The sequence below is a fragment of the Prionailurus bengalensis genome, chromosome D1 (assembly GCF_016509475.1).
Source record: "Prionailurus bengalensis isolate Pbe53 chromosome D1, Fcat_Pben_1.1_paternal_pri, whole genome shotgun sequence".
Taxonomy (NCBI): domain Eukaryota; kingdom Metazoa; phylum Chordata; class Mammalia; order Carnivora; family Felidae; genus Prionailurus; species Prionailurus bengalensis.
The window spans coordinates 22,856,659-22,927,391 of record NC_057346.1 but is presented as its reverse complement, the minus strand read 5'-3'; the positions used below and the strand labels follow the sequence as shown (position 1 = coordinate 22,927,391).

Here is a 70,733-nt window from a genome sequence, read left to right as displayed (position 1 = left end):
AGATGGTCAGTGCATTCAGGGAAAGATGCTTAACCTCACTAATAGAGAAACGCACATTTTATTTTTATTACATAAAAAAATTGTTTTTAATGTTTATTATTCTTGAGAGAGAGAGAGACAGAGTGTGAGCAGGGGAATGGCAGAGAGAGAGGGAGACGCAGAATTGGAAGCAGGCTCCAGGCTCCAAGCGGTCAGCACAGAGCCCGACGCGGGGCTAGAACTCAGGAACTGCGAGGTCATGACCTGAGCCAAAGTCGGACGCTCAACCGACTGAGCCAGCCACCCAGGTGCCCCAAGAAATACACATTTTAAAAGCACGACTTCACTTTTCCTTTGTCAGAATGGCAAACCTTAGAGTGAGGAGAGCCAGCGCTGGAGGAGATGTGGGGGAAGCAACTCGCAGTCCCAGGTGTGGAGATGGGAGTTACCCGGACTTCTGAGAAAGGGATCTCGTAACATGTATGAAAGCTAAAAATATGCATCTCTTGGGGCGCCTGGGTGGTTCGGTCGTTTAGCGTCCAACTTCAGCTCAGGTCATGATCTCTCGGTTTATGGGTTTGAGCCCCACGTCGGGCTCTGTGCTGACAGTTCGGAGCCTGGAGCCTGCTTCGGATTCTGTGTCTGCCTCTCTCTCTCTGCCCCTCCCTGTTCGCACTCATATCTCTCTCTCTCAAAAATAAACAAACATTAAAAAAAAAATTTTAAATAGGCATCTCTTTGACCCAGTTATGGGTTAGTTCATATGTCATGACATGTCATTTCTGGTCATTTATCCTACAGAAAATGAATGAAGAAAAGGAAGGAAGGAAGGAAGAAAGGAGGGAGCGAGGGAAGAAAGAAAGAAAGAAATGAAGGGAGGAAAGAAGGAAAGAAGGAAGGAAAGAAGGAAGGAAGGGAAGAAACAAGAAAGAGAAAGGCAGCAAACTCCAGCATTCAAGGATATGCGTTAAAAAATTTCAAAGCTTTTTTTTTTTTTTGCAGCGACAAAAGTACAGTACGGGTAATCGTTGAATGATACACAAAGGTCCATATACCGTAATGTTCTGCAACTATTAAAAAGTAAATTACAAAAAGACAAATGCTGTATGATTCTACTTTCCATACCTCTAACGTAGTCAGACTCGGAGAAACGGAAAGAAAAGTGGTCGCCAGGAGCTCGGGTGAGGGGGGAATGGGGAGTTGGTGTTTCATGGGCACAGAGTTTCAATTTTGCAAGGTGAAAAATTTGTGGGGGCTGGCTGCACGACAGTGTGAATATCCTTAGCATCAGTGAACTGTACCCTTAAAAATGATTAAGGTGGTACATTTTATATTTTTACCACAATTTAAGAAAAAGAATACATTTAGAGGGATTTTTGCGATGTTAGGTGAGAAAAGCAGCTTGCGGAGAAATCTATGTAGAATTTGTAAAATAAACGACATATTTACATAAATGTAAGTGAAGACCTCCAGGGTAATCCAGACCTGCCTGGCTAGGACCTCAGTCCTCTGATTCCAGAGTGCTCTCCACGCTCCACAAAGCCTGGGATTCCAGCAGGAGCTGGCAATTGAACTAGGCTCACTGGCTTTCTCCGCCTTTGGGTGGCAAAGCACCCTTTCAACACGCGCCCCTATGTTTCCCGATTTTTTTTTTTAATTTTTTTTTCAACGTTTATTTATTTTTGGGACAGAGAGAGACAGAGCATGAAAGGGGGAGGGGCAGAGAGAGAGGGAGACACAGAATCGGAAACAGGCTCCAGGCTCTGAGCCATCAGCCCAGAGCCTGATGCGGGGCTCGAACTCACGGACCGCGAGATCGTGACCTGGCTGAAGTCGGACGCTTAACCGACTGCGCCACCCAGGCGCCCCTGTTTCCCGATTTCAACCCTCCTCCCACAAACACCAGGCCCCCACGGGCTCTGGCACCACCAGCCAAGGCCCACAGCTGTTTCCAATATTCTGCACAAACTTTATTGAAATGAGAAGCCCTGTTTATCATCCCTCAGGCCCCAGCTCCTCCTGATTAGGTACATATGACCTGACCTGTCAGCAGGGCCTGAGCCAACAATCAAAGAGGAGATTGTTCTGAGCCAGGAGGTAAGGGGGCAGGTGCCTGGGAAGCTGAAAAGGGCCCAGAGGAGTCTCCGACCAACCAGGGGTGGACGGGGGATATTCTCGGGCTGACGGCAGAAGGGGAGGGCAGAGCTGGGTAAATTCTTTAAGGGTCACCGGTCTGCTTGTCTTCTCTGGCCATATCTTCTCTCTCTCTCTCTCTCTCTCTTGCATCCAAGCCTCTTCCAAAAGACATTTCCTATAGCAAGAATATCTCCCCATCCCCAAGCTCCAAACTCAGTCCCAATTCCTCTTGCCTTTGATCTCTGAGCTGTGCCAGGAAACCCCTCCAGACATAATAAAAAAGAAAAGGCACCTCTTCACAATTCCACTCCTCCCAGAGCTGCAGAATCATTAACACTCAAATATTGAAAATACCTTAGAGATCATCTAAGTGTCAACTCCCTCTCAGTGTAGAAAAATCCCTCTACCTGGTCCTGCTCGTTGATGCTTGAACATTCTGAGTTCTGTGGTCCAATATGATAGTCCCTAGCCACATGTGGCTATTTAAAAATAAACCTCACATCTGGATACATATCCAAAGAAAGTGAAATCAGTATCTTGGTGATATATCTGCAACCTCATGTATATTGCAGCATTATTCACAATCACTGAGATATGGGAACATCCTAAGTGTCTACCATATACAATGGAGGGGCTCTTGGGTGGCTCGGTCCATTAAGTGTCTGACTTGATTTCGGCTCAGGTCATGATCTCACAGTTCATGAACTCATTTATTCAGTTCATGAGATGGAGCCTCGCGTTGGGCTCTGCACTGACAGCACGGATCCTGCTTTGGATTCTCTCTCTCCCTCTCTCTGTGCCCCCCCCCCACACTCTCTCCCTCAAAAATAAATAAATAAACGTTTACAAAATATATCCAATGGAATATGTCTCAACCCTAAAAACGTAAATCCAGCCATTTATGACAACATGGATGAAACTAGAGGACATTATGCTAAATGAAATAAGCCAGAGGATGACGTATTCCATATGGGATACATGGAATCTTATATGTGGAATCTAAAAAAGGGGGGAAAAAGTCAAACTCACAGAAACATAGTAGAATGGTAGTTTCCAGGGGCTGGAAGGTGAGGGAAATGGGGAGATGTTGATCAAAGCGTTCAAACTTTTAGTTACAAGATGAATATGTTCTGAGGATCTCATGTACAACATGCTGACTATGGTTAATAATACTGTACTATGTGCTTGAAATTTGCTCAGAGTAATTCTTAAGAGTTCTAACCAAAAAAGAAAAAAGCCAACTATGTGAGATGATGGATATGTAAATAAATTGGATTGTGGTAATCATCTCACAATGTATACTTGTATCAGATCATTACATTGTGCACTGTAAATATATACAATTTTATTTGTCAATTATACTTCACTAAAACTAGGGAAAATTCGTTTAAACTAAAAATGCAGTTTCTTAGTCATACTAGCCATATTTCGAGTGCTCAATAGCCATGTGTTTTGGACAATACTTTGAGGAACGTGAAGAATCTCATATTTTCCTCTAGTTGCAAGCTAACAAATTAAGCTGCTAGTTTCACGAATGCTAGCAGAAGACATGAGACTCCCGGGTCTGAGACAACGGACTTTATTATTTATAGCAATATCAGTAGCCAGAGTATCAGCATTTTCTTGCTCCAGTTTCCTGAGCTCCAATTCTCAAAGAGTAACATGAGGAGGGCCAGATGATTCCTATACATGCAGTGGGTTCCAACACAAGAGAGGAAACCCCAATTTAGGGAACCTGAATCTTTTATAATGGGCAGGAAGCAGGCTGTGTTTTTTGGCTCTGGAGGAAGACATTATCTCTGCCTTCCAAGACTATTGGCTACACAAATGTCCTTGAAAATTGTCCAGAAAAGGGTAGTCCGTGTCTCTCCTTGAAAGATGTGCAGAAATGCAAAAGACTCCTGGAGGATTGTCTCCCAGCACAATGTAGATATTGAACATGTCCATCATTGCAGAAAGTTCTGTTGGACAGGGCTGCTCTAAACAATGGGGAGCTAGCTGCTTTCCTAGGTTCTCCTCATCAGTCCTGAATTCTGACTAAAGGATTCAGAGAGAAATGAGCCAGCATTGGTTCTCTGCACTCTTACATGTAAGTTTCAAGGTGTCTTCCTCGGTGCAAATGTTCTTTCACGTCACATTTCTTGTCTTTCTTAACTAAGCTGTGAAAGGCTGGGTGTCAGTTAACATTTACATGGTACTTCACCCAGGGCTTTCATGTGCTGTGTTCATGAGGACACCGAGTCCAGGAGGGGCAGAGGAGACACAACCAGGAGGTACTCCTCAGTGGTCCGACTCTCCATGGCAGTGGTTACCAAACTTCAGCAAGTGTGGGAATCACCTGGAAGGTTTGAGAAAAGAGCCTGTTGAGCCCCATTCCCAGAGCTTCTGATTCAGGAGGTCTATGGTAGAGCCTGAGAATTTGCATTTCTGAGGCCTTCTCAAGTGATGCTGATGCTGCCAGCCTGGGGACCACACTGTGACAGCCACTGCCCTTGTGGGATGGGAGCACTTGGGGCAACATCCAAGGTGATACACAGATGACAATTTTTATCTTATCTATATTTGTGCTTTAAGGCATGTTGAAAAAATATAACCAGTGCACATCAAACTAGTTACATTAAAAAAAAAATTGTATGTCTATTTATTCTTGAGAGCAAGAGAGAGAGTGTGAGTGGGGGTGGTGCAGAAAGAGAGGGAGAATCCGAAGCAGGCTCCAGGCTCCGAGCTGTCAGCACAGAGCCTGATGCGGGGCTCGAACTCATGAGCCACAAGATCATGGCCTGAGCTGAAGTCGGATGCTTAACCAACTGTGCTGCCCAGGCGCCCCCGAACTAGTTACATTTTAAACAAAAATAAATTGATATAAGGATGTATTTACATATGTAAACACAATCTCTCAGCTTCCACATTTATAAAAGGGCATTAAGTTCTTACGAGAGTTTCCCAGGCCTTGTGAGGGTCTACTTCCTCCCTCCCTCCCTCCCTCCCTCCCTCCCTCCCTCCCTCCATCTCTCTACCTCTCTTCCTTTGGGAAATGGCATAATCCCCACCCTTAGGCTGCTTACAATCTAGGGGACACACTCTGTCACCTTTAAATGCTAAGAAATTGTCAGAAACAGTCCCAAGTCCCCCACCCTAAGATAAAAGCCACCCTTCCCTCTGGCTGAAGCCCGAGGACTCCGGAAGGAGGAACAAATCCTAGCAGAGGGAAGGGTCGTGCAGCCGCTTTCCAGATGGGTGAGCCTGGGCCCTCCAGCTCGCCAGCTACCTTCTGCTAGGGACTAAGCAGTGCTATCTTTCCCTCCCGGCGCAGCTACCTTGAGTTAAAAAGCATCCTGAGCCCCAACCCATGTATAGGGATGGAACTGAGGAGGCCCAGACAATCCATCCAGGACAGAATCCATGATCCTTTCCTAGAGCAATAAGGCCTTGTCTCAATGGGCCCAGTCTTAATGGTAGGAGGGCCATAGGAATGACAAAATAGGGCTTAACGAGAAAGGGAGACAAATAGTCTTGTGACCATCAGCATGAAGAAACTTCTCTGCAGGAGCCCCTTCAAGGAGCTCAGGTCAAACCAACTATCCGAAGGGCTGCTAACTGGTAGAGGGGCAGCCTTTTAAGTGAACCTCTAAATGCAGGCTTAGGGCTGAGCCCTGTAGGCTTCAAGTGGTGTTTCCATCACACCATTCATTCCACGGGGCTTTCTGCTCCTTGCCCTCCTCGTTTTAATGATCTCAGACAGACATAAAAACGGCTGAGCTCAGCACAAGTGACTGAGACATGAACGTTGCCTCAGGGTCCCCGTGGACCCCAGCTGGGTACCATGCCGCCCTCGGTTCCATTTTGACAGGATAAAGTGAACTCATTTATTCAGTTGTTTTAAGTGAGCTCACACTAGGCGGTGCCAGAGAACGGAGACATAAATCTTTCCCAGCACACGGAGTCATTGCCAAACACCTTGGATAAAACTTTTCTGCTTGTTCAAGATAGTTTTTCCTCCCCTCCAAAACCGAGGAGGGGAAAAGTGCTAAAAATTGAAGGGAACGGAGGGAGGGTGTTAGCAGATTCTGGGAAGGACAAACTTGTCAACGCTTTGGCCTAATAAAAATTCTTCCAGTAAGAAAGGCAAACTTTTAACTCAGAGATTTTCCTTCATACTCTGGGTGGGTGCAGAGCAGAGGGCGTCCCTGGTGGTTTGGTCCGGCTGCGGGTTAGCCCTAGATGAGGAGCAAGGAACTTTCTTACATCTCTAAGGGCTGCATCTGTACCAGAGGTGGGTCAGCCGGTCACACTTCACCCTTTGGGCAGTGGGTACAGCCTCGGGCGCTTCTAGACAGAGCAAACCCAAGCAGGCTGTTAGGAAACATCTTGAAAACTGTCCCAACTGGAGAGAAGGCTTACCTCGGGAGTACAGAGCCACTCAGAGAAGGGACAGTGAGTGATGTGGCCCTTTGTGGCTGCGGGATGAACCGCTTTTGTTTTTCCGGTTCACGAAGAGATTCCTTAACAGTTTTTATTCTTTGCCAACACGTGAAAGCAACAAACAGGTAGAAGAAAGTCTATAACCTTACTATCGTAACCTGAGCTGTGAACTTACTATCCTGACAAGGTATCAGATGACTTCGTGTTTCTCGTCTATTCTATACATATACTTTTAAAAGGATAATGGTCATAATGGTCACAGAAGTCTAACCACCTAGCCACCCCTGCCTCCTCACTTTTAAAAAAAAAAAATTTTTTTTTACACTTGTTTATTTTTGAGAGACAGAGAAAGACAAAGCACAAGTGGGGGAGGGGCAGAGAGAGAATGAGACACGAAATCTGAAGCAGGCTCCAGACTCCCAGCGGTCAGCGCAGAGCCTGACGCCGGGCCGAACTCACAAACCATAAGATCATGACCTGAGCCGAAGTCGGACGCATAACCGACTGAGCCAACCAGGAGCCCCCCACCCCCACCCCTACCCCCACCCTTTTTTTTTCAGCCAAGAATTCCACATACATCTGTGTTCTACAACTTTGCTACTCAAGGTGTGGTCTGCACACGAACAGCACGGGCACCACCCAGGCGTCCCCTCAGTGAGCTGCACAATCGCACTCGCCCAGGCTGATTTCTGTTTAGGTCGCAGCCTGAGACCGGGCGCGCTGAAACACGTGAGCCGGGACAAAGCTCTTGTCTACACCGGAGCTGCACACTTTCTCCCTCCGCCCCTCTTCCTGCGGGCATGGAACACCTGTGAGGGCTCGGCACCAGGCCGGGTGCTGGGACCTGGAGGACCCAGCAGAAGGCTCTCTGCCTCCCCCGCCCCGCCCCGCTTCGCGGTCTAGCAGAGGTGAAGCAGGGACAGCACTGCAGAGTCCTCCGCCACGTGGAGCAGAGGTGAAGAGGTTTTAGAGCTGGAAAGATCCTTGGGGGACAAGGCCATGGCAGATGAAGTGGCTTCACCCTGGCACAGAAGGGACTAACACCACTCCAGGTGGGGCTAGAACCTGGGTCTCCTGACCTCTGCAGCATACACCAGTCTCCGTCATCTGGACTCCCTCTCGGGCAGACACGTGGGCACGCGTGGCCCAGCCCGGGTACAGCCAGCTGAGTCTCTCCAACACCCCTACCCCCAGTAATACCAGCCTCCTGGCCCACGCCAGGCCCGTTTCCTCCCTCTTTGCTGCTAGCATGTCTCCGGACATGGGGACAGAAAAGACCACCATGAAATTAAATATTGCACAAATTAATGTATGGACCGAATAATTATAACTGCCAAACGGATGCAGTCAAATAAAAATCCAGAGTTTTTTGGGAGTTGACAAAATGGATCTAAAATTAATTTCAAAGAGTAAAACTAGTAATGATATTTTTTAAAAATGAGAGGGAATTGGGGCACCTGGCTGGCTCAGTCGGTTAGACATCCGACTTCGGCTCCGGTCACGATCTCACCATTTGTGAATTCTAGCCCCGCATTGGGCTCTGTGCCGACAGCTCAGAGCCTGGAGCCGGCGTCAGATTCTGTGTCTCCCTCTCTCTCTGCCCCTCCCCTGCTCATGCTCTGTCTCTCTCTCAAAAATGAATAAACATAAAAAAGATAAAAAATGAGAGGGAACTGCAATAGCCAAGAGGAGGACCAAGCCCTTAGATTAAAACAATTATGTAACAATACTTAAAACTGTGGTACTGGCACAATAGACTGGAATCAAGTAGATAGAATCCTATCATATGTGCACGGATGTGTACAAATGTAATATGATAAAGGAGAAATACAAAGAAAATGGAAAAAGGAAAGGATCTCTCAATAAATGGAGTTGAAATCATTAACATTTTTTTAAATGTTTATTTATTTTTGAGAGATAGAGTGCAAACAGGGGAGAGGCAGAGAGAGGAGACACAGAATCAGAAGCAGGCTCTGACCTGTCAGCACAGGGCCCGATGCAGGGTTCGAACTCACAAGTGGTGAGATCGTGACCTGAGCCAAAGTCGAACGCTTAACCAACTGAGTCACCCAGCCATCCCAGAATTATTAACATTTAAAAAAAGATTTTTTTTTTAAGTTTATTTATTTTTGAGGGACAGAGGGTGGGCAGGGGAGGAGCAGAGAGAACGAGGGAGACACAGAATCCAAAGCAGGCTCCAGGCTCTGAGCTGTCAGCACAGAGCCTGACACGGACCTCAAACCCACGAACGTGAGATCATGACCCGAGCCGAAGTGGGACACCTAACTGACTGAGCCATCCAGGTGCCCCTTAACATTTTTTAAAAAGAGGGGTGCCTCGGTGGCTCAACTGGTTGAGCGTCCAACTCTTGATTTTGGCTCGGGTCATGATCTCAGAGTTTGTGGAATAGAGCCCCGCATTGGGCTCTGTGCTGACAGCATGGAACCTGCTTGGGATTCTCTCTCCCTTTCTCTCTGCCCCCTCCCCCACTCATGCTCTCCAGAGCTCTTTCTCTCAAAATAAACTTAAAAAAAAAAAAGAAATAAATAAAATGTGATTAATTTGATATACTTCCCACCAGAATAAATTTCAGATGGATTAAAGTCAAATATCTTTATTTTTAAATGTTTTATTTTGAGAGAGAGTACAAGCAGGGGAGGGGCAGAGAGAGAGGGAGACACAGAATCCAAAGGGGACTCCAGGCTCTGAGCTGTCAGCACAGAGCCCGAGGTGGGGCTCAAACCCATGATCCATGAGATCATGACCTGAGCTGAAGTCAGATGCTTAACTGACTGGGCCACCCAGGCGCCCCTCAAATATCTTTTCTAAAGATAAAATTACAATAATAACTGAGAACGAAACTGGATATTTTCTAGAGCAGTGCTAACATTCTAGAACCAGAAAGTCAAAACTCACAAAACTATTGATATATTTTACTATAAAAATTAGATAATTTTGTATGTAAGCCATGATATAAATTAAAAAGGCAAACTGGGAAGACACGTTTTAGGAAAAATGGTTAATATCTTTATTTTATTTGGAAAAATCAGCTCACACATGTATTTCACGTAACTCGATAAGGACAACATTAAGATCTCATAAGTTAAATGGGCAAAGGACACCACAGATGTTTTTCAAACAACGAACCATATTTAAAAAAATTCCAATCTTGTTTGTATCTCGTTTCTGTAAGCCAGAAAAAGTTACCAAGCAATTTGAAAATGAAAATACCCCTTGCTGGTAAGGCGGGGTGAAATCAGAGGGGCGGTATAAACGGGTGTGGTTATGGCCCTCTGGAAGCAATTTGGCACAATCTATCAAAAACCATAAAAATGCTCTTTTTTTACCTAACACTCAAACTTAAATGTCTCTCATCCCAAGAAATAACTCAAAATAATGGGCAAGGAGATCTGCTCCATTACTTATAATCCTGTAATTTTGAAAAACTGGACAGCACATAAGTGTTCAGCAAAGCTGAACTGTGAACAGCTGAATGCACTGTGTTATATTCACCTGATAGGAGAGTCCAGCCAATTATTATTTTTAGTAATTCCAAAGACTACTCAGCACCATGAAAAAAACACTTGAATGTTTCAAATAAAGAGGCATCACGTATATGCACTAGGACTAACTACCAATAGTCATACCAAGAGGGAAAGGATGGCATCGAGATAATAATTGTTATGATGAAGTAATGGGATATTTTATAATGTTCCCCTTGCTACTTTTATTTGCTGTTTTATTGCCTTTAGAATATAAATATTAAGTGAAAAATAATCCACATTCTGCATGAGTTGATGAAGATAGGTATAAAGAGATGGTCACATGGGGAAGAAACCAATGAATCTGAAAGTTGAGACAGGGTGTAATTAGAACTTAATCACTCCGTTTTCTTTTCCTTTGTGGAAGACAATCTTCCTCTGTGCAAAGCTTCTAGGGCTCATGTTCTTCTGTTTGTGTAGCTCTGCTGTGCGGAGTCATGGACACATGGTATCTTGGAATGGACAGTCTCCGAGATCATTGTATTCCAAACTCCCAGTTAATGCAAGAACCACAAGTACACAATATCCATTGCAAGTGACCAGAATGGATGCTTCTGATGGACTGAAGAGTCCCACGGATGGGGAGCTCCCTACCTCACAAAGCAGCCTGTTCAGACTCTGCCTTCTAAATCATGCCTGAGGCTGTTATACTTGACCATGTCTCTAAACCTCACAAAAAAACGGGCTTCCTGGTCAATCATTTCCTTCCAACTGGGATTCCAAGCCACAAATCACAAACTAAGGGACTGGAGTAAAACCGCATCATTCTTCCTAACACAAGAAAAATATCAAGCTCAAAATAAGACATTATCCCCACTCATGAAAATGTATTCTAGAAATGGGAATACAGAAACCCACAACCATTCTACTGAAGAGAAGAAAATCACAGGCACAGATAAATTCCCAAAGAAGAGCGTGAGATAGTTAGCCCTCATTTCTCTCTAAAGACTAAGGACTTCAGGAGATTCTCATTTAGAAAATTCTTTCATTTTTTCTGGAATACAAGAGAGGGACAGCCATCTTTTCAGTGCTCATCTTTCTTAATATATTAGAGCTTCTGGTTGTCTCTAATCAGAGTAGAAGTTGAAGCTGATGAACTGGGGAAGGAGGGTGGGAAGTTCAACATGGGCAGTGGGTCTCCATAGCTTCTCTTAACCCAGAATCACCCCATTTCAGGTGTGTTTCCTGTATTTCATTAGAAGTTGCCTGAAAGTTGCCTGTTTGATGGTGAGGTGGAAAACCACATTATAAAACGATAATGGTGCTTCAACCCCACCCAAATTTTTAAATGATAGTTTATGGAATGTTATGGATAGTTTTAAAATAATGGGCTGCAGTGTTATTTGGCAGGTGGGACACAATGTTTCTTCCCTGCCCCCCCCCCTCAAATTCATATGTTGACGCCCCAACCTCAATGTGATGGTATTTGGAAGTGAGGATTTGGGAAGGTAATTAGGTCATGAGGGTGGGGCCCTCATGGTGGGATTATGGGATTAGCACGAGCTAGCTCTCTCTCTCTCCCTGCCACGTGGGGACATAGTGCGAGGGCAGAAGAGAGTCCTTTCCAGAAACTGAACACTGCTGGACCGTGATCTTGGACATTCCACCCTCCAGAATCACAATAAAAGAAATTTCTGGTGTTTAAACCACCTGGTCTGTGATATTTTGTTACGGCGCCCCAGCTGAGACACAAAGCAATAAGGAAAATTAAGGGAAGAGGGCAGCATCTCAAGATGATGGCTCTGACAGCTTGCCTCTGAGGGGCACCAGGCAGCACAGTGGGGGTGGGAGGGAGGGGTGGGAGAAGGTTAGAGCCTGGCTGGCCCACCCCTCCTTAGACAGCAGGCAGCACAGCAGAGCCAAGAACATGAGAAAATGCAGGACCTAGAACCGAAAACATTAGCCAGGGAACGGGGTCAGCAGACAGAAGGCTACGGGTAAAAAAAATAAAATAAAAGGATACAAAATTCTGGGGCAAGTTCTTTTCGGATTCTTCCAAAAACAGAAAGTTGGTATTCCTTGAAGCATAGCCTGAGATATTTCACAGTCTGTGGGTTACAATGTTATGAGTGTCTTTAATACACATGATGATTCCCTACAAATGGTGGGGGGTTGGAGCGAGGGGGTAGGATTTAAGAGGACCCAACTCTCGCGTTAGTCCTGTAGTAAAGCTAACATATGCCCAGCTGCTGGGCCCCTCGTGCCCTCTGGACCCGGCATACGCGGGTTCTCCGTTCAACAGCAGGAAAGAATAGAGCAAGGCCCTTGGGCTCAGAGGGTGAAAAAGTGCAGGCCCACAGAGAGGTCCTTGCTCCGAAGTCCCATTTCACCTTCTATCCCAACAGCCGTGTCGTCTCTGCTCGGAGCCTTTCTGTTGGGGTCCCCACTTGAATAAAAGGAAGGAGACAGAGCCTCTCAGGGGACCAAGCGCAGAAGCGAGGCTGGACACAAGCAGCCTCTCTCTCTCCCCAGGGCTGGAAAGGCACTGCCATCTCCCCCAGCCAACCATCCTCTAAGACTTTCCACCGTTGATCACAAGTGCAGAGACCGCCAGCCGCTTCCACGGGGACCAGGCTTTGCTGGGGAGGATCAACACTTGCTCATGACCAACAGCAATAATGTCTCTTGAGAAGGGCTGTCAGACATCCTACCAGACTGTGACCAACACCTCCGCCTTTCCTATTATTCATAGTTGCCTTAGATCCAGCACCCAACATCCAGAGAGCTGTGCCCCAGGAGGGGTGTTCACTCACAACTCCCGCTGGGAATCACAGCCCTGCTCTATGTAATCGTGTATTTCAATATGCTAACAGTAGTAAGCTGGCCAAGATAAACGGAATGGAGTTGGTTTAGTATTTAATGCCAAGTAATACACAGCTGATTAATCCAGCCCACAGATGCACTGAAATCATCTGGTTATTCCTTGCTTCTCCACGGACTCCTTCCTCAGGCAGGCATCAACTGAGAGATGACCTTGGCCGGGCCACGCACGGTGTGATGTGAAAATTGCTTGCAGTTCCCAGCAAGGAGCTGCACCCTGCAAAACAGCCTTTGGATTGTTGACTCACCAAACCGGACAGCCAGCGTTAAGACAGCTGTGAGGCACACAGAACACAGGACGGCTCTGCCGCCTCCTAGGTGGCGAGACAAAAGAATGTGAGGAGAGGGGCAAAGGGGAAGGCGGAAGAATGCCACTATTTGCAGACCCTGTGGGAACAGTTGCCAAATGGAAATTCCTGAAGACATTTGTGAGGGTAGCTGGTAGATATCCCATCAGAGGTCTAACTGGAAGGGGAAATGGTGAAGTTTTATTTAGAACACCGCAATGCAGAGACGAGTATGATGCAAAGTCCCACTCGATTCTCAAATAGTAAGAGAGAGCAGAACACCTTGACATCCTCCCTATCCTCAGTCATCCTATGCCATATGACTGGTGTTCAAAACTAGGATGGAAAACGTCAGGGAAGAATGTTAGTGAATGAAGAAATGGCAAAGGAATATTTACTGGGCAAGTATTTTCTGAGCATCTGTTACGTACCGGTCACTGTGTTGGGGGCTGGGTACGGACGGAGTGGACAGTAAGACGGACCACAAACCGATGGCAGTCCAGACAGGAAGGCAGACATAGTGCGAGGAAAACCCGAGTGGGATCAGAGGTGGGAGTTCAGCTTCCTACAAATTCTGTCGCTGGAGGCTCTTCTTTGTGTCGGTCTCCTCCTGAGACCGAGCTCTTTGTTAACTGCTACTTTGCCTGTGCCTTCAGCCCCCCTCCACTGTACTTCTGGGCTCTGCCTTCCCAGGGTCTGGCTTTTTTTTCCACACGGGGCTAGTCATGGTGATGAGCAGGGCCTGGGAGGCTGCTCTAGCGGACCCATGTTAGGAAAGCATAGGGTGGTACCAAGTACATGACGAGTGGCACCATTCAATACGTATTTCTCGTAAAAGGAGCCGCACAGTGTCTTCTCTGGGGAGCCAGCCCACATGGCGCTGGGGGTCCCTCCTCCATGCTGCACCAACAGCCCGCACACCCCTCTGTCCTTCGGCATGGTCTGAGGCTGCTGTTATTCTGAATTCTGAGGTGACCCTAACATCTTTTCCATCTCCCTCTCTCTGGTGTTTGGTGTCAAGGACGCACAGGAAACGTCTGCCATGGGGTGAGGATGCCGGACGGTTTCCATGTATTTCTGAGCCCTGCTCATGGGGACAACACACAGGCAGGGGGCTACGCACGTGGAACACCAGAAGAGAGAGGCCAGAAACACCCTTCCAGGCCAGGCCAACGGGAGCACTCACTGCGGCTGCTGGTGGCACTCTGGTGGGACAGAGCCGGGGCCTGGACAAGCTGCAGGCTGCAGACCGGCTCGCGCTTTCTGGGAGGGTATCGATTTCCCCTGTTTCTGCAAGCCCATTGTTTCACTGGTTAGCGGCAAATGTGAGAAATGAAAAGCATTTCAATGGGACTTACAGGAAAACGTCTGGGATTCTCAGATACACCTTTAAGTTTTTAAAAGCAAAACGTTTTGGCTCCCTTGAAATGTTACTTCTTTAATAAGGAGAGTGGGTTCCCCCCCCACACACACCCGACTGGCTGTTTTGAAGAAAAGCCTGTAATAAAGCCACATTTCCAGAGCCTATTAGATAGCAAATGATCCTCTAATTTGAAGACATTAAGAAGCCAGAGAAAATATTTTCACAATGTGTATGTCACATGAAACAGTAAAAAAGCAAAATGTTCTCTTTCAAATTGTTTTACTTTTTGAAGGTTTCACCCTGAGCTCCAACCTAAGGGGTGTGTGTGCACGCGTGTGCGCGGGCACTCCCAAGCATGCCTGCACGAGGACAGGGAGCAGACGTGTGAGGGAGAAGGACGCTAGTGGCTCTAAAGGGCCGCCCAGGGAGTGAGGCCTGGAGCTGTCGGGCTTCTTCCTGGCCCGCGGCTCAGATCCCAGAACTGGTGAAGTTCTACTGCCATCTCGTGGCACCGTGACACGTTCACAAGAGGCACGCTCTGCTCAGACCCTACAGACGAAGTTCCCCAAACACCCCAGTGGCCCACACAAAGATGTTTACCTGCAAAAAGGTTAGAATAAGAAATAATCTTGCTTTTTTATTCAAAAAGATCAGTGCTTCACACCAACTTGGTTTCAAAAAGACCTCATGTCTTAAGACTAAGGCTACCATGACATTTATTTTGCCATATTTAACAGTTTCACTTTGAAAAAGCCCCAATGGAAAAAATTACCTTCAAAACCCATTGGGACATTCTCACATAAACTAGGACATTTCACAAACAACACAGTTCTGTCTTCAATATTCAATCTTTTCAATCTCATCCATGTCTTCAGGGTCGAGCTGCTTGATACTGCTATCTAAGAGAAGGGAAGAGAACAGAAGCAGTCTTAGCCTGGGGCATACACAGAATTTCATTCCACTCAGCTCTGAATTTCTGAAGACAGTGACACCTTCACAAATACGTGTTCCTGTCATCCCCTGTATGGAAAGCCCTGAGAGAGAACATTCTCTAGATTAGATAAGAAAGAGATAGGATTAAAATAACCAATTAAAACTAACTAAAAGAGCATCAAATGTACCAAACAATAGAACATCTGTATCTAGATACCTTGGGGCAGAAAAAAAGGCCAGAGTGCAGGTGAGGGGAGCCTGGGAAGGGGCGTGGCCCTACTAGGAGGAATGAATGGGCGTGTGTGGGGTGGGGTGGGGTGAGGGATGGCAACAGGGAGGGAAGCTAAGGTGCCTCTGCTGAGGTCACTTCCCAGGATTTGGTCATAAGGAGCTTACCATAGCAGGCGTGGATGGATGGTAAGGGTTCTTTCTGCCTGCCATCCCTCCTTGCCTCTCCTAACACAGAGGTGCTTAATCAACTTCCCTGAAGCGTCCATGGATGTGCTACAGTCTAGACTTTCCAAAATCGTATTCCAAACTGCATAAGTGTGCCTCTATGCATTTCCCCAGGGACAGTGTCCATTGCTTCCCACAAAAGTTAAGTACCGTTTTCCCAAAAGGTGAAGATATATTCGGGGTCATTCGAGTGTACCTCTCCCCCTGCTCCCCAGTCATGTCCGTGGGCCTTGGGGCCAGGGGTAACTGAGAAGTGGATGCCTCAGGTTACCATCAGAACTTCTGTCAGAGCTTCCATCAGAGTGCAAGCTGCTGGTCCAAGAGCCCAGAAGGTTACCAGAGTCTGCCTTGTTTGGATGTGGGGTGGGAAGAAGGGCAGCAGATCTCAGAATTTAGGACTATCCTAGTTGGTAGGGTGGGGCCAGAGGAAGAGAAAAATGTAAATAAGAGGGGAAGCTGGGGACAGAATATAATTTTTTTTAAGTTTATTTGAGAGAGCGTGTGAGTGTGAGCGGGGGAGGGGCAGAAAGAGAGTCCCAAGCAGGCTGACTTGGGGCTCGAACCTACAAACCATGAGATCATGACCTAAGCTGGAACCAAGAGTCGGACGCTTAACCAACTGAGCCACCAAGCACTCCAGGAACAAAATATAATCCTAAAGGACTTTATTACTTTGTTTTGGATGGTGCTTTATAGGACATGAAAAGCTGCCCCGGGTCCCATAATGGGCAATAACATAAACCTGAGCTCGTATTAATTCCACTTGATTTCTAAGTTGTTCTTCAGTACCATATACGGATGATTTACTCAACGGCCTCACATTAGGAGCTCTAGCACTCACTGTGGATTAGGAGCTTCCCACTCCCTGGCTCCTGCCCCCATAGACCCTAAACCTCTGGGTACTAGGTCCATGACAGACACCATCACTGTCACCATCAGCAGGATGCACAGTTCCCACTGTGACAGGTGCTACTTACTAAAGTGATCCTGGATCTTCATAAGCAGGGGTAGCTTATCCACCTCAATCATGTTGAAGGCCAGGCCTTTCTTCCCGAAGCGCCCCGTCCGCCCTATGCGGTGAAGGTAGGTCTCATAGTCTGGCTCCTCAGCTTGGTTTACAGGGAGATCAAAGTTCACAACAATTGTGACCTGCTTCACATCAATCCCTGGAAGAGGAAAGACACTGTGGGGTCCTGTGACTGTCTCCTTAGGACACAGCTATTCATGAGCCCCATCTGCCAGGGAAACTCTCTCTTAACAGCTGTCATTTACAAACAAAAGCTGGTTTTATGTCACTGAAGTGGATACTTTGGTCAAGCAGTTTGCTGGCCCAGGGCGCCTAGGATGCTAGATTTTAGAGTGTCAGTAGAAGCTAATTCTACAGAAGTCTCAGTATGTACAAAGACCGTGTGTTGTGGACAGGGCTCTCGCCAAGCCCACAGAGCCTGCTCTCTGTTCCTACTCTGCTAAGTCCCCAGCAGGACCCCCTGTCTCACGTGCCCTACCCTTCACTGGACCCCACGCCACTCCATGCCGCAGTCATGGTTCCAGCCAGGACTTTTTTTATCCCTTGCCTCACTGTTGTTAACAACCTCCAGACAAGTTCCCCCTCTTCTCTCCTCCTCCAGTCTCTCTGACCACGGTCACCATGGCAACGTCCTGGACACCTAAGTTCAGGGCTGACTGCCCAAACTGCACGGGATGAAGCACAAACAATTCCAGATTTCCAAACCACCTGAAGTCTCATCTCTTCCTCTCCTGACTCAAATCCAACACTGTAGTCACACGGCCTTGCCATTTCCCAAGCAAACTGTAAATTCTTATCAAATTAGATTCTACCCTTTCTTCAAAACCTTTCACATCTAATGTTCCTGGAAGAATTCTATGATCCCCCAGTGCCTCTGTCTCCCAGCACTAGAAAGCTGTCTTGGTCACAATCCTTGTCCTCCTTGGAGCTCCTGGTGCCCTCTTTCCTCCAAGGTCTAGAGATGTGCCATCCAATATGGCCCTCTAACTTTAAATTAATTCAAATTACAAGTTCCTCAGTCACACTAGCCACATTTCAAGTGCCCAGCAGCCCTATATGGCCACTGGCTACCAACTGGACAGCACAGAACAGAACATTTACTTCAATGTAGAAAGTTCTACTGGATGGCACTGGTCTAGATAGGCAAGTGCCTAGACGCTGAGCTCCTGAGGGGCTGGGACCTCATCTTTTTTCAGGCTCCTCTTGCACAGTGCTGAGCTCCACCTGCATAGCAGGTCTTCATTTCTATCTGAATGAATTAGGAAACATGGTTTGAGTACGGGGTGTAGGCAAGGGTATGGGAAGAATGAATAATGTAGGAAGGCCTGTCTCCTGAAAAAACAAAGAATTTTCCCCAAAGTAGTTAATAGTTTTAAAATTAAAAACACCTCAGAGATGATCAATGTTAGTCATTAGGGAGCATGAGTCAAAAACACAATGAGATACCACACACATCTACTAGAATGGCTAAAATGAAAAAGAGTGGCAGTATTAATTGCTGGCAAGGATGCAGAGCAATTGGAACTCTCCTACATTGCTGGTGGGAATAAAAAATGGTACAGTCACTTGGGAAGACAGTTTCAGTTTCCTATGAAGCTAAACATACATTTACCATATGACCCCCAAATCCTACTTTATTTATCCAAGAGAAATGAAAACATGTCTACACAAGACCTACATATGAATGTTTATTACAGATTTATTCAAAATAGCCCCAAACTGTGAATAATTCAAATGTCCATCAACTTGTGAATGAACTAATTGTGGTATATCCATTCAAGGGAATATGACTCAGCAATAAAAAGGACCTAACTACTAATATATGTCACAACACTGATGAATTCAAAAGCATTATATCAAGTAGGGTAAGTCAGACACAATGGCTACCTATATATGATTTAATTTATATAGCATTCTGGAAGAGACAAAAAAGTAGACAGAAACCTGATCAGTAGTTGCCAGGGGTCAGATGATATGAAGAAGAGGCTAGCAGCAAAGGAGCACAAGGAAGTTCTGGAGGGAGAGGGAAGTGTTCTATACTTTGATTATAGTGATGATTACACGACCCTATATGCTTGTCAAAAATCTCACTGTATGCTTAAAATCCATGAGTTTTATCATACGTAAATTATATACTTCAATAAACTTGACTTTAAGTGTGTACACACACAAACACACACACACCTCGAGCACAGACATTGGTTGTTATAAGAACTTTCTCTTTCCCATCCCGAAACCTCTGAATGATGGAGGCTCGCTGATCCACGGTCAGCTCTCCGCTTAACAAAGACACTTGGTGGCCATCCTGCATCATCTCCACAGTCAACCACTTGGCATTTCGACGAGTCTACATGAAAACACAAAACCCAGCACAGCACTCCAAGTCAAAGCAGACCTGCTGTGTTTGCAATGCTCACTTACGCATGATGGGGAAGCCAGAAATGGCTGCACAGGGATTTTGCTTTACCTCTCCCTCAAGTCCTAGAGAAATCTTAGAATAGGCATGGAATTTGTCCACCCCCTGTACTTCCTAGGGTCACATCCTCTCAACCTTTAGGAGCTTTGACTTCTCAGCCATTAAGGAGAGATAAAATGCTCGCCTACCTCATGTGGTAGTGTGATGACCAAATGGGATAATGCAGTAATGACACCCTTAGTCCCTTTAAGAAGAGTGCTTCATGTCTGCCAGGAATCTCGCTCAAATCTTTACATGCATTACAGTCATTTGCTCTCACAACAACCTGATGACATAGCTACCTAAATTAAAGAAACCCAAAAACCCAAAGCTTAAAAACATGAAGTCACTTGCCCAAGGTTTCATGGCTAGTCCGTGGCAGAAGCGAGCTTTCTTTTATTCTACAAGTATGTGTTCAGTGCTGTCCCTGTGCCAGGCAGGAGCCATTCTAGTGGGCTACAAAAGTAAGACAGATGAGGTCCTGCACTCATGGAGCTTACAGTGTTCGTGGGGTAGAGAGAAAATAAAACCAATGCGTGAACATGAAACACGTCCGATGGAAAAAGTAAATATGAAAATAAAACCAGGGTAATATTAACAGTGAGAGACGGAGTGGCTACTTTGCTCATAGTAAGTTAGGAATTAGACGAGAACATTCTTAATCTGATGAAGGGTGATCTGTAAAAACCCAACAGTAAACATCAACCTAAATGGGGAACTGTTAGAAGCAATCCCCCTAAAATAATGATGCCCTCTATTTAACATCATATTGAGGTCCTATTCCATTGCTTAATATTTCTAAGTTTCACCCACAAAATACAGATTAATTTCTATCCCGAGCTGTTCTGAAGATTACACTAAATACCCTCTGGTACAAAAAGTGCTTGCGATGGCACCTGGCTCTATGGCACTTATTAGTATTACCATCCCCTCGCCTCCACATGCAGGGAAGTCTGGGCATGACGAAGACAGATCTCAGCAGTTACCTGGCAGAAGATGATGGCCTGACCAATGGTGATGCCACCATAGATGTTGCACAGAGCTTGGTATTTGTCTTTCCTATTCTCACACAGCACGTAATACTGTCGGATGTTGTTCAGGGTCAGTTCCTCTTTTCGTAACTTGATAACATTAGGGTCAGGAATGATTCGCTCTGCAAACTGCCACACAGAGTCCTCAAAGGTTGCTGAGAAGAGGAGCATCTGGCACTCAGAAGGTAAAGCTCTGTAAGAGAGAAGGGGAAGACGGCCTGGCCGTCAGCCGCTGCCATCCCTGGTGCTCTCCTTGGAGGCATCTTCAAGCACATCACACCCACTGCCATGAGGGCTCAGTGGGTGAAGTGCTGCCCATAAGCTCCACCTCTGTGCAAAGGGCCACGTGTCCTGCCTTTTCTTGCCAACCAGAATTTGGAAAAACACATGAACTGAATGTAGAACTCAAGGGCAAAATTTAGATATGTATTTTGGAGGGTATGGGGTGTCACTTGACAACTGTCTTCTTTTACTTTATTAAAAAAATTTTTTTAACATTTATTTACTCTTGAGAAAAGAAAGACAGAGCATGAGTGGGGGAGGAGAGAGAAAGAGGGAGACACAGAATCTGAAACAGGCTCCAGGCTCTGAGCTGTCAGCACAGAGCCCAACGTGGGGCTCGGACTCACAGACCGCGAGATCATGACCTGAGCCGAAGTCGGATGCTCAACTGACTGAGCCACCCAGGCGCCCTGACAATTGTCTTCTTAAAAGAGGCAAAATCATGGAGCCAAGAGTGTGGTCTAGATAGTCTTCATGGTATCGTTTCACACAAAGTTAAATGTGGGGAAGGAAACAGGCTAGTCATTCAATGGCAGGTGTTATAGTTCTTGGGAGGAAAAGAACAGCAGCCGCAGCTAACTTTATTTGGAGTGAGAAGAACCTGGATATACACAAAAGGGGAACAAAAGATAAAAATGCTACTTCATGAAAAATATGAGCCTAACCCCTAATGAACAGAGGGCCAAATTACATAAAGTTCAACAATGAGTAAAATGAATCTATGGAACTAGCAGTCAAAACAGAGGTTAATGCTGAAGAAAGGGGGCTAGCGATTCAGGGACCCCTGGAGAGTTGGGGTTCTATTTCTTGGTCTGGGCCATTGTTACATGAACACGGCCTCTTTGTGATAATTCACTCAACCATACACTTGTGATTCATGTATTTCTCTGAACACATTTTATACATCAATAAATTTTAAGTTAATCTGATTTCACTGGAGAGAAATCATTGCTTTTGAGGGGAAGACAGAGCACCTAGAAGATAAGGCATTAGTGCTACAAGAGAGCGGGAAAGATCATGGAGTCCAGCGAGTCCCAAGTACTCTGTCAAGTCTGGGGTCTGGATCATCTGGGCAGCTTTCCAAAGTAACGATCTGATAGACTTCTTGGCAACTGTGGTAGACTGCCTACATGCGTACCTCCTTAGCTTCCCACATACCACTAGTATGATCATGAAGAGATAAAAAGATATGAATCTACAACAACATGGAGAGAGAAAAGGAGACACTGGTGGATGAGAAATTTCAATATGTTTCTGGAAGATGGGAAACTCTGGTTAACAAGAAAACGTGAGCGCTACAGATGGAAATGGTGATGACAAGGGTGGTTGAGCTGCAAAGGCAGTGGCTCTCTCAGAACCCCTGAGAGCTCTCAGAGCTGTGGGCACCAGAGGCCAGAGTAAGTGGGGGCGGTGTGCCAGAAGATATGAAGGATACTGTGCATTAACTTGCTTGGGGGGGTCAGTGGGGTCAGTGGGGGAGACTCTTGGCCGTCTGCTACATCACAGTTATCCATCTGGAGAAAGATGGTACCGGGACTTGCACCCCAAGGCCTGTGCCATCTCATTCCAATGAATGATTCATTCCATGTACGCTCATGATGTTCATTCCATGTACACAGACTACACAAGGAAAGGAAACACGGGCTGTTCTGCAATCCACCCTGGATTTTGAAGACTTTGTAGGAGAAACAGAATTTCAACTATTTCATTAATAATTTTCATATTGATTAAATTGACTACTTGTTGATATGCTACTTTTGATTTTGATACATATAAAATATAACATGAACTTCACCAGTTTTTTCTTATGTGGCTATTAGAAAATGTAAAGTTACACATGTGGTTTGCATTATCTTTCTATTGGACAATACTGCGATTTAATCTTTTTTAAGCAAAAGGAAGAAAATCAACAATGGAAGGGTGAACAACCAACATAAACACTCGAATTATTACTTAATATTCTCTTGAGTAGGCAGCCCTTTTCAGCTACCGAACCTTTCGTTCTCAGTTATATATAAACACACCAACTTAGCATAAAGGATGGCCAGAAGGGAGTCTCACTTGATCTTTGGCCAAAATTATTTTAAATAGGAAGGCTGGCTGAAAATGTGTGTGAGGAGCAACTGGACCCCACCTCATTTCAGGAAGCTGAACATGTGCAAGTAGAAGTCTACTGTCTGTGCAGAAATCCCAGACTTGGGGATACCAGCCTCAGTAGAAGGTAAGGGTAAAGCAGAGAGCTGAAAATAAGGAATGAGGGGAAATATGCACATGAGAAAACACAGCCCACTCCCTGGCCCTCCCAGAAGGCCAGCAACCAAGTGCATGTCTCCTGGGGAGCTGTCAATAAGCTTCTTGGTTCCTACTTTTAGATTTTGAAAGGCTGGCCACTGTACCACCAGATTCGAGGGGGGAAAGGTCTACCACAAAAGACACAGACTGTAGCAAAAAACAAAACAAAACAAAATAAGAAACTTAGGTAATTCAGAGCCAATGTTGAGAATAGAAAAAAAAATTTAAATACTGTAATTAACATCCTCAGAGAGACAACAGCAGCATATTGCATCCATGACAAGAAAAGAAAGTTATGGAAAAGAAACAGGGAATGCCAGGACGATCCAGATAAGACAGAAAAAGGCAGCTAAGTGACTGTGTTATTTTAATGACAGATGGAAAGACACATTCAACTGGGTTAAAGAGGTAAATACCAAAAACAAAGCAACTGCACCACATGAAGGGAAGAACAGGGGGAAAGCATGGTGGAGAAGGAGATGTGAAAAGCATATATGGAGACCAAGCATCACAAGTTCAGGATGAGATGGGCACCATTTCTAAATTCAAAGCTGTTTTGCCTTTTTAAAGCACACCAGTGCTCAGCTGGAAACAGTGGATGCTGAATTAGTTTGGCCATACCATACAAATGGATATGCATTATTGTATCCCTCCCTTGATATCTCTCTGAAACTGAGGAAATTTACATTTCCTGTTTAGAGGTTGCAAGTAAAATGTCCTGTGGGTGAACAAATGGAGAACATTTTGACCACAGATGTCTTACCACTTTCAGTGTACAGCTAATTCTATAAGATTTTACCAATGATCATGCTGTCTACACTATACCGGATGATATATCAAATCACAGCAACAATAAATATATTCCTCCTATCTCTTAGATACTTTGACTTGAAAAATGGGAGTTCAAAACATCTCCTTGACTTCTATAAAGTTTTAATAAGTCACGGAAAATCTAAAACTGAAGACTGTTGATATCCTATCCAAATACAAAGTAGCTTTTGTTCAATTGTCTGCATATGCTGCAGACAATGCAAATATAAATTCTGACAGATTCCACTCAGTCTATAAACTTATCAAAGAAAACAAAAAGATCTTGCTAGCTAAATATCCTGCATACTTTGTAGACCACACTTATAAAAGGCATATAATTTGCTTAACTGTGATGTTGAGCTTCCATTACCAAAGTTTTTGGTGACTTTTTAGTTTCCTTAAAAATTGCAGAAGCATCTAGTACATTTTTTACTGTATGTTAATGGAAGAAGAGAGTCACCTTGGACATATGCCTGTAAGATGCCTATCATTGCTGCTGGCCATGAAAAAGAGTTAAAATGTTAGTCATAAAATCATATCTTCCAAGTGTGAGACAAAAAGAACATCTTTCTCCAACTTGAAAATGTGCCGAATATAGGAATGGAAAAAAGAATTACGGTAAAACAGAAATGATATGCTGTGTGATGCCCTGAAGCAAAAAAAAGAAAAAAAAAATACTCATTTTATTTAAAAAAAAATTTTTTTTTTTCAATGTTTATTTATTTTTGGGACAGAGAGAGACAGAGCATGAACGGGGGAGGGGCAGAGAAAGAGGGAGACACAGCATCGGAAACAGGCTCCGAGCCATCAGCCCAGAGCCCGACGCGGGGCTCGAACTCACGGACCGCGAGATCGTGACCTGGCTGAAATCGGACGCTTAACCGACTGCGCCACCCAGGCGCCCCAAAAAATACTCATTTTAAAGGAAGTAAGACTTCTGCAGAACTCAAGACTGTCAGCAGAAAAGGGGAGTTAAGTTGAACAAGACTTTCTTGTTCCTTTGCTAAAAACTGTAACTTACTCGGAATCCATCTTGGATTTCACAGACTTAAACCTCCTCGGTGCTTCACAACCATTTCCCTGAGAATTACAATGCTATCTAATGGACTTCAGAGTGTTTAAAAACGATGGACATTTTAGACCCGGGTAACCTAAGTGGTGGATTTTATAGGTGTGAAGGATCTGAATGACAAATAGCTTGTCTACAAAACAAGCCTGCAGACATAGTAGATGTGGATGTTTCTAGAAAGCTAGACATGAATTCTTGCGTGTTTAAAAAACTACTGTTGGGGCGCCTGGGTGGTGCAGTCGGTTAAGCGTCTGACTTCAGCCAGGTCACGATCTCACGGTCCGTGAGTTCGAGCCCCGCGTCGGGCTCTGGGCTGATGGCTCAGAGCCTGGAGCCTGTTTCCAATTCTGTGTCTCCCTCTCTCTCTGCCCCTCCCCCGTTCATGCTCTGTCTCTCTCTGTCCCAAAAATAAATAAACGTTGAAAAAAAAAAAATCTAAAAAACTACTGTTGCTAGACAGTAAACTCTTAAATAGTTCATGTTTAAACACTTTATTATTAATGTTTCTATTTATTTTTGAGAGAGAGAGCACAAGCAGGGGAGGGGCAAGAGAGAGGGAGATACAGAATCAGACGCAGGCTCCAGGCTCTTAGCTGTCAGCACAGAGCCTGACGCAGGGCTTGAACTCATGGATCATGAGATCATGACCTGAGTTGAAGTCGGATGCTTAACCGACTAAGCCACCCAGGCGCCCCCCTTAAACACTTTTGTTAAGAGGACATCACACTGGACTAATACCAAGAATTGGTGTAAGCTTGATAAGAGCAGAGCTTCAAGTCAAAATGAATTTTACATTTGACTATATTCAGTTTTACCACCACATACAAGGGAAGAAGGCTGCAGGCAGTTCAGAGAAGTATTACTGGAGGAGGAAAGAGAAGGAGTAGAAACAGCCTACTGCACTAGGAGACAAAAAGAAATAGGTCATTGCTGATTTTGTCCTTAAACACAGGTAACAGCTATTTAATTAGTCCTATTGTGTTGACATTCTCCTTGTAAAAAGTCTTCTATTTAAGTATCTTAAGAACATACAACAACACAGCTGACAACATTTAAGCATGCAATAAAGAATTTAAAAAAATTAAATTATGATGTCAAAAATGACATAAACTACTGTTATATCTTTCTCATACATACTATTCATTTAATTAGTTCTATTGATAATTATGACTAATAGCCACTTAACTAGTTCTACTGTTGTTTTGCTTAAATTGTAGGATTTATGTAACAGAAAATATAGAATATACAATTTTAAAGAAATATACCATTTATCACATTTTTATGTTAACACACATGTATGACTATTTCTTCTACATTACATTCATTCATATATATATATATATATATACACACATATATATTTGTATAAATATATATACTTTTTTTTTTTTTTTTTTTGGTCTGGCATGGCTGTGTCCTGCTCCCTAGAAAGTTAGTCACTGCAGGGAAAAAAATAACCTAAGAAATTTTCCCAGATCTGGCAGGCACAAGTTTTAAAAATGAACAGGGTGAGTGTACTATGTGTCTAGAACAATGAATGAGGGAAAAAAAAACCCAAACAAACACATATCACTGTCAAGTTTCAGAATACTATGGAGAAAGAAGATTCTAAAAGCTTCTACAGAGAAAAAACAGATCACGTACAAAAGTTTGGCTATCAGAACGACTTTAAATGTCAGCAACAACACTGGAACTGAGGGAATTATAGTATTTAAAAAAATTTTTTTTTCAACGAATTGACTCTGAATTTATAGGGAGAATTCTTTTCAACTTGGACTCCACATCCAAGCAAACTATCAATCAAAAGACCATATTTACAGGTACAATAAAGATATTTTCAGACATGTGGGATATGGAAAGTAAACTTCCTGACATTGTTTTTTAGGAAGCCATTAGAGAATATACTCCAGCGTACTGAGTAAATTGACAGTAAACCAAGAAAAGGGACCCAGAAAACAGGAGATTCCAAACTGTAAATGAGGGCCAGGAAGACCTAGAGAGACAGCTATACAACGAAGTCCAGACTGAAACCGTAGAGAGTGTGCTTGGGAGAGTTTCAGGGAAAAAAAGACATTGATGGAATTTTTAAGTGTATTTGCCTTTCTGGAGATAGCATTTTCATATGACACATATGATGAAATAGGCAGAGAAAACTTAAAGATCCCCACACAGTGATACTAACCAAAGGAAGGAAAACAGACAGTTATTAAATTCTGGGGGTAGCAGTTGTACAAGAAAATACATAATTATAGTAATACCCTGTGCAACAGCGAACAGTTATCTGTATGTCCTAATGATATCACTATTAACGTAACCAACTCTTACGATGTAACTAACCACAGAGAGGGGACAGAGGGGACAGGAGGATGGGGGAGGGTGGTGGTACAAAAGAGCAGAATTCCCACCTCCTCTACAAGGTAGTCAGCAGATGACGACACATTAAGAAAAAGGCACGTGAGCATATTATTTAAATATATGAAGGTTAATACCAGAACCCAGATGTATTCTCTACGGGATAGGGCAGGAGGTCACTGTTTTTCATGATGGGTCTTTCGGTACCATTTGAGTTTAATACTGAGCGCATAAATGCTTTCTTTAAAAACAAGTGATATAGATTCCTAAAGCCCACTCCCAGAAATTCTGAACCAGTGAGTCGCAGGTTAGGCCTGGTGATCTGTGATTTTAGGGCCCTTGGGTTATCCTGAGAGAAAGGCCTAGGAAAACAACAGGATTTACTCGACAAATGAGAGGCAAAGTCAGGACTAGACCATGTGGTTCCCAATTCCAGATTACTGTGTTCTCTACCCCCCGGCGGTTATCCTCACCACAGCCTTATCAAGTTTTAACAAATTCTCTTTGGACTTTTGCTCTAATAGAGAACTTAGGGACACAATTTGGTGCCAACTCACCACATGGGTTCCACATGTAGGCCAGTGGAGAAAACAAGAGCAGTCAGGCAAGATTACAAACTGAAGAAACCAGCCAATGACAGCAGTCTAAAGGCCCGCTGAACTGGTGAAAATATTGAACCCCAAATTTGTTTCAAAAGCAAAAGAAGTAAGGAATTAAGTAGTGAAGGCAACTAGGAGCAGCAGACAAATCAAACTCCCCCTCCAGACGGAAGATTCAGGAAGAACACGGATGGATGTGAAACTTACCTCTGAATACGAATGCTTTGGTCTGAGAATCCTTGTGTGTCAATCATCACGTCTGCTTCATCCAGGACAAATACACGGATCTTAGTCAGATCAATTAATTTTCGCTTGAAACACCAATCTAGGACAGTCCCAGGAGTGCCGATTATAATCTGTTTGGTGACATCGGTTCCTCTGGGAACTAGGGAGAGAGGGATTGAAGGACTCCTTCAGATGCGACGCAAATGACCCTAAGAATCCACACATCAGGGTGATGCAACACAGGACTCTTCAGTCAAAGTACATTTGGTGATGATTTTGCAAATGCAAACCCTGAGGGCCTTCTCAGATTTTGATTTTGCAGAGCTTTAGGACAGATTCCTCAGTTCCTAGGATTTAGTAATAACAGTCTTGACTATTTGATTCTGCCCACGGTCGGTTAAGAAGCCACCCTACAGCAACAGCACTGGCACAGTGGTGGAAACCCTACAAACTGTCCCCAGACAGTGTCCCCATGTTAAGTTCGTAGACACTAAGAAAATAGTGCTCCCATTTTCACACTCTACAAAAATAAATACATACATGTACATCCATATGTTAATGAACTGAAAAAGAAAGCAAACAACAGAGGTCGGTGAACAAAACTAGTTATCCTTGGAAATAGGTCTTTGGAGGACAAGAAAGAGAAACTTTCACTTTTACCTTCTGACCTGTGTTTTAAAGATCTTTTTCTGCCATGCACATGAAATACTTTAATGAAAAAGTTAAACGCCACAAGCTGTCTGCACAAAATGCCTGAGCCTCAAAAAAAGAAATATATGTAAGCACCATCTTGCAGGATGTGGAAATGAAGTAGCTAACATTTACTGGGTCCTTCTTATGCTCCAGGCTTGCACACGGAGCGTCATCTGCACCGCTTCATTTAATTCTAGTAACAACCCTTCGGTACAGGTGCTGTCATAGCCCCCGCTTTAGAGACAAAAAAGCCGAGAAGGGATGTAACATGCTTGCCGGAGTGAGGATTTAAAAGGTCAGCCAGGACCGGCTTTCTGGTACATACTGTGATTCCCTCGAATGGCGTACATCACTTGAACATCCACACAGAATTTTCCCATCCGTTCGACCACACGACCAGTCTGCAGAGCCAGTTCATAAGTAGGAGCTAGACAGAGGCACTGTGAGAGAGAAAGGGTAAGTTGAAAGGCTCATGCAAGCCATCGTGCAAATCTGACATACAATTAAAGTCTGTTCAGGAAGAGGCACACATGCAAAACTGGAGATTTTGGTTGACTAAAATATCTTCAATTGAACACAATTTAGCAGCTGACAGATCTGAGGTGAACGCTGAATATGGGTGGGGGAGAGAAGGGGCTGAAGGTGGAGAAACACCTTTTACATATTCCTCTCTAAAGAGTTATAGAGAGCCACAGGTTATGCTTTTTTTGTGGGGGACAGTGAGGTGTAGGGAGGCTGGGAATCCAGAAGAAAGATAATTCAAGACAAATCACAGCTTGAGCATGACCCTCATAACTTCTTGCCTGCTATTAAGTTCGCCTACTTCCAGAACACTCCCTGCTTGATCCACCATATACAATGCTGGCAGAATATTCCCTAAAATTTTCCTGCTACTTCCACCCCTCTATATCTGGTTGATGAATGAAGAAGCTGATGCAAGAAACTGGTGATGTTTAATGCATTTGTTAAGATCAGTTAAGAATCTGCGATACAGAGAAGAGGAAAACATAGCTACAGTGCTAAAAATTGTTTCCACACACATTTCTCAATGTGTGTTCATGCACAGTCTTTCCTGAAGAGTTTTATTTCATCATATCAAACCCTCCCTGAATATTTATTTCAGTGAACTTTTCTAAAAAAGCACAAAATTTCAAATGCTGGGCATTAGTCATCCATCTCCACAGCTTATCCTGCTGATCAAACTGTAAACTTACCAAAAGAAGCCTTGTTTTCCCCACAGCATAGAATGCACTCAGTACTCAGGTACTCAGCTTGTCAAACGAGTTGATGAGTACAGGTTAGAGAAACAGGGAAAGAATACCACTTTCCATGAGTGGAAGCCAGACTGAGCACATGGCAAGATCCATTCCTGTCCCTGCTCAGTCACTCTTGACATCTGTGACCTTATGTGAGACACTTCCCTCCCCAAGCCCCAGTTTCCTCCTCTGCTAAAGGGGGAGGTGGACGAGGTGATCCTCTAGTCCTACAGTCATCACCAGTGAATGCTCACTTTAGGCCTAGCACAGCGCTAAAGAGGTACATTACTTAATCTGCACGACAATCCTATGAGGCATTCATTCATTCATGAATTCATACATTCATGCATGCATTCAATGCGTAATGAGCGGTTTCTACACTGTGCTCAGAGTCAGGAATGATCCTCGCCTTTATAGATGTTATCTTTACAGACAGGGAAACAAACATGGAAAGATCTACTAACTCACCTAAGACATTCTACTAGTAAGCAGAGAGGCTGGGATTGGAACCAAACAATAAAGACTGTGTTCCCAATCACTGTCCCCTACTGCTGCCCAATGCTCTGTGATTTTATGAAAGAATGTCTATTCTAAATGCCAGCACATCATTGAAGTAATATGACCCATTACTACAATATCATTGGCATCTTCAAGCATTCCCATCTCTCCCTCAGCCTTTCCTTACCTGTGGGAACAATTCCAAGGTATTAACTCTGCTTAGCATTGCCAACACAAAAGCAGCTGTTTTTCCTGTTCCAGATTGGCTCTGGGCTATGAGGTTCTGAGGTCTGGAGAAAAGAGGAGATGCCTGGGTATAAACTGCATACAGGAGACTAAAAATAATGAAGTTGGGATAGCACTGCCCTGGAAACTCACGGGTGTGCCAGCATCATAGGGAGAGCCATCTCTTGGATTTTGGATGGTCTATTAAAGCCCATTGCGTAGATCCCTTTTAATAACTCTTCCTTCCTGTCAAAAGAAAAAAAAAAGCAAACAAAGCCTATGATTGGTCAGCAGCCTCCGAAATACAAACTCCAAAGGTGCATTTTTAAATTAAGCCACTTTGCAACTGAGATTCAAAAGTAGTATTTAGAAATATACAATTTATACCTCGAATTCCAAACATATACAATCATGCTTGTACAGTTTTACCATTAAAATAATAAGCTACGCTACAAGCCCAGGCTGAGGACAGTAATAAGAGCCTAACAATGAACTTTCAGTTGAACCCAGCAAAAAAGGAAAAACCTGTCTGATAAAAGTGTATTAACTTGCCAGGAGAGTCTTATTTTCCACACAAGCAGAAAACAGATTTACTGTTTAATTCTTTTCTTTCCTTTTTGTTTTTTGTTTTTAAGTAGGCTCCACATCCAGCATGGAGACCAACATGGAGCTTAAACACACAACCCTGAGATCAAGACCTGAGCTGAGATCAAGAATCTAACACTTAACCAACTGAGCCACCCAGGCACCCCTCTTTAATTCTTTTTAATGAATGACAAACTTTGATGCTTTAACAGCAATTTCCAGAGAAGACAAAATTATGTCGAGGTGATCCTTACATCAATTCTGTCTAGGAGTGGAAGACACAATATTATCTCATCCTTCTGAGCTAGCATTTAAAGAAATTTTTTAATGTTTATTTATTTTTGAGAGAGAGAGAGAGAGAAAGAGAGAGAGAGAGAGAGAGACACCGCAAGCAGAGGAGGGGCAGAAAGAGAGGGAAACACAGAGTCCAAAGCAGGCTCCAGGCTCTCAGCTGCCAGCACAGAGCCTGACACGGGGCTGGAACTCACGAGCCATGAGATCATGACCTGAGCTGAAGTCAGACGCTTAACCAACTGAGCCACCCAGGCACCCCAGAGCTAGCATTTTTAAATGCATCCTTCCTGAGGTCTCATGAGAGATGTTAGAAAGAAGATAAAAAGAAATAGGTTGGAACACGTCCACCTTCAAAAACAGGCACATTTTGCATGCGGTTAAATTGGCAGGTTATTGGCAGCCAGCTGTTAATCATAGGTAGGCTTCTCCTTCCATTTAGAAAATGTCTGAGCATTGGGATTTTGGATTTTTTCCCCCTTAAACGGGTCCCTATCAGTAACTCTTCTGATTAAAACACACTTCCTTAATGAGAGTTAACAGATCCCTAGCAAATGCAAACCCATTTGGGAAACTTATTCATTTTAATGCCATCTAAAACAAAATAGAATTAGGAACGTAACAGCTTATAACTTATCTAAAGGAGGTGAGAGAGAATATTTGGGTCATCAAGTCCCTATATCTGTATCATGGTATGGCAAATAGTAATATGGCTGTGTTGAGCTTAGTTATCTCCTTTAGCATGTCAAGGTTAAAATATGTTACCATCAAAATTTTCTCAATTTGCCGCACAACTCAGGTATTGTAGTGCTCCTTTTTCAGCTATACTTTACTTGCACGCAAAATGTACACATCTCATTTTAATACTGAATATTAGAACAAGAAGGGTATTCTGAGAGTTTTTATTATTAGCAGATTATTTTGTTCTGTACCACTCTTTCTGGCATTTTCCCACACAAAATGAATAAAAATACTTACAGCCGCAGCTCTTCAAATGTTTTCACTGAGTAGAGTGGAGAGCTGGGGTCCTTCTGTAAGACTTCAACTCGGTGACTGGATTCTACTAATGACTGCCGGATTAATTTGTTTAAGAGTGAATTGGCTGCCAAATCCACTAGAAAAGCAAAAATAAAAAAGGAAATATTGCACGAGTAAATCCAGCTTCCTAAATGACACCTAATAAATTGTTCCTTTCCATTCAGTGGTTGTATATCAAGCAACTGCTCCTACTCTTATCTTCCTTCTAAAAGAAGGTTGTAGAAAGAATGACTTAACACTGAGAGTTCCTTTTTACATGAAGATCCAGTTTCTTATGCTCTGCTGTTACACCAACCTCTGGCCTTAAGCAAGCCTACATCCATCACCACGAGACCTAATTTTGCCTTGCCAGCTGAAAATTCTCGACTCATTCCCACATATTGCATTTCAACTCCCCCTAAAGAAATACAGCCTACTCCTAATTTAGTATTTCTTCTGAAATTCACGATTTATAAGTAGAGAAAAAGTCCTTTTTCACTTAAGATTATATTATTCACTCACATTGTGAAAGTCATAATTAATTGATACAGAATGCTAGGTTACATGCAAATGAATTTACTCCTACCTACATCGTCTTCATCATCATCTTCCGTGTTATTAGAACCATCTAAAAGGATGGAAAAGAAACAATAAATACCAAACAGAAATGTTTGTATGATCCCAATATCTCTCACCAACTCCACAGTGTGCACTGACACGAAGGGTCATCCAGTGGAGGAGTGGGTAAAAAGACAGGGAAGGTAGTGGAGGACCCTGAGTATTAAATTAATGGAAGTCTATGGTATTTCAGTTGCCAGGGGCCTGAGGAAAGCAATGCTTTTTAATTAATTGAGACCAATTTGCTTTATCTAACAGCACTCACCTACGTTTGGGACTGTAGTACTCCTAATACCCCGAAGGTTCTTCCGGGGGTGGATGAGGTTTGAAAACTATTGAAAGACACAAATTGCAATCAATATTAGGAAGCAAGCCACCAAGCAGCCCAGTGCTCCCCACTAGCTGGGAGAGACCACCCGAATATTGTTTCCTTTGCAGTTTCAGGTATTAATGGATTCTTTTCAGGAACAGGTCACCTGTATGAATTATGCTAAAATGAAGGAGACTTTCTGCTGCCCCTGTACCTTAAGTTCCTCTTTATAGTCCTCTAATCTAAATGTGGCAGTCCTTGGGGCGGGGGCGGTGTCACAGAACCAGCAAGGAATGGTAGATAGAAAAACGCGGTGGTCGGTAAGATGGAAGCTAGCTGAGGCTAAATGGTCAAATTGGGAAAACAAAAAACTCCGAGGTCTAGTTGGGACTATCAGCTGCTTTCTCTCCCAGGACTTCTAGGGGGTCTTCGTTCTGCCCTTCAAACCAAAGGTCTTGCGTCTCTCGGGGTCTCCTTCCTCTGGCCCTCCCCCAAATCCTTACCACATCACCCCTCCACCATTTGACACCCCACGCCACAAGCTAGCGAGGCTTCCCCTCACCCCCCCCCCCCGCCACATCCCCCCCAGCAGATTTCCCTCTCAGAGTGAGGTTCTGGCTCCCGCCCACTTCCCCTCCCCGCCTCAGCGGCGGTTACATGACTGTTCAGCCGCTCGCTCTCCGCCGCCCCGGCGTCGCCTCCCCAAAGTAACGACGCCATAGCCGAGATCGCAGCTCCCGCCCCCAGCACGTGCGCCCTCCCGTGGCACGAGGCCGTGCCCGGCCCCAGCCAGCGGCCAATGGGCTTCCCCTGGGGGCGGGCTTACGCGCCCGCGAGCATCCGCCGCGCGGCGCGCAGGCGCACGAGCTCCAGAGAGGTGGGGGGCGGGGGGGCGGGGGCAGGGGGAGTTGGGGCCGCCGGAGCCAGAGAAGTGTGATCCTGCGGCAGGTTTCTATTCCACCAGCAACCCCATCCGTGCCAGGTGTTAGAAACGGGCGACGGGGCGCTATTGTCGTGAACATTCGTGTTCCCCTAACTTCTGCTAACCCAACAAAAGCTTGAGACTCTAAGCCGCCCCAATTTTCGCACTGACTCGCGAGTTCTACCTTCTTTAAGCACCACTCACTACAGACAATTCAGCTCACCCATTCCCGGTTTCAAGCACTCGTGCCCACGTTTCCTCCCAAATATCCGCTTCTGTATTAAAAGATGTCAGAAAGGCCAGAGAATTGCATAGGATAGTAAAGGGGCAGAATGAATGAGTTTCATTTGACAAATTAATTCAAATGCAAAGATGAGAAGGGGGAGTGAAATTACCCAAGTTCTAAACTTCTGCCCTTGTTCTAATACCTGTGATGTTTCCACATACCTGCTTGTTTTAATTTTAATCCTGATATGTGCCCTTTGCTAAAACAATCATGAGAAAACTGTTTTCCTTGCGGTAAAACCTCCACCTCTTATCCGCATCTGCATTATCAGTTTTCTAACTGGAATCTTTAGATTTGGATCAGCGTCTCTGCAGAAACTCACAAACCAAAAACCTAGTTATGATCTCTCCGTGGTGCTGAAGCACGACTCCCCAGCTCTGTTCGGTCACTCTCGGGCACCTCAATCGTTTGTTTTGAGGTTATCAAATTCCTTTTCAGCCTTTACATGTGGATTGTAATAGCAAATGTTTTTGTCTTACAATGGTAACTTTTTACTCATGTAAGTAGATATAAAGTCGGACCAGGTTCTTCAATGTTAGTTTTCGTATACAGATAGCAGAGACTTGAAAAACTGCTTTTCCGTTATTTTATAGCACTAGATTTATCCTATATTTTATTCTTGTGTTAGCATAGGTCCCAGATTCTGCTTTGTCGGAGGGGAAATGGTGGTCAGACTAGAAAATATTAGGCAGATTTTGGCGTCTCTCTTGGAACTACATTTCCCACAAGGGTGGACTACATCTCCCATGAGACCCTGGGCGCGCGCGCAGAAGACGCAAAGTGACAGCTTCCTGTCTCGCGAAAAGCTGCGTGGTCGACAACCGGAAGGTAAGTCAGGGGATTTGGGGATGAATTATCTTCTGGGTTCTCCAAAGAGAAACGCTAAATGTATAGACAGCTGGATGTTTCTCTTTTCCACTCCCCCTTTTACATACCTTGTTCTTGAAAGCGCTGGTGGGTGAATATGGGATCTCGCTTAGGACCCTGTTTTTGTATCTGGTGCTTCTTGATGCTCCTAGCAGAAAGTCGCAGCAGTAAGAACTTCTTGTAATTCGGTTTACTTAGAGGGCCCTTGGACTGTGGAGTTAAGTCTCTGGTGCCTCAGAATTGTTTGGTCACAAAACTAAATGCTAATAGAGGTCAGGATTCCAATGGTCTGTGGAGAGGGAGGCGTGGCGACTTTTTAAAAAATTGTTCAGGAGATTGCTTTCCACGCGATTGCTTTTCACTGTTAGTGATCATAGTGCGTGTCTCCTGATCCTTTGGCTATTCCTCCTTCCCTCGTTGGTTTAAAATAAAGTTTATCACGGAGAACGCTTTCTACTACCCTATTGGTTACTAATATTTTGAGATTTGAATCTTTTCAACTTCAAAAAACGTATTGAAACTCTAGCGATAGCTGATTATATTTACAGTCGATGGTCGGCGCACACACGATTCCCTCGTTGTGGTAATGTGGCAGCCCCCTTCCAGGCGTTGGGTGTGCTGCGGTGTGCTGGAGGAAGCAATGCACATTGTCAGGAGTCTTGGACCCAAGTCTTTTTGCCACAAATCTTACTACCTGCTTAAGCCCTTTGGACTAGTTCTCTGGTTAAAGGGTTCAACTAGGTAACTAAAAACTATGTGTTGATAGTGGGCGTTGAGATAATATAAAGAGAAGTCATTGGTGTAATTTGCATATAAAAATGCCATGTGGCTTTCAAGGTTTTTAAAGAGGTATAAAAACTACCTTTAATCTCATTACCCAGTAAGGTTTTGATTTTTCCTTGTGCTTTGTATGTGTAGATGACTGATCATACTGTATAGTTTACAACTGGTTTCACTTAATTTGCACTTTGTCAATAGCTTCCCATTATTTTCAGTGGACAATATTCCTAATCATTTCACTGTTGGATAGTTTGCAATTTTTACTTTACAGTGAGCATATCCCACATCTATCTTTGAGTCACTGATTATTTCTTTCCCTGATAAATGCCTTCCAGTGGAACTGGATGAATGTGGCCCAAACATTATGGAGCAAGTATATTTTAGCAGATAGTAATGGTCAAAGTTGTTCATTTTTATGTTGCACAGCTGTTTTCCCTTGAACAAGCAAACTGTTTCTGCTGTCCCTCTGATGGCTTCAAACGCTACAAATGACAATCTCCAGATTCTAGATGTTCCTCGTTGGATTAGAGGCATCAAGAATAGAACCAATTTAAGGTGAACAGAATTAGCATTTTGGTCTGTACCCAAATAGGCCAGATTCGCTTGGATATTTGTGTCTGCGTCTAGTTACAGATAGTATTTGTAGTGAAGAAGTTCTGTTTAATAGTGGCAATAGCCTTCAAGCAACAAGCATAATTTCCAAGAAAATCTCAGTGGCAAATTATAAAAAGCATGGTATTCTAGAAGTGACAATTGGAGGGCAATGTATTTATTATTGAAGTAATTCTGGAATTAAACTTGGGTTAGAATTCTGTATGTCATGTAGTACTGTTACTTAGCATCTATTGAAAATCACTTGGGGCTCTTGGGTGGCTCAGTCGGTTAAGGGTCCGACTTTAGCTCAAGTCATGATCTTACAGTTTGTGAGTTCAAGCCCCACGCCGGGCTCTGTGCTGACAGTTCAGAGCCTGGAACCTGCTTCAGATTCTGTCTCCCTCTTTCTCTCTCTGCCCCTCCCCCACTCATGCACACGTGTTTGCACACACTCTCAAAAATAAACATTAGTTTTAAAAAGATCACTTAAGTTTTCTGGATTTACTATGTTCCTTTAGTGATGGAGGATTATCTGTGTTGCTACTTTCCTTCCTTCCTTTAAGCAGTGTGTGCGTAAATGACAGTTTTTTGTTCCTTTCCTCTGGTGCTCATTATTTAAGTGGTGAGAGTATGATGGGAAGTAATGATTGGAAGGAGAATCATAACCCAGTTTTGAGATCATCTTACTTAGGAAGTAGAAGTAAAAAAAAGATCAAGTTCACAAAATCCAAAAATTCTTTAATGAGTAAGCTTAACACCCAGCAACTTTAAAGACAGCAACTCACATATTGGCCAAAGGTTAAAAACAGTATAGAACAGAAATAGTGCTATCGGACAAAGTGAAAGACCAGATCTGTTTTTCTTTCTCTGGCATTTGTCTTGCAATTACCGGATTTGAGAGTGGTCATTAGGAAGTGAAGTAGTATTTAATACCAATGAGATATAGACTTAGGAAAGACCAATGGTAGGTGAAGTCTTTATAATGTTCCATGGGCTTTTAAGTTAGTTGTTTCTACTTAAATAAAAGGAAAGAGAGAAAGAACGAGGTTACCCCCAAACAATCCCATAAAACAGGTTAAAAAAACACTTAAGAAGGAAAAAGAGGGAAGGGAAGCTTCCTGGGCATGACACCATTTGCGAGGTCACAACGAACACCCCAGCGAAGGGCAGATCTTTTCTTCTCAGTTGGCACTAGGTAATTGTTTGGAACATATATGTGCTGAGGCTTGGACTGGGGTTCTGTTCGAGAAAGCATCTGCTCTCGGACACCCCAGCGTAATTCTTTTCTATGATCTTCACCAGGTAACCTTATTGAGTCCCAGTCTCGTTTGTACTCAAAGTATCGGGCTACGCGGTCTACCTTGCCCCGGTTTCGGCTCAACTGGTCCAGCCTTGGGAGAATAAAGGACTTTGGTCGACTGGCAACAATCAGGTCTTGTTCATAAGCTGGAGGGGCCATTCCTTCTCTTTGTAGATAGCAAATGAGCTCATCTTGAGAAATTCCTTGGTATTCATGTGGTAAATTAAATTTTTGTGAAATGTCAGCTGGAGATTCCCTGTCTTCCTGGAACTGCAGACTCATCAGCTTTTGTCTTAAGTCCCAGAGATCCATATCACTTTCTGTACCAGACTCCGATTCACTGATAATTGACTCATCTGTCACTAAGACTTCCCCTCCTGGCTTCTTCCGCAACACCTTTCTCTTCATCACTGGCTTTCGGAGTCTTTGAGAGGCCTCTGAGACTGTTTCTGAAGTGGCATTACTTTCTACGTGTGGGTACTGCAGTTGCACAGGGAGAGGCTGCTTTCCTGGAATTATTGAGGCTTTACTGTAGGGATCATATTGCATAGACTGGGCATCTCTCCTGACATCTCCCTCACCCTGCCTTGCACAGATATGGGTAAAAGCTGTGTTGGCTGCCAACATTCTTTCTTCTGGATCCATATTGGCCCATTTTTGTCCACTGGGTCCCATGAGTTCCTCCATTGCTTCCCCTCCACTGTAGGACCTTCTGGAAGAAAAAATACTGATCAGTTTTCTGATAATTTCCAGCTCATTAACTGTTCATTCCCTTCTTGTGTATTATTTTATTGTAATCAAATGGAGAAAGAATGGCTAAGGCAATCATAAATGTAATAGTTCTATAATAAAATACAGATTTTAGAATAGGGTAGTATGGTAGCGGTTTGGAGGGGCATTAACTCAGCTCCAGAAAATCTACCAGCTGCTTTCATTTCCACTCTCGTTTGCTCCCACTTTCTAATGCCTGGTAGTTTTGCTACCTGTAGTAGCTCCTAGGACAGTACAGGTGAGGCAGAAAAAGAGCTTGAGACATAATGCTTAACATATATTATGCAACTTATACTGAGGAGCACTTTGGGTATCTAGCATTGTTCTATGTGCTTAACATTTACTAATTCATGGAATCCTGTGAGCTAACTGGTACTCTTATTACCGGTTTTCCACAGATGAATAACATGAGGCATAAAGAACTAGTCCAAGGTTACATAGCTTGTAAGTGATGGAGTTGGAAGTCTAACTCAGGCAGTCTGGCTTCAGTCCTTGCTTTTACCGATGAGAGTGATTTAATCCAAAACCATCACAAAGCAGTGATATGCACATAAACACTCATATGCTTAAGTGATTTTAATGTGTCATTAGTTGCCAAGCTAAATCTGTTCATCTCAGTACCCTGTCACTGAACTAACTTTTAAACCCCAATCAACCAGCCAAATGCCCAATGCTAGTTTCTGGACTGGATCTAGGACAGGTAGCTACTGCCCACACTATTTCCTGTATCCCTACAATTTTTCTTTCTTTCTAATAAGGACTTTTATGCCCTACAATTTTTCTTTTTAAATTAAATTGAAAAACTAGTACATGCACATGGGAATTTTTTTAATTAAAATATAGTTGCATACAGTATTCATTAGCTTCAGTTGTACATTTGACAAGTTTATAGGTTATGCTAAGCTCACTACAAGTATAGCTACTGTCTGTCACCGTGACATGTTATTACAATACTATATATACAATAATGACTAGATTTTCCTATACTGTACTGCACATGGTCATTTTAAATAAGGATTCCCCACTTCCCCCACCAAGTCTCACTCTCAAAAGGCAGTTTCTTACACTTTCTCTAGTAATCTTCCATATTCATATGTACATTTTTATACCATCAAGGAGCATATTATACAACTCTTCTGAATCTCTCTTTTTTTTTTTTTTTTTTTAACATTTATTTATTTTTGAGACAGAATGAGAAAGAGCATGAGGGGGGAGGTGCAAAGAGATAGGGAGGACACAGAATCCAAAGCAGGCTCCAGGCTCTGAGCTGTCAGCACAGAGCCTGATGCGGGGCTTGAACCCAAGAATCATGAGATCATGACCTGAGCCAAAGTCAGACGCTTAACCAGCTGAGCCACCCAGACATCCCACAACTCCCCTGAATCTTAAAGATGGTTTTGGTGATCCAGCGAGATCAGCACACATGGACTTCATTTTGTTTAAAGTTGTACAGAATTCTGACATATTGATGTGCCCTAATTTATTCGTTTCAGCCCCTGATTTAATTTAGGTTACAGTCTTGTTAAAAACGAATGTTCCAAGTATCTTTCAAGTTTTTACATACTTGTGCAAGCCCACGTGTATGTAAAATTTCTAGAAATGGAGTAGGTGGGTCAAAAGATATGTGTGTGCTCAATTTGATGGATGTTGTCAACTGCCCTGTGAAGAGGCTGTACTGACAGCATCTTCCAGAGCTTGCTTCTCCATTCCCTCTCCAAAGTGGTGTACTGTCAAACCTCCTCTGCAGTCAGCTGGATGAAAAATAGTTTCCTGTAAATGGTATTTACATTGAGTAGAACTGAACAACTTTTCATACACTTTTATCAGCTGTTTTTCTCTTTTTGTATGAAATGCTTTTCCTTTCCCATTTATCTCTCTGGTTGTTGGACTTTCTCTTATTGATCCTTAAATTAAAACAGATGTATGTATTTTCTGGGCTTCTATAGTATCTTACATAGAAACGCCTTTCACATTCCAAGACTATAAAAGAAAAGTTTCCTTCTAGTATTTGTTATAGTTTCATTTTTTTTGTATTTAAACTTTTAACATATCATAGATACAGAAACTCTCAAAGGCCAGAAACTAAATGAGCTACCCAGATAACATAGCCTTAGAACACATTTGGTGACAATCCATATAAAGTGACCACCCGTCATGGACTGTCTAGCACTGTCCCAATTTTAACGATGTAGTATATTCAACACTAGAATTTTGAAATATGTCAGGAATTTCAACATGTTAATTACATTTTCCAGATTGACTCTTCAATAGCTAGAGGTATAGAACAGAAATTCAACTTAAAAAAAGATCATGATGCTTAATTACCTTCTCTCTGCCATCAAAACCACTTAAGAGTGGGAAACCCTTGACTTCAGTCTCTCCTTGCAATATGAAGTACAATCATTGACAAGTTTCGTCAGTCAGGCTAGCTTCTGCCGTACCACCTTTAAGACAGAACTGAGTGTTAGAGGACAGAATATACAAGCCACTCGTTTTATATGAAATACTGGAAAGCAGTGGAAACTGAGTAGACATATATATTCCATATGAACAGATTTTAAGATTAGAAAGATTAGACAAGTGTAATGAGAAGTCAAAAGGAAATGTTTTAAGGAAAAGTATCAAAAACATGATCATCATCAAAAAAATCATCACAGCTAATGAAGCAGAGAGAAATGGGATCTACGAATATTTTCCCTAAATTCTGACTAAACTTTAACAATGCCATTTCTTTTTTTTTTTTTTTTTTTTTCAACGTTTATTTATTTTTGGGACAGAGAGAGACAGAGCATGAACGGGGGAGGGGCAGAGAGAGAGGGAGACACAGAATCAGAAACAGGTTCCAGGCTCTGAGCCATCAGCCCAGAGCCTGACGCGGGGCTCGAACTCACGGACCACAAGATCGTGACCTGGCTGAAGTCGGACGATTAACCGACTGCGCCACCCAGGTGCCCCTACAATGCCATTTCTTGATGCTCCTTTCCTTTTCCCCTGTGAACTGGCCAGACAGGATAGAAAAGAACAGTATCTATGGATGATCAACCCAGAACAATTAAGCTAATGCTTGTCTCCCTGGGCAGAAGCAAAATATATCCTTTAGGCATTAAATTAAATCTTAGGTACTATTTGCAGATGATGGAATGATATGGACATCACCAAAGTAATCCGCATTGAAACTGTTGTATCCTTTTACTCTTTTTTCAGGTAGAGTGGACCTATATGATTTCTTTATCCCTGGGGTCGGTTGTCTTTTATCATGGCTGAAAGTGACATAGACAGAACCCAAACTGTCAAACTCCTAAAAAGAGTACAGGAACTGGAGCAGGAGGTACAGAGACTTAAAAAAGAACAGGCCAACAACAAAGACTCAACCGTGAGAGAAAATTCTTTAGGAGCTGGAAAAGCTAAGCGTGCATTTGATTTCAGTGCTCATGGTCGAAGACATGTAGCTCTAAAGATAGCCTATTTGGGCTGGGGATACCAAGGCTTTGCCAGTCAGGAAAACACAAACAATACAATTGAAGAGAAACTGTTTGAGGCTCTAACCAAGACTCGACTAGTAGAAAGCAGACAGACATCCAACTATCACCGCTGTGGGCGAACAGACAAAGGAGTCAGTGCCTTTGGACAGGTAAGGGCCACTATACTGTTTCTTAAAGCAAGTGATACCCATGTATTCTAGGTGCACATACTAAGGATTCAGATTGTGTCTTTAAAACAACCATCTTCCTTTAATTCCATAGGTGATTTCTCTTGACCTTCGTTCTCACTTTCCAAAGGACAGGGCTTCAGAGGATTGTAATTTAAAAGATGAAGTCAGTGATGCTGCTAAAGAGATCCGCTATACCCACATTCTCAATCGGGTACTCCCTCCAGACATCCGTGTACTGGCCTGGGCCCCTGTGGAACCTAGCTTCAGTGCTAGGTTCAGCTGTCTTGAGCGGACTTACCGCTATTTTTTCCCTCGTGCTGATTTAGACATTGTGGCCATGAACGATGCAGCTCAGAAGTATGTTGGCACACATGATTTTAGGAATTTATGTAAAATGGATGTAGCCAACGGAGTGATCAATTTTCAGAGGACTATTCTGTCTGCTCAAGTACAGCTAGTGGGCCAGAGCCTGGATAAGGAGAGATGGCAAGAACCTTTCCAGTTATGTCAGTTTGAAGTGATTGGCCAGGCATTCCTTTATCATCAAGTCCGCTGTATGATGGCTATCCTTTTTCTGATTGGCCAAGGAATGGAGAAGCCAGAGATTATTGATGAGCTGCTGAACATAGAGAAAAACCCCCAGAAACCTCAGTACAGGTACGTTAAAAACAAAAGACAATTGTTGCTGTTAGAATATTTTTAAATATTTTAAATATTTTAAATAATTAAAGGTTAACATATCTTCTCCCAACAACTGTCTAATTAACTAGGTCACTTATTTTGTCTTCTTGAAGCTTTGAATCTAACTTGGAGAATGTCATGAATATGCAGGAGGGCTATCTTTTTCTTCTCTTGTTGTTCTATCCCATTAGTAAGGAATAGGTATTTGGACCAGTCCCCTTAAATAAAATAACATTCATTCCTAAATGTTTTTTCCCCTGAATTTATTTTAAGGGTATTATTATTAGGTTCTGGTGAAGTTTAAAAGTGAGCATTCAAACTATTCATATAAATCTTCCTTGCTTTATATTATTGGGCAGTCATACTACTGTACTTTTGAATTTTTCCTTATTTTCAGTGTCTGAAATGGCAAGAAAGGTAGGAAGAATAGTTAGACTTTTGAGACTAGGCCGAGGCCAGACAGACTAACAATTCATTTCTAAAGCAGTGAAATCTAGTTTTTTACTTCATACTATGCAAAATTAACAAGTTCATAAAAATGTTTTCAATTAGCAATAATCACACCTTGGATAAACCTCCCTGGCTACGATACTGCAAAATCAACAAGTTGGGAAAAAATGTAAAAAATAATGTTATAGCATTATGGTTGAGGCCTAACCAGTTGATTCATGGTTTGTTGTGTTGTGTTTTTGTCTTTCAAATATAAAGTTGTTCAAGGTTAGGGATGGTGTTTTTTACTTTCTTATCTGTTACTCAGTGCTGACAAAGATTTTCCCCTCCTTTTAATCCAACTACCTCCCCCCGCCACTTGTATTTGAAAAACTGTTGGACGGCTGCTGTGTATTTTCATACTGTTTCTTGTCTCTTTTTCCCTCTAGTATGGCTGTAGAATTTCCTCTAGTCTTGTATGACTGTAAGTTTGAAAATATCAAGTGGATTTATGACCGAGAGGTTCAGGAGTTCAATGTTACCCACCTACAACAACTATGGGCTAATCATGCTGTGAAAACTCACATGTTGTATAGCATGCTACAAGGACTGGACTGTGTTGCAGTACCCTGTGGGACAGGTATGACAGGGGAAATCCTAAGAGGCGATTATTTACCAGAACCAAAGTTATGTGGGGTTATGGGAGCAGATTTATGTAAAGTTTGGAGGTGATTCTACTGTGGTAAAGTATCCATGTAACATATGACTGTATGTATTATAGGACCAGAGATGGATGGAATGATAGAATGGAGAAATGTTAAGCCCTCTGTCATAAAGCAGACCAGTGCCTTTGTAGAAGGAGTGAAAATGCGCACATATAAACCACTAATGGATCGCCCTAAATGCCAAGGATTAGAATCCCGGATCCAACATTTTGTACGTAGGGGACGTATCGAGCACCCACATTCGTTCCTTGAGGAAGAAACAAAAGCCAAAAGGGACTGTCATGATATAATGGAGGAAGAAAATACTCTTTTGGAGAAACCAACAAAGAGAGTCTGTGTTGACACAGAAATTAAAAGCATCAGTTAACCATAAGAGAATCTAGGAGGCAACAAGCAGCTAGTGGTAGGTGGAGAGAAAGAAATACAAGAAAATATGTACTACAAGAAGACCTAAAAATTCAGATTATCAGCTGTTTGAAAAAATAAAACAAGAAAACCCCCCCCAAAAAACCCCAAACCAAAAGAACATTAAGCCCTGTGAAGGAAGCTCCTACTTGAGTAAGAGAATTCAAGCATTCTCATTCCTGTCCAAAAGGATTAAGAGATGGAAGAAGCAAAAAGCAATTGTGAAATGGGGTTTACATACATGTGGAAACCTGTGCCTCAAATTCATTAAAGCCTGATCCTACAAGTGTCTAACTTGTTATGCTGTTTGTTTATTTAATTTTGAGAGAGAGAGAGGAGAGAGAATCTTAAGCAGGCTCCACGCTCAGCACTGGGCCCAAAGCGAGGCTTGATCTTACGACCCTGGGATCATACCTGAGCCAAAATCAAGAGTAGGATGCTCAACTGACTGAGCTACCCAGGCACCCCTGTTATTTTTGTCTTTTTAAAAAGCAAATGGGGGCTCCTGGGTGGCTCAGTCGGTTAAGCATCCGACTTCGGCTCAGGTCATGATCTCGCGGTCCGTGAGTTCGAGCCCTGCATCGGGCTCTGTGCTGACAGCTCAGAGCCTGGAGCCTGTTTCAGATTCTGTGTCTCCCTCTCTCTCTGACCTTCCCCCATTCATGCTCTGTCTCAAAAATGAATAAACGTTAAAAAAAAAAAAAAATTAAAAAAAAAAAAAGCAAATGAATGGAGCGCCTGGGTGGCTCAGTTGGTTAAGCATCCAACTTTGACTCAGGTCATGATCTTGTACTCTTGTGAATTTGAGCCCTGCATCAGGCCGTGTGCTGACAGCTCAGAGCCTGGAGGCAGCTTCGGATTCTGTGTCTCCCTCTCTCTCTGCCCCTCCCCCACTCATGCTTTCTGTCTCTCTCTCTCAAAAATAAACAAACATTAAAAAAATTAAAAGAAAAAAGCAAATGAAATATTCACTACTCCTCTGAATTCTCATAAAGAACTTTGCCTGAGTGTCTTATTTTTTAGAAGAGAAATTAAAAGTAAGAAATTTAGTCTGTTAAATATTTGATACATTGGTTTATACCAGGCACAATACTACCTGAAAATGGCCTAACTCAATAAAGCACAGCATCTCTTAGAAAGCTTATCAGTCTAGTGCTGTGTGAGCCACAAATGGTCTCAGTTGCATAGTCATCATCTTCTTCACCACCTTTTACATAAGTTGCAAACATTCTTGGGGCGCCTGGGTGACTCAGTCACTTAAGCCTCCAACTTTTGGTTTTAGCTCAAGTCATTACCTCATGGTTCAGCAGTTTGAGCCCCACATCTCCACTCTGCACTGACAGCATGGAGCCTGCTTTGGATTCTCCCTCTCCCTCTCTGACCCACCCTTGCTAAAAAAAATACATCTATCTAGATAGAGATAGAGATAGAGATAGAGATATATAGATAGCCTTCCTCTTTAATTTTGATGTCAGGATCCTTTTGTTTTTAGTGTAATCATTGAGTAGTAGAATATCCTCACTTAAACATGGAAGGACAAACCAAAGCATTTTATTTTTTTCAATTTCCTACCTTATTTCAGTGTACCTCCACTGCCATTAGTTTTCGAGAAAAACCTGGAAAAGAAGAGTTTAAGAAATCACTATTTTAAAAATTGAACTTTAAAGAAATGATACATGGGACAAAAAACACTAAAACACCATGCTTGAAGATTCCTTAGAAGCAAAGGAGTTAGAGGAACAGGGTCTTAGATCTTAAAATTCTTTCAAGGTTAATTAAACCTTGAGGTTTACTCAAATCTGGAAGAATAAGCATTTAGTGACATTTAAAAAAATTTTTTTTTAACGTGTATTTATTTTTGAGACAGAGAGAGACACAGCATGAGTGGGGGAGGGTCAGACAGAGAGGGAGACACAGAATCTGAAACAGGTTCCAGACTCTGTACTGTCAGCACAGAGCCCAACGCGGGGCTTGAACTCGCGGACCGTGAGATCATGACCTGAGCCGAAGTCGGATGCTTAACCGACTGAGCCATCCAGGCGCCCCTAGTGACATTATTTTTTTGGTAGTTACCATAGATACACTCAGGACAATCATCACAGATGAAGCAATGATGCATCCTAAAATGTAACTTTGCAAAATTACTTACGTTATCTGAGGTAATATTTATTATAAATTTCAGTTTCTGACTCACGGTATGGAGTCAGAAGTAGGCCTTAGATCTTATTTTTTTCTTCATTGGAAAAATGGAAGGAATTAAATGAGATTATATACATTATATATGAAGATATAACACATAATATGTATTATATGTAACACATATATGGTATGTATACAAATAAAATGGTGCTTTGTGAGCGGTATTACACCATTTATTTCAATGTTCATGCAATACAAAACTACCTACTAAAAAGATAAAACAGAATAAAGCAGGGACAGAAATGGAATAGGACTCTGGGCTAGGAGGATCTCCAATACTAAAGCCCAAAGAGATTTTTTTTAATGTCATATCTACTATACTATACAGTGATTAACATGTTATTTTGTGTGCATTTAAATTATGGCACACTCCTTTTTCTTCAATGTATGAAGAAGGGTGTTTGCAAATAGTAAAACATAAACTATAGTAAAGCTCATAGGTAACTAAGTTCTTTCTTTTTAATAAAGACCTGATAATCCTTTCCCTTTACTTAGGAGGAACCTGTCACATAGAAGCTACAGCAGCTTATATTTTGTAGATACTGATAATATTGACCAAAATACCCAGTAGTGCCTTCTCTTCAAAAATCCTAAGCAACTTGGTATCCCAGGTTTAGTAGTTCCAAGTGCAAGGATTTTAAGGGTGAAAGGGGAGGATTTTAAACTGGGATACTAGTTAGAGTCTAACCATTACAAGGAGGCTACTGTAGAGTTACAACAAATTTCTCTGCCTCTGGGGAGAAGTAAGCAAGTAGCTGAAAGAACCACAACTTTGGAACAAAGCAAGCAGCTTAAAGAACCACAACATTGGAGCAAAACAAGAGAAAACAAAACACCCAGCAAAAGTCAACCATAATCCAAGGGACAACTGGGGAAAATATGTGCAACAGGTTCAAAGTCACTAATTCAAATTCCTCTTAGAAGGCTAGTAAAAGGTAAATGCACCAGAATAGGGGACCAGAATAAAGGAAAGACAGAAAATTTCCCAAAGAAATAATGACTAATACACACAGAAAATGTTTAATCTCATTAATAACGGAAATAAAGACATTAAGATGTCTTTTCAGATTGGTAAGATTTTCTCATACCCAGGGTCAGTCGGAGTGTGGAGAAATAAGCACCCTACACACTGTGTGTGTGTAGATGGGGGGATATCAATTTTTCTAGAGGGCAGCTTGGCATTATGAATCACAATTTAAACTGCACCACAATGTCTAAGCCATAATCCATTTCCAAGAATTATTCTAAGGAGATAAATTGAACAAGAATGCAAACATGTATACATACATGTAACCACCACCATGCTATTTTATGATGAAGAAACTGGAAAAACAAGTGTCCATCGTGAGGGGAGTGGTTAAATAATATATTGTACAGTAGTGCCATTGTAAGAAGTACCATGCATCCATTAAAAATGATAATGCTTTATTTATATTTGACAGTCACATGCTCCTAAAATATTACTAAGGCATAATCTGCTTTTTAAATGACTATGCTTTATCATATTTAAAACAATTACATAAAACCAAATATATTTTATGAGTATAATTAGGCATATATACTCAAAACGCATATATCTGAAGGGAACCCAAATATGAAGTGGGGTTTTTTGATGGTTATCTGTGGCCCAGTGGAATATCTAGAATTTTCTTCCTTTTTTCCTTTATACGTTCGTTCTTCTTGGATTTATTTCTAAAATCAACGGGACGGTACAACTTTACAATCAGAAAAAAGGTTTATTTTCATCTGGGGTAGGGCTACAGGGTTCGTTTTTCCACCCTATCCTAACTCATTAGCGAGAGAGCTGCTCGCACGGTTATACCCAGAAGTTCACAAAGGGCGCAACTACCGGCTGGGAAGACTGGTCGCTGCACAACAACAAAGGCCACCTGGTGCCCACCTGGCCTCGGGCGCGGTCGTCGCCTCGGATGCTGGCGGCCTCCGGGGAACCCGGCTCCCGCGGCGACACCACCCCCTTCCCCTGCAGCCCTCTGGGCAACGGAGGTGCCAGCCAGGGCAGCTATCGGGCTGGCAGTGGACGTCGGGCGCGCCACGGGAGCCCACTGTGACTTCAAGGGGCTCAGGCACGCCAAGGGCACAGCACGACACAGCTTACACCAACCTTGGGAAGCAGTAAACCCGGGTTTGGAAGGTATGTCGGACGTGAGACGGCGCACCAGTGAGGGTACTCCCGTTCCGTGCTATCCAGACCTCGACCTCTCCGCACGGCGGGCGATCGGCCCCCGTGGGCCCGTGCGCCCCCTATTCCAGTCTCTACCCGCTTACCGGCCCCGCCGAGGTCCGCTCGCCGCACCGACTCCCGCTGCCGGCCTAGCGAAGCTCCGCAGGATTCCGTTAGCGTCCAGCAGCTCGCGCAGGCGCACGGCACACCCAACCTCCAAGCTACAGTTAACGCCTGGCCGCCGCGGTTTAAACTAGAAGAGCTAACCTGCATCCTCGGCCCCGCCCTCCAGTTCTCCTATTGGTTCTGACCATGAACGTCTTCCATGTCTACATTCTGATTGGTGCCCATTTTCTCTTGCCTTCCTCCACTGGCGGGAGGAAGCCCGGGATTTGAGGCGTGGATTCGGAAATGTGCGAACCTCCCCTTGCTCTGGCGCGTAACCCGGAACTGTCTCTACGGCGCCTTCAGGCCTACGGGTAGAGAAGGTGGGGACTCTCTAACCTCGGTTAACGGCAAGTTAGCTGAGTTTTGGGAGGGACGGCCTTAATGTTCCGTTCATCTCAGTGGAACGAATGTCCGCCCTTCCCAATTTGGGGCGGCCCCGGGGGGTGGGTGGTGTTGGAACTGAAGGTCCTCAGAGCTCAGCTGGAGCATCTGCAGCCTCCAGCTTTTTCAGACAGCCCCCCTGGGGTCTGACATATGCAGGTTCTGTGCACGCTCTTTGAGTCCTTTCCGTGGCTTCTGATTTGACGGGTTGCTGTGTCTCCCGTGCGTACCAATGTTACTCTGCACTTGTGCTCCAGCCATGCTGACTTCTTGCTGGGATTGGCACTCACTTGGGGTTTTCCTTCGGAGTGCTCCCGTCTGCTCCCTTGACATAGCCATACTCCTTAAAAAAAACGTGTGTGTGTTTGTGTATGTACCCGCTTTGGGAATTGCTGAGGATGAGATCTAGAAAAGAAAATGAGTAGAGGTCCCCACGACTCAGCATTTTCTAGTCATTGCCCTGCAACATAAGTAAACAATTTGTCCTGTCAAGTCCTGAGCGTTCTGGGTCCCAATTTACACAAATAGGCGCTGGATGACAAATTTGTATTATTTCTTAAATCCAGGATTCAATGAGAGAGAGAAGATCATATTTAATCCACTTTGCATTGCCTCTTATTCTTCCCTCTTAGTTTCGGGGCCTTTGCACTAGCTCTAAGTCACTTTGGATTTGTTGGGGGAAAGAAAAAGGACTAAACAAGATGGCAGAAAGTAGGTTGTAAAGATTTGAATGACCCTACCCCCTAGATTTCAATCTCAGTCAATACCACTTTAGTGCCACACATTCTTTTCTTTCCTCGTGGGCAAATATCCCTTGTTCTAGTTTGGTTGTCTTACACCTGCATGACCTTTTCTTTGACATCAAATCTCCTCAATGTGTTTTAGAAACAAGAGTAGAGTCATTTTTCTTACCTACTGCTTTGATCATGTAACATGTTCCTTACCTCCGCCCCCAATTATTTTCTTGTTATCATTTATGTTAAAGTTTGATTTTTAAAAACCTTTAATTGATAACAACTTAAAGGATCTATCTCCTGTCATATTTCAAGTGGTATCTTGTGTCCAACTCAGTCCTTGTTTTTTGGTGGATCACTATACTCCAACTTTGCCTAGATCTGATTTAATAATCTTCATGATTCTCTGAAATACATTACACCCAGGTCAAGAAACCTTAACTAAGGCCGTCTAAAATACAGCATATAAAAGAAAATCCTATTCTTGAAAACCAAATAGTATCCTTGAAAATTTTTATTAAGGAAAGTTACAAACACATAAAAAAATTGTATGTAATGAAGCCCCATGAACTCAATGCCCAGTTCCAATAATTATTAACTCATGACCAATCTTGTTGATTCTATATCACTATCCATGTACCTACTTTTATATTGTTTTGAAGAGAATATCAGGCATCTGAAATCTATTATTACATATGATATTTTTACAAAAGACTTTTAAAAAGCATAACTGCAATACTATTATCACACCTAAAATATCTAATATATTTCATTAATAGCATCAATTAACCAGTGTTTGATTTTCCACTTGTCTCATTTTTTTTTTTCCCCTTGTTTGTTTGAGCCAGGATCCAATCAAGTCCACACATTGTGACTGGTTGTTTCATTTACATTTCTTTTATAAATTCCTCCTCCATTTTCTTCTTGTGCAGTTTGTTGAAGGAAGCACATTGTTGGTCCTATGGAGTTTCCCATAATCTGGATTTTGCTGATTACATTTAATTTATGCAATTTAATATGGTTTCCTTACCTCTCACTTATAACAGAGGTCTCTTTTAGATGCTTTCCCTACTTAGGCTTATTAACCCATCAGCATCTTTTTCTGTGCTTGAAATATTACTTTCAGTTGGTTATATTGTCATGCTTAAGGTAATCCCTCCTTTATGATATGTTTGCTCACCTCACCCCTTTGTTGACATTTTCAAACTCCTTCAACTGTAGCCCTCTCTTACCTGACTCATTATCTCCTGCCTCTAACATTTGCAATTCTTCCTTCTTTAGTCTTGGAAATACAGAGAAAAACAATGGCATAAAGAAAAGCAAAATGAGGGGTTGCCCTGGTGGCTCAGTCAGGTTACGCATCTGACTTGATTTCGGCTCAGGTCATGATCTCACCATTCATGAGTTCAAACCCTGCATCTAGCTCTGTGCTGACGATGTGGAGTCTGCTTGGGATTCTCTCTCTCTCCCTCTCTCTCTCTGTTCCTCCCCTGCTTGTGCTTGCTTGCCCTTTCAAAATAAATAAACAAACAAAAAAATTTTAAAAAAGCAAAGCAAAATGAAAACAGCTCTCTCTACCCTGCTGCCGCCTCCTATCAGCCTACTTGTCCAATTTCTCCTCTCTATTCTCATTGCTCAGTTGTTTCTTAAGTCCCTGCATTCTGGATCCTATGCTCATCAGTGTATTCAAAGTGTACTCTCAAATGTAACTAGTGATCTTCTTAACAGTCATCTCTAGTTGTTTTGCTCGGTTCCCGTTCTCTCTCTCTTCCTCTCCCCTTTTTTTTTTTTTTTGAGACTGTTTGATAATTTATTCAGCAAATATTTTTTGAGCACTTAACCTTAAAAATAAAACTGTCAGTTGTTTTACCAGCAAAAATTGGTTTATTTGGGAATAGCAGGGGATTGTTACCTGGGACTGTAACCTGGGACATGCAAGGTTTAGCAAAATGATGGGCAAATACAGAGAACAAAGGAGAGACATTCTTTTATAGAGGAAAGGAGGAAGTTAGGAGGGGCTGTTATAAGCAAAAAGTACTTTGGAGTAAACTGGGAATTTGAAGTATTCTAGGGTTTTCATTGGCTGAGTTGTGACAGTCTCTCATTGATTGGGCTGTTGTCAGGCAAGTGGAAAAAGCCTCCTTCTTCTTTCTGGGGTAGTCGAGTATAGGCTTCTTCCTTTTGGAAATGCAAGGCACATCGCTTTTTATTGGGGAATCTATAATTGACAATGAACTGTAGGGCATGAAACCTCCCCTTTCTGACCTCTCAGCTCCATTTTAAATGAGATAGCCTTTACTTGGTTTCACAATACCTATGTTAGGTACTGTGCCATGTCTTAGTGATTTGATGATGAATAAAAAGACATGATCCTTGCCCTTATAAAGCTTCCAGTTGGGTAGGAGAAAATAACATTTATCAAACAATCACAAATTATTGTAAAATTACAATTCTGTCCAGTGCTAAAGAGAGGCAAATGGTCTCATAAGAACATCTAATAATGGGGAGATTTGACATAGTGCCGCCGAACAAAGAGCTAAAGGATAGTAGGGAAAATGTGGAAGGGTGAGATGGGGGTGAAAGGAGATTTCTAGGCAGAAGGAAAAGCATATGCAAAGGCCTATTGGGGGTGGAAGATTGGAAGATTCAAGAAATTGAAAGAAGACCAGCAAAGAGAGTAGAGGTGAGACGGAAGAGGTAGGCAAGGGCCAGGTTATGTAGGTCATGTAGGCCAAGACAAAGAATTTGATTTTTTCCTAAGAACTATGGAAACTCACTAAAGTGAAGAGTGGGATGTGTTATGTGACACATTCATATGTGCATTTGAAATTTTGTTTTGGATGCATTGAGGAGAATGCATCTGAGGGGGCAAGATTATGTGAAGTACAAATGCGAAGCAGTTACAGTATTTTAGGCAGAAGATGGTAGTGGCTTAGGTGAGGATGCTAACAGCCAGAAATAGCAAGAAGAGAGAGGACAGATAGCTATTTAGTGGATAAAACTCATAATGACTTGACCTTGAATTGACTGGGGTTGATGTATGGAAGACAGGTCATGGATTATTTGTAGGTTTCTGGTTTTTGCAGCTGGATGCCACTTTCTGAGATGAAGAATTCTGGAAGACCATATTTTGACAGGGAGAGTTAGATTTTGGGCATGGTGAATTTGAGATGTCCTTGAGACATCCAGGTGGAGGTAAAATTAGGCAGTTGGAAATCTGAGTGTGGAGGTCAGATGCAAAGTATGGCCTTGTAGTATTTGCCTGTGGGTGGATAGTTGTTTAAGTAATGGGTGTGAATGAGATCTTCCAGGAAAGAGTATAGAATGAAAAGAGAAAGCAGCCTAGTCTCTTCTTGAAACTCATCTGGTGAACTCTCTGAGGTTACCCTGTCCTGGCTCTCCTCTCACCTCTCCTCTTCTGCCTCTCAACTGTTGCTGGTTTCCAGAGTATGGTCTTTTTTCCCCCTTGGAGAGCTAAATAGTTTTATCGCTTCCACAACTCATTTTATGTGAGATAAGTTCAAAATATTTCCAATTCTTATTCTTCCCTGGTTTCTAAAATTTATCTTTGCTGTGTACTAAGATTTCTACATGAATACCTTTTTTGTCTTCCCAAATACAACATATCTAAAATACTATTTATTGTTTCCCTCTATATTCACCCTTATGATATCCATATTCCTTTCAGTGATCTTTTCATTTCCCCGGGTTTTCATCCCTGAAGGAATGATCATTTTTTACTCTTTCTTATCCCCATATATCTTATAATTATTTTTTTTCAATATATGAAATTTATTGTCAAATTGGTTTCCATACAACACCCAGTGCTCATCCCAAAATGTGCCCTCCTCAATACCCATCACCCACCCTCCCCTCCCTCCCACCCCCCATCAACCCTCAGTTTGTTCTCAGTTTTTAAGAGTCTCTTATGCTTTGGCTCTCTCCCCCTCTAACCTCTTTTTTTTTTTTTTTCCTTCCCCTCCCCCATGGGTTTCTGTTAAGTTTCTCAGGATCCACATAAGAGTGAAAACATATGGTATCTGTCTTTCTCTGTATGGCTTATTTCACTTAGCATCACACTCTCCAGTTCCATCCACGTTGCTACAAAGGGCCATATTTCGTTCTTTCTCATTGCCACGTAGTACTCCATTGTGTATATAAACCACAATTTATATACATGGACATTCATCCATGTATTGTAAATGTCCATTTATATACAATGGACATTCATTAGTTGATGGCTCTTTCCATAATTTGGCTATTGTTGAGAGTGCTGCTATAAACATTGGGGTACAAGTGCCCCTATGCATCAGTACTCCTGTATCCCTTGGGTAAATTCCTAGCAGTGCTATTGCTGGGTCATAGGGTAAGTCTATTTTTAATTTTTTGAGGAACCTCCACACTATTTTCCAGAGTGGCTGCACCAATTTGCATTCCCACCAACAGTGCAAGAGGGTTCCCGTTTCTCCACATCCTCTGCAGTGTCTATAGTCTCCTGATTTGTTCATTTTGGCCACTCTGACTGGCGTGAGGTGATATCTGAGTGTGGTTTTGATTTGTATTTCCCTGATAAGGAGCGACATTGAGCATCTTTTCATGTGCCTGTTGGCCATCCGGATGTCTTCTTTAGAGAAGTGTCTATTCATGTTTTCTGCCCATTTCTTCACTATATATCTTATAATTATTAAGTTCTTGCATTTATTTCCTTTTAAAGTCTCCTCTCACTTCCATTTCCTTTTTACTATTAATCTCTAGTTCAGCCCTAATTATTTCACTTTCAGATTCTTTCAGTAACACATTTAATAATATGGAAGGATATGACATAGTAATTAAGACTGTATGCTCTGAGCTCATATTATCTGGGCTCAAAATCTAACTCCTCCACTCCCTAGTTTTGTGACTGAGGCAAGTTATATGGCATCTCTTTGATTCGATTTTCTTACTTTTAAAATGGAGATGATAATCTGACTTTCATGGGGTTGTTGTGAAAGTTAAATGAGAAAATGCACATTAGCACAGTGTCTACCAAATAATAATAACTTGCCGCATTATAGATCTTATATAGTATAGTTGACCCTTGAACAACACAGATTTAAACTGTGCAGACTGACTGATCATGTAGTTTTTTAAAATAAATATAATAATAGTACTGTAAATATATTTTTATTCCTTATGATTTTCTTAATATTTTCTTTTTTCTACCTTTATTATAAGACTACAGTGTATAATATATATAACATTCAAAATATGTATTAACCAACTATCTTATCAGTAAGGCTTCTGGTGAACAGAGGCTATTAGTAGTAGTTAAGGTTTTGGGGAGTCAGAAGTTACATGCAGATTTGCAACTTCACTAGAATTTACCAGTGGAGTCATCTGGGCCATGGGTTTCCTTTGTGGAAAGTTTTTTGATTATTAATTTAATATTTTAAATAGTTATGGAACTAATCAAATAATTCAGTATTGGGTAAATTGCAATAGTCTGTAATGTTTGAGGAATTGGTCCATTTTGTCTAAGTTGTCAAATTTATTTATATAGAGTCATTCATAGTATTACCTTATTATCTTTTTGAGGTCATCAAGGTCTGTAGTGACATCCCATGCTTCATTCCTGATGTTGGAAATAATATTTCTTCTCTATTTTGTCAGTCTTACTAGAGGTTTCTAAATTTTTTAGATCTTTTCAAAGAATCAGCTCTTTTATTTTTTTCAATTGTTTTTCTGTTTTCATTTTCGTTGATTTCTCCTCTTATTATTTCCTTCCTTCTGTGTAGGGTTTAATTCGCTCTTGTTTTCTTAGGTTCTTGAGATGGGTACTTAGAATACTGATATGTTGCTTTTCCTCTGTTCAGATGTATGCATTTCTTGCTATAAAAGGAGCTATAGAAAGAGCACTGCGTTAGCTCCTTTCTACAAGTTTTGACATATTTTAAGTTTTATTCAGTTCAATGCATTTAAAACAATTTTCCCTTGAAACTTCCTCTTTGATCCATGGGGTACCTAAGAGTATGTTGTTTAATTTTCAAGTGTTTGTAGATTTTCTTATTATCTTTTTGTTATGAATTTCTGGTTTGATTCCATTGTTGTTGCAGGATGCACTTTGTGTGAGTTTAAGTCCTGTAAATTTATTTAAGTTTGTTTATGGCCCAGATGTGGCAAACCTTGGTACATGTTCTGTGGGCACCTAAAACAGTGCTTATTCTTTTGTTATTGGGTAAAAGGTTTAGCAAATGTCAGATCCTTTGGTTGATTATGGTACTGAGTTCACCCATGTACTTGCTAAATTTATGTCTAGTTGTCTTATCAATTGTTGAGAGAAAAATGTGGACATCTCCAGCTATAATTGTGGATTTGTCTATTCCTTCAGTTCTATCAGTTTTTGCTTTACATATTTTATAGCTCTGTTGTTGGATGTTTGCTTATTTAGAATTGCTCTGCCTTCTTGATGGATTGGGCCTTTTATGTAATGTTCCTCTCTGTCTCTGGTAATTTTCTTTGCCCCAGAGTCTACTTTATCTATGGTTAATAACTCCTGCTGTCTTTTGATTATTTGTATGCTGTATCTTTTTCATCCTTTTATTTTCAATATTATATTTAGAGTGAGTTTCTTATAGATAACATAAAGTTGTATCATGTTTGCTAATCCACTCTGCCAATCTGTGTCTTGATGTATTTAGAACATTTACAGGTAGGATAATAATTGATATTTTGGACTTTAAGCCAGTCATTCATTTAGTTTTGTTTTTGTTTTTCATGTCTTTTAGTTTTTCCTGCCTTCATGTAGAGTACAGGAATAATTTTTAGAATTCCATTTTTATTTATCTGTTTGCATTTTCTCTCACTTTATTCTTGGTGAGTCTAGCTGAAAGTTTGTTTTATCTTATTCTTTTCAAAAAGCAGCTCTTAGTTTTATTGATCTTTTCTATTGCCTTTTAAGTCTCTACTTCACTTATTTCCACTCTTATCCTTGTTATTTCCTTCCTTCTGTTAATTTTGAACTTCATTTGTTCTTCTTTTTCTAGTTCCTTGAGGTGTCAAGTTAGGTTGTGTATTTAAGGTCTTTCTTGTTTCTTAACGTAGACATTCATCTCTATGAACTTCCCTCTTAGAACTGCTTTTGCCCCCCCTCAGTTTTGGTGTGTTGAATTTCCATTTTCATTTGGCTTGAGGTATTTTTTGATTTATGATTTGATTTCTTCTTTGACTCATTGGCTGTTCAGTAGCATGTTGTTTAATCTCTATATATTTATAAATTTTCCAGTTTTCTTTTTGTAATTGATTTCTAGTTTCAAACCATTGTAATTGAAAAAGATGCCTGATATGACTTCATTCTCTTTAAATTTATTAAGACTTGTTTTGTGGCCTAATTTATGATCTGTCCAGGAGAATGTGTTTGCTTAAGCCATGTGTGCTTAAAGAAAGTTATGCATTCTGCTGCTTTTGGATGAAATATTCTGTATATGTCTTTTAAGTTAATCTTAATGTGTCATTTAAGGCCAATGTTTACTTATTGATTTTCTGTCTGGATGATCTATCCTTTGGTGAAAACAGAGTATTAAAGTCCCCTGATATTACCAACTTAGAGGTGCCTGGGTGGCTCAGTTAGATGAGCATCTGACTCTTGGTTTCGGCTCAGGTCGTGGTCTCACAGTCATTAGATCGAGCCCCGTGTCAGGATCCATGGTGGGCATGGAAGCTGCGTAAGATTCTCCCTCTCCCTACGCCTCTCCCAACTCGCTTGCACACTCTCTCTCAAAATATTTTTTTCTCATGTTTTATCTTGTTCTTTCATTTGGAACATATTCCCCTATTTCTTCATTTCCATTGTGTTAATGTACACACATTAGATAAAATAGCCTCCTCTCACAGTCTTAAAGGAATGGCATTGTGCAGTAGATGAACTTTATTATTCAACCTTGCCCTATCTCTTGGTTGCCTTTCAAACCTTTGTGATCGTGAAAACAGCCTGTTTTAACGCTAGTGGCTCTGAGTAGTTGAGGGTGTGCTAGGACCCGTCAGTGTCCTGAATGGGATGATCCCTGTCAGCACCTAGATTCAGGCTGATGAAAGCCAGATCCTCAGGCAGTAGCTTGTAGAGTATGCAAATAGACCTCTTTCAGAGGAAGACTAGGAGATAAGAGTTTCTGTCTGCTCCCTTTGTGCTGATGGCCAGTTAAGAGCTGTTTCTTTCTTTGCTACTGTATCACTGAACCCAAGAACATAAGCCCCACTGGCCATCAGACTTAGGCTACCAAACGATGTGTCCTCTGGGCAGCCAGGGCGTTAGATATGTACATAAGCACCTTTCTTAGAGATGCAAACAACTTGGGGCAGGGCAGAGGGAGAGCACAGAAATGACGCCACTACCCTCCCTGGTCCCTGGAGAAGTTGGCCCCTAGATGTAGTTTAATTAGAAGCCTGCCCCTCAGGCCACAGCTATGAAGATAATCCAATAGGCCTCTTTCATAAATACCAGCAACCCTGACTGACATAGAGACATAGTGCTAAGATGGTACCCACTGGCCCTCATCCCTAGATGGTACCTAAGTGGGCCTCGAGATGTGTGTTAAACCAGCAGTTTACCCCTCAGGCCAAAGCTCCAAGAGGAGCAAATAAGCCTCTTTCACAGAGAAACCAGCGTGTGTTTTGGTCACTGTCTCTGCTGTGCCCTGAGATTGGTAGCTGCCAAGTCTTGTCTCTTCATTTGTTACATTCCCATGGGACCGTGAACACAAGAGCCACTGGCCACCAGAGCGAGGCAACTAGAGGTGTTCCCAGGAGGGGATACCAGTCGTATGGACTAACTCCCCTCCAGGGCACACCAATGATCTGCAGTACAGCACAAGGAGAATAGGAAGAAAGTGCCCTCCCCCTAAGGTCTCTGGAGAAGATTAGAGTTGGCCCTTAGATGTGTGTTTATTTTATTTTTTTTTAATTTTATTTACTTTATTTGTTTTTTATTTAAACTTCAGTTAACATACAGTGCAATATTGGTTTCAGGGGTGGAATTCAGTGATTCATCAAAACACTTGATTATATAAAACACCCAGTGCTCATCACAACAAGTTCCCTACTTAGTACCCATCTAGCCCATCTTCCACTCACCTCCCTCTGTCCACCCATAGTTTGTTCTCTATCATTCAGAATCTTCTTGTGGTTTGCTTTCCTCTCTTCTCTCCCCACTCCCATAAGTTCATCTATTTTGTTTCTTAAATTCCACATATTGAGTGAAATCATATGGTATTTGTCTTTCTCTGATTGACTTGTTTTGCTTAGCATAATACATTCTACCTCCATCCACGTCATTTCAAATGGCAAGATTTCATTCTTTTTGATGGCTGAGTAATATTCCATTGCATATATATACCACATCTTCTTTACCCATTAATCATTCTGTGGACATTTGGGCTCTCTATAGTTTGGCTATTGTTTATAATGCTGCTATAACTATTTGAAGGGGTGCATGTACCCCTTCAAATCTGTATTTTTGTATCCTTTGGGTAAATACCTAATAGTGCAATTGCTGGATTTTAGGGTAGTTCTATTTTTAGTTTCTTTTTTTTTTAATTTTTTAACGTTTATTTATTATTGAGAGATAGAGAGACACAGAGCATGAGCAGGGGAGGGGCAGAGAGAGGGGGAGACATAGAATCCGAAGTAGGCTCCAGGCTCTGAGCTGTCAGCACAGAGCCCGACACGGGGCTCAAACTCACAAACTGCGACATCATGACCTGAGCCAAAGTCGGTCACTTAACCAACTGAGCCACCTAGGCACCCCTCTATTTTTAGTTTCTTCAAGAACCTCTATACTGTTCTCCAGAGTGGCTGCAACAGTTTGCATTCCCACCAGTAGTTCAAGAGGGTTCCCCTTTCTCTGCATCCTTGCCAACATCTGTTGTTTCTTGTGTTGTTCATTTTAGCCATTCTGACAGTTGTGAGGTGGTATCTCATTGCGGTTTTGATTTATATGTCCCTGATGATGAGTAATACTGAGCATCTTTTGATGTGTCTGTTAGCCACCTGTTCATGTCTTCTGCCCGTTTCTTAACTAGGTTGTTCATTTTGTGGGTGTTGAGTTTGATAAGTTCTTTATAGATTTTGAATACTAACCCTTTATCCAATATGCTGTTTGCAAATATCTTCTCCCATTCTGTAGGCTGCCTTTAAGTTTTGCTGCTTGCTTCCTATATGTGTGTTTAATAAGCCTGTTCCTCAGGCCATAGCTATGAACATAAGCTAATAAGTCTCTTTCATAGGAAGACTGGGCACCTCAGTCCATTGTCTCTCTGCTGTGCCCTGGGAGGTAGTTAAGGTGTCTTTTTCCATTGTCTATAATCCCGTGGGACCCACAAGTGTAAGCCTCACTGACCACCAGGCGACCTAGAGGTGGGCAGCAGGCACAAATATCAGAGCACCAGAGGAGAGTATAAGTTCCTTTCCAGGAGATACCAGTGGCCTGGAGCAAGGCAGAGGGTGAGCACAAAGAAGATGCCTGTAGGCCTCTGTTTTTGGAGAGTGTTTCATTAAGCCTGTAGATGAGTGTTAAATTAGATGCTTTCCCCTCTGGCAGATGCTTTAAGATAAATAGATAAGCTTCTTTCACCCAAAGTCTTGGTACTTTTTCCACTGGCTGCCTTTGTACTGGGCTCTGGAGTGGGTGAGTCTGCACAAGCCCTTTAAGAACTGTTTCTTAGTTGAAACAGCCTTGTGGGTCTCATGGACACAAGCCTTATTGGTTTTCAAAACCAGATGTTTTGGGGACTGTCTTTCAGGTGCAGGTCTTTAAAGTTGGGGTACCAGGTGTATGGTTCAAACCCTTCACTCTTCAAGGAGAAACTTGGGTTTGTGAGTTCTCTCCTGATCATAAGTTGCTGTGTGTTGTGGGAGAAGGGGACATTTATGACATGTCTCAGTTTCTCCTCCCCTTCATGTTATGTTATGTTTTTTTTTTGTTTTTTTATCCAACATGTAGGAGCTGCTTAGCTAGTTTTGGGTTTCTCTCAGAGGATCTTTCTCCATATATAGATTTTGTATGTCTGTGGGAAGAGGTTGAGTGCAGGATCCTACTACATCACTGGCTTGAACTGAAACCTCCATTTTAATTTATCTATAATGTTTTTGAGTGACTCTCTTTGTATAGGTCCTTTAGTGGTTGCTCGAGGTGTTATATATGCATAACTTATTGTGGGGAAATATGTTCTACTTACATAAATGGGTTAGAAAAAAGCTTAGGACAGAAAGCTGCCACCACGGGGCGAAAGCACCCAAGGTTAGCTAGTGAGATATTGTAATGGGATCACGAGTAACTTGTTATATCACCTGCAGGAAATTACTTTTCATCTGATACCAATATACTATTGTACATTGATCACAAACCCCACTTGCCCCCCAAGACTCTTTGCTTCTTACAACACACAAGTTAATGATTACTGTCTGATTGTTTTCTCCACATTCACGTGTGTAAGATCTTGTTTTCTTCACATTCACCATGTGGGTCCATAATTACGGAGACAAAACTCCTGTTTGGGGCTCTTGTCTCCTGGACATTAGCCACTCTCGTATTCAATTCTGTGTCTTCTCTCTTGCTGGATAAGAAAGAACTCCAGACTCATAGTCTGCGACAATTTATCACTGTCTATAGGTGTTGCCATTTTACCAGCTGGAATGCAGTATAGGATCCCTTTGTCCTTTTATGTCCCTTTATAATATAATCCTCCATTTTTAATTGTTTTAAATATTTCCTTTTCATACATCAAGAACTACATCAGACAATATTATAATTTTTCTTTCTCTGTCAAATGTAATTTTGAAAACTCAAATGAGGAAGGAAAGTCTATTGTGTTTATCCATTCTCTTATGATGTTTTATCTTTATTCTTGATGTCCCAAGAACAGCATTTTCTAAGTACTTCCTTTAGCCATTCTTTTAGGGTCAGTCTACTGGCAACATATTCTCCTAGTTTTCTTCATCTTAGAATGTCTTGTGCCTCCCTTTCATTCCTGAAGTATATTTTTCCTGAATATAGGATCTACCCATTCTTCTCTTTCAATAGGAAAATGTACTTCCTTCTAGCCTCCGCGGTTTCTGATAAGAAATCTTACCATTGAATTGTTTCCCCTTGTGGATAAAATGTCATTTCGTTCTTGCTGCTTTCAAGACTTTTCTCTTTGTCTGCAGTTTTTAAAAGGTCGACTATGATGTGTCTTGGTGTGGATTTCTTTGTGTTTGACTGTGAGATTTTCCACTCTGCCCTAGGGAATAAGCACTGTGCTTTGTATCGTGCTTTTTCCTGCTTTGTGTAGTTTGTTCACACATGTGCCAATCAGTACTCAGTTGAATACTTGAGAGAGATCCTGTCCAGATTTGTGTTCTCTCTGTACTCTTTTCTCCAGTTCCCTTCTCTGTGAGCTCTAGCCATCTTGGTCTCTCCAGACTGTCAATTTTGCCTCTTCAATTCAGGCACACGTCCTTAGCCTGCGAATTCTCCAGGTTTAAGATGGTACAGTCATAGTCATATGGCTCACCTCGCTTAATTTTCCATGCTTCAGGAATCACTGACCTATGTTACCTGATATTCAATGCCTTGAAAACTATGTACTATATTTTATTCATTTTTTGAGTTTCTTTAGGCAGGAGGATAAATCTGGTCCTTATTAGACCATCTTGACTAAGATGACTTTTAATGGGACTAAAAATCAGCAGGTGGATCAGATAATACCCAGTTCATGCTGGGCAGCTCAGGTTTCATGGTAACTTGGTATCCCATGGTCCAGTGTTTAGGTGTGTTGAATGGGAATGTGGTGGGAATCACTGCCCCTGCATCCCTTATATCCTGGATGGTGGCACTAAGCTCTGAAATCCCTCCTAAGATTGCTTTAGGTTTGCCGTTTTCCTAGGTAGAGGCATTTCTAATGGTTTCTATTTGACCTTTCTTGCCATAATAGCTCTCGTTCCATAGTCAGGGAAGCAATAAGGAATTCTGCCAGCTAAGTATGTCTATTCCAAGTATGCATTCTGAAATTGGAAAAGTAAACACAGGAAGGTTCAGGGACCCATTGGACCCACTGTGAAATTGACCTGAGCTCAAACTCCATCGATCACCTGACCTTCCTGAGCCCCTGCTCTGATTGGTTTTGGGTCTCCTGGAATTAGTGTCAATTCAGACCCAGTTTCTAGTAATCCCTGAAAGGTCTGAATATTTCCTGTTCCCCACTTCACAGTTACCCTGGTAAAAGGCAGTAGGTCCCTTTGAGCAAGGCTGGGAGGAATAATGGCAGTATACATTTTCAATAATGTACTTCAAGAAGAAGGAGACACCCCCTTCATTCAAAGGATTCTGAGTCTGTAAACTTGCTCAAGTCAATGAACGATTGAGGAGTCCCTGATCCTGTTTTTATGATTCAAGTTAGACTTTTGTTCACCGGTGTAGAACTTTCCTGCTTGTATAGAACAGGTAAGAATTTATTAGATTTTCTATCTATTTCACTTGTAGGAACACTATAATTAACTAGCCAAAGCTATAAGTCTGTGTAAGTCAAACTATCAGATTGCTGCTTTGGCTCTCTTGTCCCTTGCAGTAACCAGGCCCACCTTGCTGATGGTGTTGGGGTGTCACCACTTGGCTTCTGCCACCCTGGGGTCCAATTTGTCCCAATGCATTTAGGTTTTCTAGTTGTGACTGCAGTTTCTACTGTAAGTTCTGTCCTATAAGAGAAGGGTGATCATAGAGCTCCTCAAGGATGCTGGGGCTCCCCTCACAAATTTATTTGTCAAAGTAGTGGTGAGAAGACGTACATCTGAGCACCCCCCATCTCCCCCCCTCACCCCCCACCAAACCCTGTGGGTAAGTAAGTCTTAAATCACAATGCACTCTGACATTCCAATCTCCCTCCTTTGAATCCCTTCCTCTAACTGCCTTTCTAACTCCCAAACTGCAAAATTAAATGCACAATCTCTGTTTAGTGTGCCCTTATCAATAACTTCAGCCTGATCCAACTTTATGTTCCTTCCATCATTATCCCATACCCTTAGTATCCATTTCCACACATGTGCCCCAGATTTCTGCTTGTATGGATTATAAAAATCAAATACTTCTTTCTTTTGGAGTATAGCACATGGGTCACCTCACCTTAAGTGGCCTGCTAGGACTTGATTCTAGTTCTAGGTCTAGAAGCAAAGGGGTATGGTGGGGTGGATCCTGAGGAGAATCTGTATTATCTTGTAAGGCAGCTGCCTCAGGGGTGGCCATTATAGTTTCCTCAGTCAATGCAGGGTTAATCCCCTCAGATGGGGGTGGAACAGCTGACACTACTGGAAATGAGGATACTGCTGCCACTGGGTCTGGGGAGGCCAGTGCCACTGCAGTTGGGTGAAACACTTCAGCTGAGGGTGGGGAAGTCAGTTCCCCTGGGGACAGGGAGGAGTCTTCCACCAGCAGAGAAGACTCTTCAAAATTTAGCAGTTTGATGTCCCCACCTCCATCATTCTAACTTATTCTTTCTCAATTAATGACCTCTTTGTAACAGTAGAGCCTTTGAAAGACCAGGAGTTCAAGTTACATCGTAATGCAGCCACTTGTAGGATGAGGGTCTGCATTTGATTTTCAGCAATTTCAGCCCTGCAGCTAGAGGAGATAAAAGGTCTCCTTTGGGGCACACATGAAGTTCTCAGTCATTTCTGTGGCCCAGGACCTGGACATTCAAATCTCTGAACTCATCCTTTTCTTTCCCCACGTTGTCTAGTGATCTTGGGAGCAACTAACCAATCTTATCCTATTTGTTAGTTTTCTGAAACTGTTTGAAAGTACACATAGCCATTTTAGTCTTGTTTCTTATAAGTAATTAATGAGTGCCCAGTGGAGATATTTTGCTTATCTTTATTGCCAGATTATGCAATCAACTATCTTTGCACTCTTTACTACTGGAAATAGTGTCCTTAGTGTCTTTAAATCTAATCAGATTAGAGGGGCACCTGGGTGACTCAGTTGGTTAAGCGTCTGACTTTGGCTCAGGTCATGATCTCACAGTTCATGGGTTCGAGCCCCGCATCGGGCTCTGTGCAGACAGCTTGGAGCCTGGAGCCTGCTTAGATCCTGTCTCCTTCTCTCTCTGCCTCTGCCCTGTTTGTGCTCTCTCTCTCTCTCAAAAATAAATAAACATTAAAAACATTTTTTTTTAAATCTCATCGGATTGGAGAGCCAATTTCAGAAACCCCAGAACTAATTCAGAATACTCATCTTTACAGTTCTGCTTCTTTAGAATCACCGTCAGTACCAAAATCTTTTTTTTTACTAAAAAAATTTTTAATGTTTATTTTTGAGACAGAAACAGAGTGCAAGTGGGAGAGGGACAGAGAAAGAGGGAGACACAGAATCCGAAGCAGGCTCCAGGCTCCAAGCTGTCAGCACAGAGCCCAACATGGGGCTTGAACCCACGAACCGTGAGATCATGACTTGAGCCAAAGTCGGATGCTTAATCGACCAAGCCACCCAGGTACCCCAGTACCAAAATCTTTATTAGTCAGAGAAGCAGATCTAGTAAGGAGATTCATACAGATGTGTATGTATATGTTATATTTATATAGAAGCCATATTTATAACTTTAAAAATATATAATTATTTATTTATTATAGGAATTGGTTCATGTGATCATGGAGGCCAAGAAGTCCCACAATTAGTCATCTGCAAGCTGGAGAACCCGGCCAGTGGTGCAATTCAATCTGAGTCCAAAGGCCTGAGAACCAGGATCTTCGATGGCTGTACTGGTTTAAGCCAGGAGAGCAAATTTGCCCATCTGCATTTTTGTTCTTTTCAGGCCTTCAATGGATTGGATGGTGTCTACCCTCATTTGTGAAGGTGATCTTCTTTACTCAGTCTACTGATTCAAATGCTACTTTCTTCTGGAAACATCCTCACAGATGCACCCAGACAGAATGTTTTACCAGCTATCTGGGTACCCCTTAGCCCAGCCTAGCTGACACTAAAATTAACCATCACACCTACCGCCTTCTCCCATATCCTGCCATCTTAATTTTACATCCCAGTCTTCTCTCCTGAGCTACATGATCACATAGCTACTGTCTACTTGCCATTTTTACTTGAATGTCTCACTTTACTTTCAGATATAATATGTACAAAATTGAATTACCTCCCTTCTTCATGCCACAATGACAGAATTCCTCAGCGAGGGGATTTCTCCCTGTGAGTGATGACACTTACACTCAGTTGCACATACCAGATACCTGAGAGTCATTGATATCCACCCTTTTCTCCATTCTAGTAGATCACCTACAATCTACCCAAAGTATAGCTCAGACGCTTCCATTTTCCCTTATTTATTTTTGAGAGAGAGAGAGAGAGAGAGAGAGAGAGAGAGAGAATATGAGCGGGGGAGGGGCAGGGAGAGAGGGGGCAGGGGATCCCAAGCAGGCTCTGCACTGACAGCTGTGAGCCCGATGCGGGGCTCAAACCCACGAACCGCCAGATCATGACCTGAGCCGAAGTTGAAAGCTCAGTTGACTGACCCACCCAAGTGCCACCATCCTTCTCTCTCTTAATGTTGCCGTCCCCAGAGCTCATCTGTGACCACCTGTGATTTTTGTATTTATGTTCCAGTATTCTCTTTGGTTTGTTCATAGCACGTAAACACACTTCATAATTATTCTTTTACTTACTTGCATATTCATTTCTTGAGAGTGGGAACCATGACTATCATATTTGTCATTGTTTTCCCAGCTCCTAGGACAGTGCCTAGTACTCAGAGGTAGGATTACTAGATATTTGCTGCATGAATGAGAGCATTGAGGCAGAGCCTCTGCTTCTCTGTCGAAAGGAACCAGCAAGAGCAGCCTCATTCTGTGGCAATCACAACATTACCCAGCAGGGGGAGGGGGGGTGCATACCAGACAAAGTGTGTCAGAGGGACCATGTCTACTGGAGTCTCCATTGGGCTGGTGGAGGAGGCTCCCTGTTCTGGTTGTCATCTTAGGACTTTAACTCCAACTGCTGTAATCACACAAACTGGTAACTGTAAACTGATTACCTTGAAAATATGTGGTTTGAGGGAGCTTTGGAGGATGGCAAGATCATCAACTTCTTTTTATATTCCTGTATTTTCTTTAAAACTTTATTTAAAGAGAGAGAGTGTGCATGTGCACGAGCAGGGGGAGGGGTAGAGAGCAAGAGGGAGAGAGAGAATTCCAAGCAGTCTCTGTGCTATCAGCACAGATGTGGTGCTCGATCTCATGAACCATGAGATCCTGACCTGAGTGGAAATCAAGAGTCAGATGCTTAGCCAACTGAGCCACCCAGGCACCTCTTTACATTCCTGTATTATTTAAAATTTTATAACAGGCATATGTTACATTATGATTTAAAATTTTTATAGAAGTTTAAATAAATATGTTTAAAAATAACGCACTTGGTTAAAAACTAAAACGTATTTGGTTGAGAAATGATGCTGCACGATTAATTTCTGAATGTGCTTTTCAGTGGTTCCAAGAGATTTGGCTTCAAAGACAGAATATTCTTTTGAGCAGAGTAAGACTGAGTCAGACTTCTTTCTTCATTTGCTCTTTTCTTCTTAATCTTCTATTCTGTGATTTTTCTATGCCATGATAGCTTCATTTGCTTTTGGTTTTGATTTGTCTTATTCTAATTTGTGATGGAATACAGGTTATCTCCTTGTAAAAGGAAAATTACTGATACTCTGGATGTGACTGCTATGTGAGATTAGATATAATCAGAGTCACCTATATGTACATAGGTAGGTAGTGACCAGGTTTGTAAGGCCCCAAGCCTCTGTCAGAAAGGGTTAGAGAAGAGGGGAATATGAAGATAGCTTATAAACTCACAACTCAGACATGTAGTGTTTTGTTAAAGGATGTATATTCTCATCTAGAAACAGAAAGAAGGTCTGTAGCACTTAGGTTTGGGTTCTGTCTTAGATCTAGAACACCAGCTGTTATAGCAGACTTTCCTGGGACCTCAGCTAAAATCCTGAGACAGGCAGCAGGGCAGAGCATCTGCCTTTGATCCTTGCCACAGAATACTGAAAATTTCATGTTTCCAGGGGTACAGGGCCAGTGCCTGAGAAGGAGGATTTGAACTTTGGCTAGGCACCATTACCAAGGTATTTCGAGTGACAGGGAAAGAGAAGGCAAGTAACCAAATGTGTTCAGATGATGTAGATATGAGTATGGAAATGATGTCATTAAGAACAGCTAACATCTGTGGAGAAATTCTGACGTACCAGTCGCTGTAGCAAGCTCTTTAGGGGTATATTATCTCGTGTAATTATTACCACAGTCCTAAGATGGTATTATCCTGTTTTATAGATGAGGAAATAGGGGCACAGAAGCCACACATCTACTAAATGAGGAGTGGAGTTTGAAGTTAGGAATTATGCCTCAAAAACTCACTCTTGTACCTTCCACTCTCACTATACTCCTTTCTGCCACACATGTCTGATATCATCTCTTAGGTCAGACCCAAGCTCAAATGCCAACAAATAATGTAAATTAGATTTAATTAGTTGTATCTGGGAGAAAATATAGAGTAGTGGAGGCTGTAAGAAACCGGGTGACCCTAGTTGGAAAGGACATCAGGTTCTGGTGGAGTTCTGGTGGATTGTAGCCATGGGGTATTTCGGGTTCAGTATTGACAAATCCTTGATGCTTAAAAATACCACATGTGTGCTGTAAAATATCTAGGAATCTGGATATTTATGTGAATTCTTCTTGTATTTCTTATTTAAAAAATTTTATTATTATAAAACTAATGTGCCATGCAGATCTAACAAAGCACATCTGGTAGCAAAATGTGAAAGCTGGAAAAGGGAGGCCATTTATTTTTACTTCCTCTCAATCACACATACCCTTCTATGACAGAGTAGACCTGGACATCATAGTCTTATAGGACAGTCATTCTGTACCATGAAGGAATTTTCACTGAGTTCCCCAGTTTTAGTTGTTGGATTGTTAAAGGAGGAGCCAAAGAGAATTTACAAATCCCTTTTCTTTTCCTTTCTTCCCAGAACAATTATCTGGCTTCTAAAACTGTTGTCTTCTACATAATCTCATTTTGAATGTCAATCTTTGAGTATTATCTCCTGACTTTGTTCTGCTCTCCTTGTGAAACAAATACCAATTCACCCATGGGCAATAAAGTTGGCTATTGCAGGAGCCAAAAGTAAAATAAATTTTATTCTTTTTTATTCTTTCTCCCAGGCTCAGAAGCCTCAGGACCTGTGTGCAGGACCTCAGTGCCTAGGCGATGTCTATCTACCTTAGCTCCTGTCAAGAAAGCTAAGCTTAAGAGGTTGGCTGGGAAAATGGCAGAGCAGAAGGACCATAAGCTTGCCTTGTCCCACAGATACAACTAGATAACACTCTCATCAGCATAAATCACTCAGAAAAATGATCCGAAGACTGGCAGAACAAACTCCAAAATTAAAATTAGGCCACATCAAAGAAGGTAAGAAGGGCAAAGATGCAGTCTGGGAGTGAAATGGATCATGACCACACACGGTGGGGAGGGAGCTGGTGGCACAGAGAAGGGCAAAAGACAGACGTTCACACTGAAGAGCCCATGAGCAGGGAGGACATTTGCCTTTGAAAGCAAGAGGGGCTGAATTTCATGAGTTTTTATAACCAGCAGGACTTAAAGCTTGGAATCTTAAAAATTGGTGGGCTTGGCTCTGGGAGATCCCAGAGGGTTTTAGGAAATGTAATCCCTATCCTTAAAGAGACAGCATGACAAACAGCCTGTGCAGATACACTGTAGGACCAGGACTTGGGAAAATGCTGGGAGAAGATGAGAGGGAGAGTGTTTGCTCATCTCAGAGCATGACCTGGAGAGACCCCTCCAGGAACAAAGGAGCTAGCAGCATCATTTCCCTCCCCTGCTGCTCAGGACAAACACACAGCCACCCGCAGGAACCAGCAGGGCTGGGACACTCACTACCTAACTTGCTTACGTCAAGCAGTGCTTGCTTCAGCAGATCTGCCCTTCCCAGTCATGCCTGCCTCAGTCTTGGTGCTGTGGGCCCTTCTCATGCAAACCCTGCCAGTACCACATCTAACCTGTG

At 42.4% G+C, this 70,733-nt stretch overlaps 3 protein-coding genes and 2 long non-coding RNA genes across 10 annotated transcripts in view; 3 read left to right on the top strand and 2 right to left on the bottom strand.

Moving 5' to 3' along the window:
• The window catches only part of LOC122482528, a 3,150-nt gene extending 2,075 nt beyond the window's left edge, over window positions 1-1,075 (top strand). The window contains exon 2 of the long non-coding RNA XR_006297195.1: window positions 781-1,075. This is a non-coding gene — a long non-coding RNA (uncharacterized LOC122482528). The remainder of the gene's footprint in view (window positions 1-780) is intronic.
• Window positions 1,076-15,160: 14,085 nt separating this feature from the next.
• DDX25 (DEAD-box helicase 25) lies at window positions 15,161-35,818 on the bottom strand. Of its 2 annotated transcripts, none has more exons than XM_043579748.1 (12): window positions 35,717-35,818; window positions 33,529-33,595; window positions 33,232-33,273; window positions 32,607-32,742; window positions 30,906-30,998; window positions 30,715-30,817; window positions 29,099-29,213; window positions 28,063-28,240; window positions 20,407-20,644; window positions 19,150-19,312; window positions 16,916-17,104; window positions 15,161-15,448 (listed from the first exon to the last, which is right to left on the bottom strand). In XM_043579748.1, exons 5-12 carry the CDS (start codon window positions 30,965-30,967, stop codon window positions 15,387-15,389), a joined length of 1,110 nt encoding a protein of 369 aa, XP_043435683.1. In that variant the 5' UTR covers window positions 30,968-30,998; window positions 32,607-32,742; window positions 33,232-33,273; window positions 33,529-33,595; window positions 35,717-35,818; the 3' UTR covers window positions 15,161-15,386. The 2 variants fall into 2 exon arrangements, with proteins under 2 accessions (XP_043435683.1, XP_043435682.1); XM_043579747.1 differs by lacking the exon at window positions 35,717-35,818 and adding an exon at window positions 34,231-34,353.
• PUS3 (pseudouridine synthase 3) lies at window positions 35,493-45,276 on the top strand. 2 transcript variants are annotated; one of them, XM_043579750.1, is made up of 5 exons: window positions 35,493-35,609; window positions 42,298-42,724; window positions 42,837-43,402; window positions 44,305-44,495; window positions 44,637-45,276. In XM_043579750.1, exons 2-5 carry the CDS (start codon window positions 42,350-42,352, stop codon window positions 44,945-44,947), a joined length of 1,443 nt encoding a protein of 480 aa, XP_043435685.1. In that variant the 5' UTR covers window positions 35,493-35,609; window positions 42,298-42,349; the 3' UTR covers window positions 44,948-45,276. The 2 variants fall into 2 exon arrangements, with proteins under 2 accessions (XP_043435685.1, XP_043435686.1); XM_043579751.1 differs by lacking the exon at window positions 35,493-35,609 and adding an exon at window positions 36,840-36,983.
• On the bottom strand, window positions 37,740-49,725 carry HYLS1 (HYLS1 centriolar and ciliogenesis associated). 4 transcript variants are annotated; one of them, XM_043579755.1, is made up of 4 exons: window positions 49,471-49,725; window positions 46,558-46,601; window positions 41,419-41,537; window positions 37,740-39,031 (listed from the first exon to the last, which is right to left on the bottom strand). In XM_043579755.1, exons 3-4 carry the CDS (start codon window positions 41,430-41,432, stop codon window positions 38,110-38,112), a joined length of 936 nt encoding a protein of 311 aa, XP_043435690.1. In that variant the 5' UTR covers window positions 41,433-41,537; window positions 46,558-46,601; window positions 49,471-49,725; the 3' UTR covers window positions 37,740-38,109. The 4 variants fall into 4 exon arrangements, with proteins under 4 accessions (XP_043435690.1, XP_043435688.1, XP_043435687.1 ...); XM_043579753.1 differs by having other exon boundaries at window positions 37,740-39,034; window positions 49,307-49,660; XM_043579752.1 differs by having other exon boundaries at window positions 37,740-39,034; window positions 49,471-49,660.
• Window positions 49,726-66,279: 16,554 nt separating this feature from the next.
• LOC122483119 overlaps window positions 66,280-70,733 on the top strand; it is a 5,016-nt gene continuing 562 nt past the window's right edge. The window contains exons 1-2 of the long non-coding RNA XR_006297307.1: window positions 66,280-66,502; window positions 69,874-70,733. The exon at window positions 69,874-70,733 is cut by the window's right edge and continues 562 nt beyond it. This is a non-coding gene — a long non-coding RNA (uncharacterized LOC122483119). The remainder of the gene's footprint in view (window positions 66,503-69,873) is intronic.

What these genes read in the sequence shown, in the direction of transcription:
- DDX25 (XM_043579747.1), bottom strand. Translation starts at nt 34,293, where the DNA reads ATGGCGTCGTTACTTTGGGGAGGCGACGCCGGGGCGGCGGAGAGCGAG. An exon ending in ACATTTGAAGAGCTGCGGCT is followed by an intron (nt 30,999 to 32,606) that starts GTAAGTATTTTT and finishes TTCTTTTGACAG; the next exon opens with GAAGGAAGAGTTATTAAAAG. An exon ending in CGCCATTCGAGGGAATCACA is followed by an intron (nt 28,241 to 29,098) that starts GTATGTACCAGA and finishes CTCTCTCCCTAG; the next exon opens with TTCCCAGAGGAACCGATGTC.
- PUS3 (XM_043579750.1), top strand. Translation starts at nt 42,350, where the DNA reads ATGGCTGAAAGTGACATAGACAGAACCCAAACTGTCAAACTCCTAAAA. An exon ending in GAGTCAGTGCCTTTGGACAG is followed by an intron (nt 42,725 to 42,836) that starts GTAAGGGCCACT and finishes TTAATTCCATAG; the next exon opens with GTGATTTCTCTTGACCTTCG. An exon ending in TGCAGTACCCTGTGGGACAG is followed by an intron (nt 44,496 to 44,636) that starts GTATGACAGGGG and finishes TATGTATTATAG; the next exon opens with GACCAGAGATGGATGGAATG.